Source organism: Lethenteron reissneri, chromosome 32, assembly GCF_015708825.2.
Source record: "Lethenteron reissneri isolate LAM-NWPU_2019-01 chromosome 32, ASM1570882v1, whole genome shotgun sequence".
Classification (NCBI taxonomy): domain Eukaryota; kingdom Metazoa; phylum Chordata; class Hyperoartia; order Petromyzontiformes; family Petromyzontidae; genus Lethenteron; species Lethenteron reissneri.
The window spans coordinates 11,492,344-11,564,432 of record NC_083810.1 but is presented as its reverse complement, the minus strand read 5'-3'; the positions used below and the strand labels follow the sequence as shown (position 1 = coordinate 11,564,432).

The 72,089-nt window shown below is 44.8% G+C and overlaps 1 protein-coding gene across 2 annotated transcripts; it reads left to right on the top strand.

Annotated features, from left to right (window-relative positions):
• The first annotated feature begins 19,506 nt into the window (after positions 1-19,506).
• LOC133350032 (glycine receptor subunit alpha-2-like) lies at positions 19,507-63,495 on the top strand. Of its 2 annotated transcripts, XM_061563991.1 has the most exons (10): positions 19,507-20,429; positions 25,078-25,208; positions 44,004-44,071; positions 46,737-46,960; positions 48,184-48,266; positions 48,956-49,093; positions 53,757-53,971; positions 58,243-58,389; positions 60,183-60,311; positions 62,399-63,495. In XM_061563991.1, exons 1-10 carry the CDS (start codon positions 20,359-20,361, stop codon positions 62,669-62,671), a joined length of 1,479 nt encoding a protein of 492 aa, XP_061419975.1. In that variant the 5' UTR covers positions 19,507-20,358; the 3' UTR covers positions 62,672-63,495. The 2 variants fall into 2 exon arrangements, with proteins under 2 accessions (XP_061419975.1, XP_061419976.1); XM_061563992.1 differs by lacking the exon at positions 60,183-60,311 and having other exon boundaries at positions 19,517-20,429.
• The last annotated feature ends 8,594 nt before the right edge of the window (positions 63,496-72,089 follow it).

Here is a 72,089-nt window from a genome sequence, read left to right as displayed (position 1 = left end):
TGTCTGTTTCAAATATAAACATCGAGTGTGCCACATACATAATCGATCTCTCTGCTTAGATCACGACTGGATTCGAAAAAACGACGTCAATTTCGCCGATGATGTTGACTACCTCGCCTGGTATACAGGAGGTCGTGGGCACGATCCCAACGCTGACGCCTGTATCAGTAGCGTACCGATAGTGGGGGGCAAAGGGGTGCCTTGCCCCCGCCTGGTGACGAAAGCTACGAGTTGGGTGCCCCCTTGACAACCACCAGGAGAGAGGGTTTCAACAACAGTGTCAAATATATTTCATTATGATGAAATCCGCATCAGAGCATCAACAGGCAAAGCCAAAATATGCACCAGATATTGAAACCACTGGAGTCTGAGCACCTTCAACGGAAGAGGTGGAGGGAATAGCAAAACGACACGAACTCGTTCTCTCTCTCTCTCTCTCGAGAGAAGCCCTCTCTGGTAGTGGCTAGGAGACATTGGCATTTGGACCAGGAATATAGACCAAAGAGTGCAACCATTGAAGCCGAATGGAGAGAAGCACAGGACTGATAAATATACGCTCACGGGTTCAAAGCCAACGTTTTTCAAGAATATTTTTTCGAATCTTTTTTTGTAAGTTACAGAGAGCACACGAGACGAATATTGTAACAAAACAAATCGAGCGGTTACTTTTTTTTATTTCGTAAACACACAAGAAACAGAAACGTTGAAGGCGAACCAGAACATCTGCTGCCTACCTATAACCCTGATAGTGTCGTAAGTAGCGTGGTGAGTAACATAAACCCGGGTTCAAATCCTGACACGTTCCAAACTTTTGTTCCAAAAAAATATTTTTTTGTTAATTACGCGATGACGCCACGCGCACGCGTGACGTTGTGACGTCACTCGTGCGCGATGACGTCGCCGAGGACACGTGACACTACCACGCGCAGTGCAATCACTGCTCCCACGTGGAGCGCCACTGCTTCGTGTGAGGACGCGGTGGTTCGAATCGTTGGAGCGATATCCCGGAAAACCCCGCAGGCAGGTTGCGTGCCAGGTTCAAATCCCGGCAACGGAAATTCAAAAATAAACTATAAACGGGCGGAGAAGGCACGAAACACACAGAGAAGTCCAGCGGTTTTTGGGGTGGCATTTCGCAAAGATACGGATAAAGCTTTGGAGGATCCTGGTCACCCCTGAAATAAAGATGACAATGTGGTGTGTGTGACCTCGAAGGGAATGTGAGAACGATGAATTATGGCCCAAACAGAGAGGCAGGAAGAAGATTTTTCATTTTGATAAAAATTTGTACCACTAGGGGCGCTGTTTCACCACTAGGCGGCGCTGCTTGATTCAGGAAACCCATTGAAGTTTTATTTCCGTGCTTCATTAGATTTGTGGAGAAATCCTCTTCCGTTCCTTAAACGCCTGTTGAAGCTCGTTGTAATTAATGGCGAAACGTCGTACTCGGATTGGAAATGTTGTGGCTTGGCTCTCCAACACACCGGTGTACTCTACCAGAAACGATTTGGCATGTTCTGTTCACGTGACAAACCTTACTAATTGGCTGTGTCGGGTGGTGGTGGATTAAACGAAACATATTTACGCGATCTAACCCACATCAAGAACCTATGTTTTAGATGATATTGGTCGCGAAAACCTACTATTAAATTGGCAATATTGTTAAATATCCCATTAAACATTACCTATCCAACCAAATACAATGCATAGCAGTGTGACATCTTCGAAAGCAACACGTAATGCGGTCAATGCCATACCTTACGCTTAACAATTCGTTAATTTCCTAAAAAAATACACGTTGCTCTTGAATATTTACATTGTGCTTTCCTGTAATAGTTACAGAGAATATACATGTAAACATAGTGCACATCGAAACAAAAAAACGTCAATGTTTTCATTTTGATCTTTTAGTGCACATTACAAATATTGAGGCGTTCGATATCTAGCAATGATTTCCTTTCTGTGTCCAATGCTTAGGGTGCTTAGGGGGGAGGATATCAGGCATTTGATGGCCTCTTCACCTTCCCCAAATCTAAGTGATTTAACAAATTGTCACAATGCATCGTCAATAATCTGTCGTTCAACTACATTGTTTTACACTCTCATTTTCACAATTTTCTGTCTCGTCTGCAAAAATTTTCTTCGCCCCCATAATTCTCAATGTAACAGCATAGCAACAATTTCAGACCTTTTGTCGCTGCTCGGACGCAAGCTTTCCCACGCCGTGTCTGCCCATCAATGTGTTGTTGACCATACTTCACCAAGCTGGTCACCTTGGGATACTGAATGGGGAGAGAGACCAATGGAACCGTGACTCACCATTCATGTTCACCACGTCTGGGAATGGAACTCACGTGACCCGGTTCAGAGCGTTGTGTAATTACTGGCACATAGTTTGCATGAATCCTAAATAATTGATTGATGCAAGCACGTACCGTATGCTTAAAAAAAAAGATTGTAGTCGGTAACTCTATGTATGCATCGCTACACGCTTGACAAACATACAATTTGATCAAATTCTGTTGATGTGCACACAAAGACAAAGATCCCCGTATAGCCTTTAACGGACTTTTGGGGCAAGTGCTGTTAGCGAGCACCTAAGAAGGCCGGCACGGCACACGAGGGGGTGGGTGGCCAACACCACGCCCGACCGCCTTTGTCTCCCTAGTGGCGATGTGTACGCACCGCACCAGGCACTCATTTCACTGGGTGTTGGCTGTGAGCGGGAATCGAACTCGGGCCGCCGGGTTCGTACGGTAGCGCGCTAACCACTGCGCCACCGCTCCCCCCCCACACGCACACACATGTAGATGTGCACGTCAGCTTCACACCGGTATGCGAGCCATACTCTGGCACACCACCACCTCGGCACTGCATGGGAAGACTCGCACTCTCTGCATGCTTTGCCCAGCTCCTCATGTGCCCTCTAAGCCAGGCTTCACGCAGACATCACAGAGCATGCGCGCCATCCACTCCGGCTTCTTGTGGTTTCATGGAAAAGCACTGGCTAATACTATCCTTGCGCATGTGGGCACACTTGTATAGTCAGGAGTTAAATGCCATGCCAATGGTCGAGGTCTGCTAGCCAACACGAGACGACTTGGAAAAGCACCGAAGCATCACTGTGAACCACGATCAGCCACGATCAGCCGCGATCGATCTACTCCTGGATGAAAAGAGCATCCGCCAAGCCGTTATCATTTCAACCTGCGGCCAGCGTCGTTCACAGTCCGCCCAGCACCTGCACAAGCAGCCGATTTCATCGCTTCATCTCCGCGGTTATCGTCCCATTCCTTGTCTGTCTCTTGACCACCGGGCAGCATCCCCTTCGACTAGCGCACGTGTTCTGCCAAAGCCCATTGACCTTTCTGTAAAAAAAAAAAATTGTGACAAAACACGAGCCCGGTACAAGACACCGATGAACATTGCAGGGGTGTGGGGGTGGGGGGACAGAAGATCCGTGAGAATTCCAATTCGGCTCGACGGGACCGTACATAGCGGGGCCGGGGGTGGGGGGGGGGGGGATAACAATCATACGAAGAGGGAAGAGGAGGGTACCACAATTGCCTTTTTTTGCGTGGTGACTGAGGCGACGCGCGGTTCTGTTACATCGCGTTGTGCCCTGCGTTCTCGCGCCGTCAACACGAGCTCAGCCGGTTGTAGAAATCACGGGGGTAGAAAGAAGGATGGGGGGGGGGGGGGTGTGGAGGCTCGCTGCCCCAAGGAAGCCACCGGCCGCCTTAAATGACCTTGATGACAAGTCAATAAGATTTGTGTTAACCAGGGAATGTTCTCTAATCCACCATGATCGCTTTTCTGTCTATCCGGCGTGATTTCCGAGTGTGCGTCACTCTTTGCACACCTTTGAGCTCGCGTTCCGCCGATGTCTCTGTTGCAGATCCATTTGTCGTTACGGGTAACGCTCAGTCGCCTTTGTATAGACCACGAACAGCCATTTGGCTCGGTGGGGAATTGATGCAGCCATCACGAACCTTAATCATCAAAAACATCTTTTTTTAAATATTAAAACCATTAAGGGAGAAAATCTTCATACAAAATGTATTCACGTGGCACAATGATCAAGCTTGGCAGTCACCATAGTTACGTAACGTGTATCGTTCAGGCTGTTTCCTCATCACTGATCGTGCTGATGATGTGAAGGCTTTTAATCATAACGCTAATAAATTACAGCCCTGTAACGACCATACCTTTGGCGGGGCTAAATGACATGGGCATAGGCGCAGGCATAAATTTGTTTGAAGGCAATAATCATGAAGGGATATTAGCTGTAGTGATCTTAATCCAGTATGGGCCATTTTATGTAATTTTCTGATTTGCATTTCAATTAAGCTTCCATTATATTGTACAATCGTAACTTTCCCATACATTAACCATCCCATTTGCGACTGTGCCCAAAGGTGCAATCGTATATCATTCAGATTTTAACGTCGTTTTGTGTGATTTTACTGCTCACTCCGCGTGCGTCGTGTGACCGAGAAACCCACTCAAAAAATGATCACGAATCATTTATGAGATCAGCTCATGAAACTTGAATTACGAATGCTCCCACCGCTTCTTTCCCCCTCATTGCACACTGCCTGCTATTTGAAAGCTGAGAGACTCAGCTTGCTAATAGGCCGCTCTGCAAAATCGGTACGCTCAGGTAAGCGGCATGATATATTTTGTTTGTGTCGGCATTTAAACATTCATGTGAACTAAAGTAGCCTTTGACCATACAACCCTCATCCCGCGCTGCAATCTCCATCGACATATTCATTGCACCTCTTCCAACTTCAATCCTAGTTAATTTCAAGCCTCCTGGCGAGTTCGTCGATGCTACCGTGGTGATACTGGTTAGAAAATTGGACTTGCAAATGCAGCAACATATACATGATATATTGGGTACACCAAAGTTAATCGAACGGCAGGTCACGTGTTGTGGGGTATTGTGTGGATACTCCCATCTTCTTCCAAGATGATTGGCCTGCGTGGAAGAGTAGGCCAAATGTCCTCTGGTAGAGTGGCTCACAATAGTGGAGGCCCTTCTGCCAGAAATGAGATGAGCAAGAAACAGGGGTTTTACCTTTTTTTACCTGTTGGCTTTGCGCTGTCAGATTAGGATGGGCGAAATGCACCGTGGGTTTTATAACCTATTTGAAACAACTGTGATTAAGTGCGGTAATAGGATAAACCTTCAAAAGCATTTTTTGTCTAAGATTATCACCGATTTTTTCGTGTGCGTGTGGAATAATTCACGGGCGAATTTATCGCCACGTCAATGAATGTCAAAAACCGAATAGCTTAAAATACAACCATTGATCCTGATTGCGAGTTGGATGGGTGGGTGTCATTCACCAGTAGATTGCCAGGTATTACAGGCGTAGTGCTGCGAGGTGGCCACGGGATGACCGTGATGAGATTCTCTCCCTCGCATGCGTGGGTCTTCTCTGGGGCTCTCCGGTTTCCGTCCGCGTGCAAACAAACGCTCACTCATGGGGCTTGACCAAACATCCCAATACAGGCCTCTCCTAAAAAAAAGTAGCCTTAAGAACAATTGCCAATGTTAAATTGTCATGACCGCTGGTTGTTTAGCCTGGATTTCATTGCGGAGCAGTGTCTCTTAAGTGATGAGACTTGGGTTCGAAAGCTTCGAAAAATATCCTAGAGAATGGAACAAAAACCCCAACATGTGCAAAGAAGCATGGCGAGATGGATGCTTGGCATTGGAAGTGGGACACGTGCAATTAAGCACTGACACGAGTTAAATACATCGAGCTAACTGATGAGAAGTTAGTGGGTTTCGGCATCAACTCACTGCTAGAAGGGATGATGCTGGTCATCGACATGAACAACAGTGGCAAGCCATGTCAGGGAATGTGCGGAAATGACATCAGCCAAGGAGATGGAGCAATGAAATCAGCTCGCGGGCTGGTGCGAGGTGTAACGCAGGACAGTAGGAGGTGATGACGGGACCGGGGAGGGCTTTCATACAGCAGCGGATGGACCACGGCTGAGGAGGAGGTCCAATAACGATTGTGTTTTAGTCCTGGCATTACCAGAACAACTAAAAACCATGCGAGTGTATTGCCACGTAACGACGGCTATTTTTAATGCTGCAATGAAACTTGGTCATGGAAAATGAAGCTTTCATGAACCACTAATACGTGACAATACTTTTTTGAACCACAACAAAAATGCAAAAAATGTATTTGTTAAAAGTTCTAATTATCTTCTTGGTTCTTTCGGTAAATTCTCACGACGTTTCGGCCACAACGCAAGCAGCCGTCCTCAGGTGCATATTGGCCACCTGAGGACGGCTGCTTGCGTTGTGGCCGAAACGTCGTGAGAATTATCTTATTATGTTTTATTTTTATTTTATTATTTTATTATTTCCATTCTACGTGACTTTACCGGAAGAACCAAGAAGATGAATTCCTGCAGTCACGAAAGCTTTAAATCGAAAAGTTATAATTACGTATGATTTTAAACAATGTACGATTATATTATTTGTTTGATTGATTTTTAATACACGCGTTTTACTTGTGTTTATGTTGTTGGCCTTTTAAATGTCCCTTCATTCACGCTCATGGCATAGCTGCTCAGACACGCTCAATTGATTTACCTGTCACTTGCTAATTGCCCGTTCTCGTTCAGCTTCCCCGTTTGTCTTGGCCTTGTTAACACGCTGCCGTCAATGCGATTTCGGATTTCTGACCACCACCGTTGCCTCTGTATGCAGCCACCTTCTCCCTTCTCAGCCCCCCACCATCACCACCACCCCGCTCTCCAAAAAACATTGCTGGCGGTATAAAACATTAAATGCCTCCAAGGCACGACGCTCGCGTATGCGACGGAAGAGCAATCCAGGGAGAGCGCGCTTATAATTGGCATGCATCGTGCATCGTTTTCCGATGTCAATTTCTCAGCGAGGGCGACATGGTAATGTGGGGCCCTCTATCTCACCCTTCCCCCCCTCCTGCCACCTCAACCCCCACCCCTCGTCACCCCCCCCCCCCCCTTCTCTTACCAACTCTTTAAGCACCATGGGTATGAGCCGTTGACATTTTCGGGAACGAGCTATCCAAGGAAGGAGTGTCCCGCGCGCGTGTTGCTGCTGCACTTCCCGCCCGTGTCTTTGACCCTGAAAAAGTTAATTGCGTTTAGCCCTTGCTATATTTGCCCCGCTTTAAAGACCATGGGCACACGGGCAGGCAGTCAACGGTTGTTGGAGATGGGCCCCCAAACTGGTGTGGAGCCGTAACTTATTCCGAGCGACGTAATAATCAGTCGTTGCTTTCTGAGCTTGAAGTCTTTTTTCATGTTTTTTTTTTGGTGGAATTTTTTTCTGCCTTCCTGATCCTCTTTCTCCACTCTTTCTTGTCTCCACTCACTCTCCACTCATTCCCCGCCACCACCCTCTTTCTCCACCCATTTATTTATCCACTCATTCCTGCCTCCACTCACTCTCCACTCATTCCTGTCTCCACTCACTTTCCACTCATTCCCCGCCACCACCCTCTTTCTCCACCCATTTATTTATCCACTCATTCCTGCCTCCACTCACTCTCCACTCATTCCTGTCTCCAATCATCCTCCACTCATTCCTGCCTCCAATCACTCTCCACTCATTCCTGCCTCCAATCACTCTCCACTCATTCCTGTCTCCGCTCACTCTCCACTCATTCCTGCCTTCACTCAGTCGCCACTCATTCCCCGCCACCACCCTCTTTCTCCACCCATTTATTTCTCCACTCATTCCTGTCATGAGGCCATCTGCACATCCACTCGACAAGGGAAAGGCACGAGACCTGCAACCGCTCGCTCACGACACTCCTGGCAGAAAAGCCTCCACCAGAGGGAGCTACAGAGAGTTTCTCTCTCGGGTTTTTGAGCTCCAGAGTACCCACGATTTACCCCACAAAGGGGACGTTATTAAGAAACGTTCACATCGTTTCCACTGCCATGCCGAAGGTCGAACCCACACTCTCTGGCGTGCGTGTCCAGCGTGCTACCCGTTACACCACAGCCGCTAAAGTAACACAAGTAAAAAAAACGCAATAAAATAATTCTCACGACGTTTCGGCCACAACGCAAGCAGCCGTCCTCGTTGTGGCCGAAACGTCGTGAGAATTATTTTATTATGTTTTATTTGAATTATTTCATTATTTCCCTTCTACGTGACTTTACCGAAAGAACCAAGAAGATGAATCCCTGCAGTCACGAAAGCTTTAAATCGAAATAAAAAAAACCCATTCAGACCTACGCTACATGACAAACCGACCAATCGCAGGGTGTATGGAGGTCAAAGTTTACGTAACGATAGAGCCTACACACAGAGTGGGAGCGTTTCTAAAACGCCATATACGTTGTTTATGCTTTCACGCCCGAATGTTGTTTACGTAACACCCTCACCCCGGTAGAGGCAAGTGTTGGACGGGAAATAGCGCGTGTCGGTGCAGGGACGGATCCATTAACATCAACACACGTGACATGGTTATAAGCAGAGGCATACGGCTCACTGGATCTCATGGATACTTTTTTGAAATGACGCCCCATTGCACTTTTTTTCTGAGCCTGTTGTCTTTGTCCAATGCAGTTTTCGTTGCTTCACCTATGACTAATTGGGAATGGGACGCAAGCGTAGGATTGATCACCCTGTCGCTGGCCGCCTTTGGGGAGGGTGTATAGTATGAAAGGCCGAAACACCCTAGGAACCAAAGGTTCACTACTGACGATGCGCTCCCCAAATTTCACCAGGCTCACTGTTCATGAACTCTTGGAAGTGCTTGCACAAAGGATAGTAACATCTCATCCTGTGTTCTTGGAATCAGTAGTCTCCTATGTCCGTGAGGGCCGTAAAGCTGTACTTCTAACACCCAGATGCCAGAAGAGAACTCCAGACTATCTTTCCGCGCACGAGTCAATCATTTCCATTTGCTGTGCAGATTTACTCAGTGCACACTGAAAATGCCTCAAGGCCGGCATATTTCAAAATCTGCCTGGGATTTGTTCCTGACGCTGCGGAGATAAAGCACAGGCGCTTAACGATTTTGTCTATTGGAAAGAAAAAAAACGAAATATGATCAAATGTATCTACATTGCCCCGTGTGAAACTACCGCGTACACTTTCGTTAGTTTACGGAGGCGACGTACCTCTTGCCTGCTTATTGCATTTCACTAAACATACCAAGTGAATATTTTTTTTTTTGTAATATTTTTTGTTGACGACGTTTCGAGTGAGTAACCTCACACGGATTACAACAACACAACATTCGGGCTTTCGTTTAAGCACACGAATGTTGGCCACGCGTGCACGTGGGTGCGTGCGTTCGGGGAGCGGTAGCCTAAGAGCCGCATGGCTCGCAGGGTAAATCCTCTTCTTGGTTCTTTCGGTAAAGTCGTCACGTAGAAGGGAAGTAATAAAATAATAAAAATAAAACACAATACAATAGTTCTCACGACGTTTCGGCCACAACGCAAGCAGCCGTCCTCAGGTGAAAACCAGGTCCGTCGAGGCGACAGAGTCTGAATGAAACAGCACACGAGCTTGGAGCAACTAATATAAGCTGGGCGCCTTGACAAAGGAATTTGCATATCAAGAGGAATTTAGAACATTTATGGGAAATGCAGGAATGTGATTAGTACTACATATGTAAATCCTAATTAATTAAACTGAAACTGTAGCGGTCAGCGCGCCGCACTACGAACCCGGCCACCCGGGTTCAATTCCCGCCTCACGTTCAACATCAGTGACGATTATCTGAACCCATCCTGGGTCTCCCCTAGGTAGACTCAGCCTCAAATGAGTACCTAGTGCGGTGTGTAAACATCGCCACTCGGGAGACAAAGGCGGTCGGGCCGAGTGCTGGCCACCCACGCCCTCGTGTGCCGTGCCGGCCTTCATGGGTGCTCGCTAACAGCTCTTGCCCCAACAGTCGGTTCAGGCTATACGGGAGATATTTGTCTTTGTATACATATATACACGGTGGCCAAAAAGTCAAGAGCTATTTAATTTATTTTGACAAATGTTTAAACTGACTGCCATTAACGTTGATGCATGATGCATGCATTCTCTTTTCAAATGAGTTTGGGACCTGTATTACGATTATTGGTCTAATTTGTGAACCTCATTAATTATGTTGCATCTCAATTCATTCGTGGGGGTTTCTTGGTTGAGCTTTGTAAGAGAAGAATAAAAATAAGACGAACACGAAGAAGAAGTCTATTAATAATTATAACAGGAAAAATGTTAGCTTAAAGAATAAACTCTAAAAATGCTTGAGTGCCAATATTAACATATATTTTATGACCCTGTGTGTCCTGACCTTTGGCACACCCTGCATAATCGATGATTGTGGCCCATCCGCATTCGAGCAATTGGCAATAATTTTTTTTGCTGTGTGAACAGAGCTCCAAAATTGAGGTCAGCACCCGGGTATGATTAATTATAAACGACAATTACATAATATAAATAAATATAATGAATAATAAATCTGCATTCATAATAATATTGTAAGAGAGTGATGACTACATTATTAATAGGAAGTTAATATGAACTTTTTTATAATTGCATTTTCATAAGCTTCATTAATTCTGAATAGAAGTGGTTTCAATGTTGATGCTTGATTTCTAAACAATTAGAAACAAATAACTGCCCTAATAAATGAACAAAAATCAAACTGCTCACAGAGAACGGCTGTTAGCATTCATGCTTGTAAAATTATTCCTATTGCGGTAGTTGTTTAATTTTTTATCGGGCTGCCTATATTGAAGACATATGGCAGAGGGACACACCTGGAAAACACAGCAGAGTATCTGTACCAGGGGCCTCTGTCGATGGCGGACTGGATCCACATTGATTCAACACAGGAGGTGGGCGAGAGAAGGTTTGAGCACTTTTGGAAATGTGAACTTAGACGTGAACATGCCCAAGGAGGAAAGATTTTAATTATTGCGTGCCGTCCGATTATGTCGGGTTTCAGAAACATTGCCCGCTTACAAATGCAATGTAACAAAAGCCGAAGAGTGCACAAGGAAACATGGGAAGATGCAATTTTTAACAAGAAAGGTTTTTGTTGGGTTAGGTCGCGTAAATATAAATGTTGTCGTTAACCCACCACCATCCGACACAGCCAATTCGTAAGGGTTGTCACGAAAACAAAACGTGCCATTTTGTTACTACTTCAGCACACCGGTGTGTTGGAGAGTAAACCCACAACATTTACAATTGGAGGGTCAGGTGGTGGTGGTGGTGGTGGTGGGTTGACGACACATTTATATTTACGCGATCTAACCGAAACATCTTTATTATGAATAATATTGGTCGCGAAAGCCTACGTGTTACACTAGAAAGATGCATGTTTGTAAATACAGAGACGGAAACAGGAAGGTATGGGTTAGAGCAGTGGCTCTCAACCGGGGGCTACGCGGACCCCTGTGGACACGTGTCAATGCCCCAGGGGGTACGTGATGTGATTTATAAACGTGTGAAATCATATCACACACGAGAGTCATTGGTGGATAATCATGCATGAATCTGCCGATTTAAAATAACGACGATACATTTTAAATCCATATGGTAACCTCGAAAAATATAAAAGACCTTTCTAAACTCATTGATCGTAAACAATGCGGTTTCCAAGAGTCATCAGCGAGCGCGAACACATTACGTCATTCGTGCAGAGCGCCCGTTGATTTCTAATCATTCGCCTGCACTTACTCGCTCGTTACGATACCTCGCAAAATGGGCAATTGGTAAAAATATTGACGTTCATTATTCATGCGGTTATTTCTCGGAACCACGTTGGGTCGGCTGCAACAAAATTCAACAAGGCGGGTACAGCAGCCTCAAGAGGTTGAGAACCACTGGGTTGAGAGAGGGGTGCGTAGGGTTAAAAACATTATTCAAACTGTGAATAAGATTAGGGCTTGTCCAGAGGACGTCACTCGAAAGAGGGATGATGGCTGACGGTCAACAAGCATCGTGGAGTGACAGCCAAGGGATGGAATACCCACCGAGGAGAGGGAGTCATGGGATGCTCCACTTCAAGGAAATGCGAGATGCGGTGGTCGTTGGTGAGGGCTTCACCTAGCAGTGTGTTGACCAAGGCTGCTTATGTGGCAGTCTAGTTTCTTTCAGCATCGCTGGCTGGCTGAACACACACACACACTGAAAACACACGCACACCACTGCCACACATATGTGTGCACAAGCATATTAACATTTAAAGAAGCGAACCATTGCGGGATGTTTATGGAGGATACAATTATTCATGGCCAGCCATGGTCACTCCACTGCTGGATTTAAGGGTTCCCCAAGCAACTGCCAGCTGATCCTACGATGCATTCCTTAATAATGAATCCGCAAAGCACCTTCCCACGAGCTTGGGAGGATAATATTTACAACCAAAATAATTATGCTTTGCAGCAGCATGATCTGGGCGCGTGACCATGTCAATTATTTGAAGAAATAAAAAAACCTGCCATATTTGTTTTTAATTGTCTAAAAATATGAGCGAAATGAACATCACTCTCGCCAATACTGTGAACTCCACGCGTCGATTAATCCACGCACGTTGCACACCACGAGACTTACTGTTTCGTCTCATCCACCCTCTGTATAGACACCGTGACCGCAGGGGAATATCCTCTGCTCTCTTCATCTTCCCTTGAATGCTTTACTTTGGAGCTCTCTCCCAACGTACCTCTCCCCATGTTCTTATAACCTTGCTCAGTCAAAACAAAGAAAAGCCGCGTCAACGCCTTGTCTTTTACACCTTCAATCGTTCCTGCGTGTTGTCTTTGGGCCCGTGCTCAGCGTAACAGGTGTGTAGTAGCAGGTGTGTAGGAATACACTGCGTGAAATTATCACTTTGTGCTCCCTGATTGACGTTGTCACCCAGAGTGAGCAACTCACGTGCGGGAAGAGTCAACAACAGCTGCTTCTGTTTGGATCCGTCATTATGTCGTGTAGTTCCACCTCCACATGGTAGTCCTGGCCAGGGACTCGCCCATCACCTGCAGTGTTGGCCAGGTACTCTAAACGGGCGGCACGTGGTGGTAATGTACACCAGGGCCCACCCATTGCCCTCCAAAGACGGCCACTGCATCGCGCGCGTTCAGATGCGCTTCTGCGGCCGTCTGGAATGCTCTTCCTTCCTTGGTTTCTTCACACTCCCTATAATTGCCATCGAAATCCAACGTAACTTTACGGACGCGCGCGCATCACAGCCAAATTCACGCGGCGGTTTTTGGTTGGCCATCGAACAAAGACGGTCACCGGATCGCGCGCGTTCAGATGCGCTTCTGTGGCCGTCTGGAACGCTCTTCCTTCCGATATTAGGGAGCGACTGGAGCTATGCACTTATAAATCGAGATTAGAAACTCATTCCTTTAAAACTGCTTTTTTGTGTTTGGTTTGTTGTCCTTCCCCCGCACCTCCGATTAGCACGGTTGGCTACGTACGGTGCGAAAGCAGTTATATCGGTAAAGTCACGTAGGTTTTAAATAAAATGAATAAAATCACGACGTTTCGATTGCAACACACGCGTCCGTCATCAGGTGAGAAAACCACAGCAAGAAAATTGTTTTTCCCACCTGATGACGATTGCTTGTGTTTGCAATCAAAACGTCGTGATTTAATTTAATTTATTTTATACCTACGTGACTTTACCGAAAGAACCAAAGAGTATGGATCCCTGCAGTCACGAAAACTTCAAATGTAGATTAAAATATCTAATTCGCCAAATTCGGCATCTAATAAGTAATAACACGATATCAATGTAACCATGATGTTAAGGGTAAACACAAATGCGTGTATGGACAAAAAAGGGAGAGACCATACACGGATAGAAATGTCATGCTGCGGTGTGCTTCGATGTTGTCTGGCGGCCGAGTCGCCCTTGAAAAAGAGTTGCTTCTTAGCTCAAAGGGCTCGACTCGGGGGAGTAGAACTCCGTGACTCTGGTAACAAGCGGCATCAGCGGTGCCGAGTGAGAGGCGGGAGAATCTCCAAATGTGGAGGGCCTCGCCCGCTCGTTTCACAACGGAGACTCCGAAAATCTTGGAAGCATCCATCCCTACGCAGAGCATCACAACATCCCCCCCCCTCCTCCTCCTCCTCACACCCCCCCCCACACACCCGCCGTTTATTGCCAGTAGAGCAGTGGCATCCTTGGCTACATCAGCAACCATGAAAACAACAATAATAACAATGCAAATCATAACGAGAGATGATTCAATTTCGATTTAAAGCTTTCGTGACTGCAGGGATTCATCTTCTTGGTTCTTTCGGTAAAGTCACGTAGAATGGAAATAATAAAATAATAAAAATATTTTTTATTATGTTTTATTTTTATTATTTTATTATTTCCATTCTACGTGACTTTACCGAAAGAACCAAGAAGAGAGATGATTCCTTTACTTCGTTAAACACTTGCCAGGGGGAAAGAACCGGTTGCTCTTAAAAGCAAAGATCGATTTGGTGACACGGCTGCGTTAACAGTGGCGTAGACGCACAACAGCGACGACAAAGAACGCACACATTCTAATATCGGCGCTTTAAAGAGACTTTTTTTTACTTTTAAACAACTTTTATTGCCGCCAGCAGCAACAGCACTGGAGGCGATTCCGATATGAAATACACAGTCACCAGCAAACAAATAAAACAAACACGATACATCCACGCGCTGTGGCGCTAGATGCACCGCACACAACACGAAATAAAAGTCACGTGGTGGTGGTGGTTGTGGTGGTCATCGCGCACGGCACGCTGACGAGCGAGCGCTTCAGAAGGTGAACACCACGAGGGTGCCGTCCACGCTGGTACAGAGAGGGGCTTGTCCGGCTCCCCAGCGCTCGAAGAAGACGCGCTGCACATCACCGACACGTGTGTGGCACGGTTTGGGACAATGGTCTCCCTTGTGTGTAAGTAAGCGTGTTGAACTTCTTTCGCACCGTACGTAGCCAACCACGCGAATCGGACAACAAAGCAAACGCAAGAAGCAGTTCTAAAGAAGTGAGTCTTCAATGATCTTCACAGCCCACGAAAGACACTATGAGACCTCCTTTACCAGTGGCAAAATATAGTAGTAGGTTTTTACCCTTTAAACTGGTACAAAACTGACACCTTTCTACAAGGCATCATGTTTGCAATAACCACAACACAAGCAGTCAAAATGCAAACAAAAAGAAACAACTCTGATAATGGTATACCATTATCAAAAAGAAACAACTCTGATAATGGTAATGATATACCATTATCAGAGTTGTTTCTTTTTGTTTACATTACCATCATCAGAGTTGTTTCTTTTTGTTTGCATTTTGACTGCTTGTGTTGTGGTTATTGCAAACATGATGCCTTGTATAAAGGTGTCAGTTTTGTACCAGTTTAAAGGGTAAAAACCTACTAGCCCACGAGAGGTCCAGAGAGTAACCGCCAAAATAAAATAAAAGGGGGCTGATTGGAGAGCATCTTTCCGCGGGGCTTGTGACGGTTCCAACTCAGAGGGATTTGTCGTTGTGTTGTGTGTGAGAGTCACGCAAACCCAGCTCCTGCACGCCCGGTTCACGGGAAATCCTTTTGCCAGTACCAACATATGAAAATAGGGTTTTCCCCTTTTATCTGGCCAAAAAATACTCTGATAATAGATGCATTGTCTTTGAAACTGATTGGTCCACACCAGAGACAGCTTTCTTTTGAGCCTCGTCTCAAACGGTGTTAGACCAGCTGACGCCAAAAGGCGTACTCCTTGGACCAATAAGTTTCAAAAACAATGCGTATATTATCAAAGCGTGCTTTTTTCTTTGCATTTCTACCACAAGTATTGTGGTTCACGCAGACATGATTCCTTGTAAAAGGTTTCAATTTGCTGTTTTAACAACTTAACACAGCTGTTTTGTTGCCAGATAAAAGGGCGAAAAACCTATTTTCGTGCCTTGCATCTAACGGTCGTGTTTTGTGCACAGCAGCGCTGTGTATACATGCAACAAATTACACCAACGCGAAGCAGTTTATTGTTGTTGTCAAAAGCAATTCCCCTACTACAGGCCTTCATTGTGCGGGGTTTGTGTACGACACGTTGCATGTAATTATTAAAGTGCGTGACTGATCCTAGGATGACCCCAGAATTCACAGGGACAGATCCCCAACGTGATCAAAAATGGCCAGAAGACATCACCTTGGTGATTTGTTCTACTGTGGGCGATAGCAACGTATAATTGTCTCCCTGTGTGTATCTCCATGTATCTATGTATGTATCTCCGTGTCCCTCTGTGTATCTCCATGTATCTATGTGTGTATCTCTGTGTCTCTCTGTGTGTATCTCCATGTATCTATGTGTGTCTCCATGTCTCTCTGTGTGTATCTCCATGTATCTATGTGTGTCTCCATGTCCCCCTGTGTGTATCTCCATGTATCTATGTGTGTATCTCCGTGTCCCTCTGCGTGTATCTCAGTGTCTCTCTGTGTCTAAATCCATGTCTCTCTGTGTGTATTACTGTGTCCCTTTGTGTGTATCTGCATGTCTCTCTGTGTGTATCTCCATGTCCCTCTGTGTGTATATCCATGTCCCTCTGTGTGTGTCTCCGTGTCTCTCTGTGTGTATCTCCGTGTCTCTCTGTGTGTATCTCCGTGTCTCTCTGTGTGTATCTCTGTGTCCCTATGTGTTTATCTCCGTGTCTCTCTGTGTGTATCTCCATGTCTCCCTGTGTGTATCTCCATGTCTCTCTGTGTATCTCCATGTCTCTCTGTGTGTATCTCCGTGTCTCTCTGTGTGTATCTCTGTGTCCCTCTGTGTGTATCTCAGTGTCTCTCTGTGTCTAAATCCATGTCTCTCTGTGTGTATTACTGTGTCCCTTTGTGTGTATCTGCATGTCTCTCTGTGTGTATCTCCGTGTCTCTCTGTGTGTATTTCCATGTCTCTCTGTGTCTATATCCATGTCCCTCTTTGTATCTCTGCATCTTAATCTATCTCCATGTATATGTGTGTGTGTCTTTGTGTACATCTCCAAACATGTGTGGGGAGCGATCGTGGAGCGTTTCGCGTGCAGCGACACAAACCCAGAGACCCGAGTTCGATTCCCCGTTCACGGCCAACAACAGTGATGATTATCTGAACCGATCCTGGGCCTCGTTTAGGTCGACTCAGCATCAAATGAGTACCTGGTACAGTATGCATACATTGCCACTAGGGAGACAAAGGCGTCCGGGCGTGGTGCTGGCCACCAACCACCTCGTGTGCCGTGCCGGCCTTCATAGGTGCTCGCTAACCGCACTTGCCCCAAACAATCAGAAATTATTGCTTTAGTTTGCATCTCCGTATCTCTATGTGTGTATCCCCATATCCCTCTCCATATATTCCTATGTGTATATCTCTGTGTGCATGTCCATGTCTCTGTGTATCTCCGTGTGTGAGCGTCTCTCTCTCTCTCTATCCCCATGTCCCTCTCTGTGTGTGCTTCTCACAACATTACCATTCAGTTTTTTTGCAAATTTCGAAAATAAGGGGACAATCCATTTACATGTGAATCCTTGACATGGCGTATTTCTTACAGGATCTGGATATACAATAAAAACAGATCTCACTGGGCGCTGGGGAAGCTCGCTGGTTTGCAGAACGCAAGGGTCTTTGGATACTGATTTGTCCAAACAATGCATAATACATGGCGTTGCCGAAAAGTGGAAAGTGCTAAAAATCGACGCATGCACCGTCGGACTCATTAACAAATGACAAATCACCGGGTTTCCTTGCCTGCAGGCTGAAGCAGTTTTTTTTTCTCTCTTAAAAAAAACCCACAGGAAATGCAGTCTATGCTGCGTCAGCAACCTGTGCTAGGCTAATAGGAATTGATATACAGTATAGAGAGGAATAGATCTTTATTCAGGGGGTGAAGACAAATGACAAGGAGAACGTAGCGTCTGCGTTCTGAAGATGAGTGCGACGATTGTACAGCGAAGAAAAGGAGCTTTCCACCAAGACAGACGTCAGATTCCACGAGACTTCATCCCCTGTTCCGCGGATCGAGATATAATTACTCTTCGAATTGATTTGCACCCAGATATATTTGTTGGTGGTGGTGGTGGTGGTGGGAGGTGGAAATGACAAGTCACGATAACAATTGCTCATACCGTGTGACGTTGCGCGACTATTCGCGTGTTGGTTCGAACTATGCGCCTTTTATTTTATCAGGCGAGAGCCCTATTGACATTTTTCTGGATGCAATTGTGGGCCGTGGGAGTTACGTGTTTTTTTTTTTTTCCACCATACTTCACCAGACTGATCGGTGCGCACCGGTGAATACAATGCGCGTTTATAAGTCGTCATGTATATGCTGCACTGCCCTCTGCTGCCCACGTCGTAACGCCCTCGGCAGCCTATAAGACCTGTTAATTGTATTGATGGTCATCCCTCCAAATAGTGCGCAGGTGAAACTCTGACAAGAGATCAGGCAACCTGGTCGATGTCGTGAGACGCGACGTTGATTCGTGCCCCGTAAGGCAGGCTCAGCATGTAATTCCTCATTGCTCTCAGTCTCGTTAAACGCTTTACGTACAAGCAATTGTATTCCCACCGTTGGCGAAGCGAGTAATGTTAAAGTCGATTTAAAAAAAGCCCAGCACGGAACATTTCCCCCTGTAACCATTTCAACCTGGCCAATTGCCGTTAGCGAGCACCTATGAAGGCCACTACGCCTCACGAGGGAATGGGTGGCCAGCACCACGCCCGGACGCCTTTGTCTCCCCAGTGACGATGTTTACACACCGCACCAGGTACTCATTTGAGGCTGAGTTGACCGTAGAGGAGGCCCAAGACCGGTTCAGATACTCATTAAAGGTATTGGTCGTGAGCAGGATTCAATCTCGCGTCGCCGGATATGTATTGTGGTGCGCTAACAAAGACAAAGATCCCCCGTGTAGCCTGTAAACAGACTGTTGGGGAAAGTGCTGTTAGCGAGCATCTATGAAGAGGGGTTGGGTGGTCAGCACCACGTTGGCTGTCTTTGTCTTCCCCATGCTGTTAACGCACAAAAACTCAGTACTGTACTCATTTAAAGCGGAGTCGACCTATGGGAGGCCCGGGACCGGTTCAAATATTGGCAACTCTTATTGGTCCTGAGCGGGAATCGAACTCTGGCGGCCGAGTTCGTAATGCGGTGCGCTAACCACAGCGCCACCGCTCCCTCTAACCACTAAACTACCTTTTTGCACACCCATCCAGGCATGGGTATGCCAGCATTACACGCGCGCGCACACACACGCACACGCTTCACATTTGAAGATGCGATCGCATAGGCAACGCACTTGAAGGCGCTGACCTCAACAACGTAACACAACCACAACAACAACAGTCTGCGCGTGTGTCGCACATGCACGCACCGGCGGGGGGAACACCACTCGCATCTGTGGCTCGCTGCGAATGGCCCCTTATTCCTCGACTGCACGGCAGAGGCGCTCCACATCAGGCGTCACAATCACGACTCCAATTGTTGCCGCCAGTGCCCCCCACCCCACCCATCGCCATTCCGCCCCCTCGCCACTCATTCCACCGCGAGAGCAGCGGGCAATGCAGTCGCAGGAGTGCGACCACCGACCGTGTCCCCTTCTCCTCGCCCGTGCAGCGCAGAGCTAGAGGAACAACCCTCTTCTCGTTTCAACCCCGAGCTCCGAGCACGGCTGGCCGTACGCGCATCCTCAGCCCACTCGATGCATCTCGGCGGCCGACGAAGTCTTGATCGCGCCACTCTCGCCAGCGACCCGCACCCTTTGCGAGCACGCCAGATGCTCAGCTGCGTTCTATCTTTGCGCCTCGTCTCGTTTGTCTTCTTCGTCTTCTCAGCATCATCAGCAGCAGCGACATCAGCAGCAGCAGCGTCAGCGGCTGCGATCCGAAGCCCAGCGAAGTGCAACGGCGGTGCCGAGGCGAGCGGTCGGATCACGCGCTCGGTCGGCTGGGGTGGACATCGCATCGCTTAAGAAGACTCATCCTCTGTTGTTCATCATCATCATCATCGCCGCCGCTGCTGCTGCTGAATAGCATCTCTTCCTGCGCGCATATGTGCAGAAGAATCGCTCCGTCCCCCCACGCTGTGTGTGTGTGTGTACACACACGCGCGCACGTGAACAATACGATATGATATAATAATGTACAGCGCAACATTAAGGGCACAGCAGCGTGTTGCTATTAATTAATTATTATTATTCTCTTGCCGGGCGTTCGAGCGGACGGGGGTATAAGGAGGAGAAAGAGAGAAGCGAGAGAAACCCGGAGCAGCAGCAGCAGCAGCTTAGCAGCGGCGTTCTGTGCATCCCGGTCGCCCGGCCTCCGCGGTCAGAGTCGTTGGTCGCATTGGCGATACGGGATGAGTACGGCGTCGATCCATGCTCTGCTTACGTTCTGCCTTCTCGTCATCGAAATAATTACATGCGTCAGGTACGTTCGTCATCGTGCATCGTCCGGTCACCTTTTTTGTGGGTTTTTTTTTTTCCGCAAATGTCACTTGGCCAAACTTGGGTGCCCATGGATATGCGTTTTGCGGTATGTGCGTATGTATGTTGAACTTCTTTCGCACCGTACGTGTGTGTGGAGTGAATAGACACTTCGGATCTGTTTTGTTCTGCTCTTGGTCTATCTTTTGATGAGATTGTATCGAATGCGCCGGATTAATATCTTCGTCCAAGCCAAAAAGTCCCATCATCGCATATGAAGTCGGCTGCTCAAATTGCATTTCCCTTTGCGCTTCTGTGATTTCGTCTTCTCCGGCCACTTCCACGATTACCGTACCTCGATCCACAACATCCGTCTCGCTCTCTCGCTCCTCCATGCCCATTGAAGTCAATGCGAAATTGTTTCGCGTGTGCTTACATTCATGCTTGAACATAGCACAGCACCGAGCAATAAGAGAATTGCGCGCGCTATGGTGAGCGCAACATTTTTTTTAAAGGGCCGCGCGTTACAGCTGTCATCCGCTCTTAAGCCGCGACTTGTAGCGTCGGAGAGGTCAGGATGATCTGACTGGCGAGACTCGGCGGTGATTCCTAACTTTCACGCGTCAGCTCTTCGCTGATTGTGGTTGTCGGCACGTGCAGGACAGCTGGCGGCGTGACCGATCTCATACAACGCAGACTGACGGCGTGGGGATACGGCGGATGGCATTGCCGTCAAGAAGATAGGAAATGCATGCGTGCCCCGTATCCTCGTAGTGTAAAATGCAGCACGTGTATAAAGTAGCATTTGAAGTAACGTTAAGGTGAGCGATATTTAGCCGTTTTTAATCTCCAAAATTAAATTGCATTACAGGGACTGCTACGTAAAAGAATTGATCGTAATAAAACGTTAATTTCGTACGCTCGAGTTGAATTCCATTAGCGACAGACTACAATGTAACAAGACTACAATGTGCTAGAACAACAACATCAACAACAAAAACCACACGCACACACTAAAGTTAGTTTGTGCACACACACGCGCGTCAAGTAAGCCTCTAGAGTTCAGAAAGCGTGGAGGCGTCGACATTGAGGACGATGCGAAATGTCGTTGCCGTTGTCGTAAATGATCTTACGCGTAAATAGTTCGTTTTTTGGGGGGGGAAATTCGCAGCGTCAATCATATTGCGAAGTGTAGTTGAGTATCGTTATTTCGTTGACTCCATTAGCGTGCCACGAAGCCAAGGCGCCATTTTGACATGGGTTTTTTTTTGCTTTCCGTTCGCACTGAGTGAGCTGGTGAGACAAAGACAAAGGTCCCCCCGTGTAGCCTTAACACACTTTTGGGGCAAGTGCTGTGAGCGAGTAGCACCTATGGAAGGCCGAAACGGCGCACGAGGGAGTGGGTGGCCAGCAACACGCTCGGCCGCATTTGTCTCCCCAGTGGCGATATTTACTCACCGGGTGCTCATTTGAGGCTAATTCGACCTAGGGGAGTCCCAGGACCGGTTCAGATAATCGTCACTGGTGTTAGCCATGAGCGGGAATCGAACTCGGCTCGCCTGGTTCGTAGCGCAGCGTGCTAACCAATGCGCCACCAATCTCCACGTTCACACACACACGTTCACACACACACACGTGCACACACACACACACGTTCACACACACGTTCACCTACACGTTGTACATACATTCATGAAAATACACCAACACACGTAACAGCAACCGACAACAATCGCCATTGATAACTAAGTGGCGGTGACATCCCACTGGCTTTTGCCAGGCTAGGTGCACGTTGAGGCCACGTGAAGTGTGAAAGGCTGCATGGCCGTAGGTCACGGGATAGACCTCGGTGCCATGGTTTGACTGATTCAGGATGACTGGCCGAGGCAACAGCTGTGCTTCTCACTGCGCAAACTTGTTGCGTTTTAGCCGCCTGTTGCTCCGCTCGTTGTTGTGAGCGTAGTTCCTCTGCCCTCGGCTACTTCTGGAGGCGGACTGCCTCAAACTGCTCAGCAGCGTCCTTCACGAGCCTCCTACACAGAGGCCGATCTTGACACCGCTGGTATACCAATCATCGGCACGTCCACTCAGCTCCATATCCTTCTCGTATCACATCACTCCATCGCTTCTCTAGCCCGTGCCGCGCCCGTTTAGCACCCTTTATCCGGCCAAACAGAAGCTGCTTGGGCATGCGGTTGCTGGGCATGCGCGTTCAATGACACATCCAACGCAACCACACACACACACACTCTCCGACACACTCTCTCCAACTCCTCAATAAGATGTCTGATTAATACGCACATCAATGAGCACATACACGCGCGCGCATGCATTTATTATCGGAGAATTGCCATTTCTCCTGCACGTAATTGAGACACGAGTCTGTGCGTGTGCGTGCGTGCGTGCAAGAGCATGCAATACATGTGGCCGTATCAATATGTGAGAAAAGAGTCGGGGGATGGACGGCATGCTCTACCGTCAAGCTCCATTAGCCGTTATCGCCGCATGTGGCAGCTATTTTGACAGTCTGCTGTCTCAATAGCTTAGCGGGGGAATCGATTCGGGGGAGAGAAAAAAAATACACGTGCCATCCAACGCAGCGTGCTGTCTGTGAATATAACACACACACACACGCGGAATATATATATGCGAAAAGCGGAACCGATAGACTGTAATGGAAACTGATGTGGCTGTTTAAATTCTAGCTGAAAGTGAGAGAAAGAGAGAGAGAGACTGGAATGGATGGAGGTCGGTGTGGGGGCGTAGTAGGAAATGCGATTGTGCAGCAAGCCAGCCAAACAACATCGCATACGTGACACCAGGCAAGCCAGCTCGGTGAAGTATCTAAGCAATACGCAAGTTAAACTATCTGGCACAAAACCTCCCTTCCACCCCCCACACCACCATGTCTACGATGCGAGCTTAATAACATTGCTTTATCATCACAAAATTCGTTGCCCGAGGCTGCAGAAATCTCCCACCCTTATTAACAAACAAAACAACTCATCTGTGTATCGGACACCGGAGTCTCTGAAGGCGCTCGCGTGTGTGTTGGTGGACTGGAGGTGAGGAATGACGTCCACTCCCTCGCCTCGGCTGTGAACGCTTTAGCCACCAGCGGAGTGGGAGATGTGCTGAGACGTGCGATTCGGACGCTTCTGGCGATCTTTCGCACGGGACGGAAGATTGCGCGGCTCACTCGACATCAGTTTGGTGGCACTTTTTTTGTTGTTAAATCAACCAAATTCGCTCGTAGCCCTGTGAACGCGGGTTCGTCGTGTACATTGTGCGTGTCCTCGTTCGGGCGCTGTTGCCAATCCACTGCTGGATGAATCCCACACCCCCCTCCCCCCTTCCACGTCGCGTTGGTCGTGGGGTTATTTGAGCGTACATTTTAGTTTAACACTTAGTAGGCTTTCGCGACCAATGTCATCCACAATACAGGTTTTTTTAGGGTTAGATCGCGTAAATATATAAATGTGTCGTTAAACCCGCCACCACTTGACACAGCCAACTAGTAAGGGTTGTCACGCAAACAGAACGTGGCCAATTCGTCACTAGTACAACACACCGGTGTGTTGGAAAGCCAAGCCACAACATTTACAATCTGAGCACGACGTTTCGCCAGTAATTACAACCAGCTTCATCAGACGACAGACACATTTGTGGAGAAGTCCACCTGTATGTATTTAACCACGTTGGTCGGCGTCGGTGAAGACGGGGAGCATTGACTTGGGAGCATATAAGTGCAGTACAACAATGCATTTTGCTGCACTGACCGCTGCTGCCCAAGACGTAGAGCCTCACGGCACCGATGGCAAACCCGTTTGTCACCCATCCAAGCAACGTCCAGCCTTCCCAGCTTTGGCGAGACCGGCAGCATTCTGGACGATTCGGTCAGCCTGGTCATTAGCGTGTCACGGAACGAGCATTAGGCCTTAGATGGAGAGCCGATCCGTCATTTAATGTGCGCTCGGTTATTAAACTAATTTACAACAACAAAGACTCCGGATTTACGCGGATGCAAGCGAGTGACACTGTCAATCACGGCTAATCTGTTTCACTCTGAATCTCAATCACTCCCAAACAATGCACCAACGCGGGAGAAATCTACTTCGGGCGAAATGAAGCAGTCATCAGACGACGATTTATGACCGAACCAGCCTCGGCAGGCGCCCGTATCCTCCTATTCACACATCCCGGCTGGGTTCATGATTGATAAGCTTACTGAATAAGGAATGCGTAACGGAAAGGCATGGACAGCCCTAAATCCAATCGCTGTTCACGGCTACTTAGAGCGCACATCGAGGTTCTGAGCACCACACTGAGATTTCAACGACGTGGGGCCTCCCCTGCTTCTCCTCCTTCATCGGTTTGTGGACCTACACGGATGTTGCATTGCCTCTGGGCGTCTTCCATGATTCGTCGTCGTTTACATTTTTAGATTTGTCAAAAAAAAATTGGTTGCCCCTTTCTCTGAATTATCTCCCCCCCTAGTTGTCTCCCTTTTCGATTCGTATTTCATGCTTGTCTCGTCATTTCACGTGCTTGGAGATACTGCACTGTATTTAAGAGCCGCAAAAGTGTGAATTCTTATCCCTAACCCCTTATTTGTGTGTGTCACCACCCCTCCCTCCTTTTTATAATCATAGCTTGGCTCAGCCCCGCCTCGCTGGCCCTGCAAAAACACCCCAGCCGGTGCAGCTCTCTCCGTCCGATTTCCTGGACAAGCTCATGGGGAAAACATCCGGCTACGATGCTCGCATCAGGCCAAATTTCAAAAGTAAGGAAGTCAGTTTGTCTGTGTGTGTGTGTCGTACAAATGCTGATGATGATGCTGCTGCTGTTACTGCTGGGCACCACGGTGACCAGCTGTTAACTACCTCGACTGGTATACAGGAGATCGTGGGTTCGATCCCGACACTGACGCCTGCTGCTGTATATTTGGAGTTTGCACGTTCTCCCCTTGGTCACGTGGATTGTTCTCCTGGTCCTCCGGGTTTTGCCTCCACATTTAGAATCAAAATGCGTTGAGAGTGTGTGGCTGCTATAAATTTCCACGTGATAAGCCACTTCGTCGAGCGATCATTTGTGATAGCCAGGTCGCTTGTGAAAAAGCGTTATACAGCTCAGTGGGCCTTACCTGGTGAAATAAAAAATATATGGTTAACTCGTAACTCGGTTCTGGATAAGGGGGCTTGCCAGACAATGGTTTATTCTAGATTTGAAGCTTTCGTGACTGCAAGGATTCAAACTCTTAGGTTTTTCGGTAAAGTCACGTAGGTAAAAAATAAGTAATAAAAATATAATTGAAATAATAATATTTATTTTATTTCTATTAATATTTCAATTGTATTTTTATTATTAAAAAATGTTTTATCTACGTGACGTTACCTAAAAATCTAAGAGTATGAGCCAATGGTTTAGCCTAACAGCGAGGAGCTGTCCATGGTTCTGAACCAGCTGCGCAGGCAGCGTAAAGGATTAAACAAGAAAAGCGATGTTTAAACGACATCGGCACACGCCCGTGGGTTGATTTCAGCTTGTGAGAAAACGAATATGGGTTGTTAGACATGGCCCAAAGTATGTACTTTCACTACCTTCTGTCGAAAGATAAATGCGTTTCACTTACACGGGAATATTTCGCTGAGACTTATTTTTTTCAGGACTGTCCTGTTTTTTCAGATGTTTTAGCCCATTCAATTCGCACTTGTGGAAAGGGAAAGCGGAGTATCCAGATGAATATCAAGACAATGCGTGATGTACGAGATAATGTTATTGTTTAAACAATTGATGGCACGATGGTGTTTTATTATGTTTTTCATCAGGAGACCAAAGTTAAACTGTTGTGACATAATGACAGTTTTCCATTGCTTAAAGCATATTTGTAAGTATTGTGTTTTGTGTTGGGATGTAAAATCTTACTGATACACAATGGCACATGGTTATGTCACTATGGGTCATATATTTGCACTTCATTATAAAAAAGGCACTTTGGTAATTCACCATATACATTATCAGGCAGCTGCAGGGATTAAAAGGCTGACTTTATGGCGACTGGCCCTTTGGCAAGTAAGCTAGTAGCTAAATTATTTAGTCACTATTGTTAAGACAGCCTGGTTCGTGATTGGACGAAAACAAATATTTGGCCATAATATGCCTGCATTAATAACTAGACAGCCAAACAATGTGTGGCCATGTGAGATGTCACTAGAAAATGCATAACATTCAAACAATTACCTTTTACAAGAAATCATGTCTGCATTAACCACAATACTTGTGGTCAGAATGCAAAAAAAACATACTCTAATAATATATGCATTGTCTTTGAAACTGATTGGTCCACACCAGAGACAGCTTTCTTTTGAGCCTCGTCTCAAACGGTGTTAGACCAGAGGACGCCAAAAGGCGAATAAAGTAATGATAGCTCGGGTGAGCATCTACATCATGGGACCTGTTTTGCCAATACCAAAATGTGAGAATAGGTTTTTTTCGCCTTTTTTCTGATAAAAAAACTATTCTAATTCAAAGAATTAGCCAGAAAATACGAGAAGCACATATCCACATTTACACATTACAACCACGTGCATCTGGCAGTTACACTACTCGATTGATCGCATATTGTGCTGTCAATATTGGTGTTACAGATCACTCTCTGCACTGGGATATGTGCCAAAACACAATATTCCTCTGTAGTGTTTTTAAATATATTGGATCTATTATGGCAATCGTTGATTCAAACTATCTTTGTGGAAAATAAAAAATGTATGATTCATATGCTAACAAATTGCAGTGCTTTCTTAATTAATAATGTATCGGTTTGGCAGTACAATGCTTCCTTGATTGGGTTGAAAATCGTTGCACATTACATCTAGTATGTTAACAAACGGTGGGTACTGAATTTATCCACAAATGTAAAGCTAATATCACGAAATAAACTGAAAATGTACACTATTTCGTTAAAGTTTGGCAGGAGTAAACCAGAATATTTACTCATGAACTTGTATCTAACTATAATAGTCACCCAAACATAAATTATACGCAACTGCAAACTACACTAAAGCAAGAACTTTCACTGACAAATTGGTCTTTACCTTGTTTTATCACAATGTACTATCAAACAAACTTCCCTCATTGCCAAATGTATTCTCATTGCGAATTAATGTCCACAGTTTGTGAAACTGAATTGTCATACCAGCTTTTATAACACCTGTTATCCACCTGTAATTCCAAAATGTTTCCTTTAAAATGATTTAATCAATGTGTACGACCTGCTTTGGCATACGGTTCAGAAACACGGTCATTCACACAAAAATAAATGGAACAGTGAGCGAAATGTTCACAAAAGAGCACGGGGTCACGCACGATTGGAATTACACTGAGAAACATAAAAATGAACGCATGGATTAGAGGTCATACACAGGTTTAATGTTGTCATTCAAACTGTTTGGAGAAGTACAGTAAGTGAGCTTGTGCAGGATGACATCACGAGAAGGGATGACATCCAATCAAGCGCAGCGAGGGAGTGGCAGCCGACAGTAAATCCACCGAGGAGATGGAGCGATTAAATCAACTCATGTACAGGTGCTATGTGAATTATGACATCACGGGGTCGTAAGATGTGATGACGGCGTGAGAAGAAGATCTTCATCCAACAGCGGATCGTGCATGGCTGCTGATGATGATGATAATGAATGGTTTAAATCCAGAGGCGCGTAGGTGACAACCAGAAGCTGCGATTGGGGTTAACACTAAAAACGTTGAAAGGAGAAGTCATTCATGCCACTCAAATAACTTTAACGAGGACATCGACAATTGGTAATAGTGTTCTTTCAATGACAACCTTCCTACCGTAACATATTTGAAAATCGCTTGAACGGAACCTTTTCATCATTGCAAAGTTATTGCAATTGTACAACACTCGACTGAAATTATTTTAATAGGTTGGGTATGTTTCTGAAATGTCAGAGATGAAATTCACTAAAGTCACATTAGTCAGCCAACCAGAAGGCAAATCAGGCTAACCATGGTAGATCACTGTGCATTTATAAAGTTATTCTTGGGTTCGCAATAAGAAAAAGAGTCTATGTAATGTTCTCAGGATGTAGTCTTTAAATATTGGTTCGTAAATGCTGCTTAATATTTATAGTGTGGATATTTTACTGTGCTTTCATGAGACAAGATGATGATTATGGTGATGCTTATGATGATTACAATTACAATGTTTATGATGATGATCATCATGCTACATTGATGATGATGATAATTATAATGATTATTAACAACTGTGCCAAGTAACCTTTTACTGAACAATAATGATGATGTTCCATATGCAGCTTTGCAAGATAAGTCATAGCCATGCAATAAACAATGCTATTGATATCGAACGCATTTGCAATTCTGAAATAGCATGAAATAATAAAAATTCTGCCTTAGGCTTAATTTGATAAAAAAAATATTTAAAAGCAATAAAATATGCAAACGTTTCTGTGTAATTGACACTTTGCAGTTATATGCTGGGCGCCCCTTGGCGGAGCCAAATGCGGTGCGGTAATCGAGACAGAGCTGAGACGTTTGATAATAATTTTAGACATCTATCACCAGCATGCACTTAATGCTCAACCTGCCGATCGCAGGCACAACTCTCAAATCCCGTTTTTGGCATCTCATTAATTTAGCGGTGCCATTTGAGTGAAAATGTTCAGAGTACATTAGGAAAACACCTTCGCTTCAAACTACCATTAATTGGTCAACTAGCAGACTGCACTATGCTTGTAGATGCAACTGGTACACTGCAAGGCCAATTGTGAGTCAGGTCATCATGCGAAATTTCATAATCAACGTTTTTGGGTTTAGATCGCGTTATTTATAAATGTGTCGTAACCCTCCACCACCCGACATGGCCAATCAGTAAAAAAGTATCACGTTGACAAAAGACAAATAGTTCACTGCTTTAGCCCACCGGTGTGTTGAAGCGTGAAACCCAAAACATTTACAATTTGTTTCGCACTGCATCATTCAGTTTAACACGTAGTAGGCTTTCGCGACCAATATGATCCATAATAGAGATTTTGGGTGAGATCGCGTAAATATAAATGTGTGTCGTTAAGCCAGCCACCACCCCACACAGCCAGTTAGTAAGGTTTGTCGCGTAAATCAAACATGCCAATTCGTTACTAGTTCAGCACACCGGTGGGTTGGAGAGTAAACCCACAACATTTACAATTCTCGTGCATTATGCAGTTTAGATCTTACGTGTATTTGAGATGTTTAAACATGCAGAGCGATTAATGTGTATTTGCGGGTTGCATTTTATGCCGTAATTATTTAAGTTCACGGTGGCAACACATTTACAATGACTATGCAACGCATTGAGGATTACTTTGTGTAGGAACTACGGTTGTAAATAATCACCTGACTTAAGTAAACATTAATGACACAATTCTATTGTCTTACATTCTTTCACAAATGGTTTTGATGTTAATTGAATACATGAAACTGAAACAGAAAACTAAACAGAAATAACACTTCAAAGGCGCAATTGCGACACTGCTGGTGGAAATGTCTCCAGTGGAGCAAGCTCGAGAGAGACCCCCTCCACACCAACGTCAAAGGGTGTTTTGGCCTACTCTTCCACACTTGCCAGATGTCTCAGAAGAGGTGGAAGTGCCTACACTTTACCCCACCACACGCGGCCTGCCCATCGTGGTGTCCACATGTATTATGCTGGGCGGGCATAGAAACAGAGGGTGGCTTGAAGGAATCTCCCAATTGTTTCAACTACCGTGCCGGGAGGTAAAAAGTCCAGTGTGCTCACCATCACACTGTGGCAAAATATATAAATAAAACATATTGCAATTAGCAACCCTTTACATCATATGCTTGTCAATTATCAAATGTTACACACGCACACACACTCAATTACGGGCAGAGGGCAGTGCAGAAGAAAAGAAAAACATTGTCGTACTATACTTCTATGCTCCTCCATGTTGTGCTGCCTGCCTTCATCTGACCAGCTTGGTGTCATGGGGGTCTCATTACTCCCACGACCCGCACAGCGTTGGGAGGTCATCATCCAGCAGTGGATTGACAACGAGCTGCACACGTATAGTGTGATGTCCCGTTATTTAGGCATCACATTATGCACATCTATCTATATCAGTTCTTCAGCCAGTGTTTTATATGGCAAGACCGAAATATGTTTTTTTTATTACATATAGATGCACATTTTACCGAGTTCAGAAGAGTGACGATTTGAGTGGACATTCACGAGGATATGAACTAACATCCCTATCTTCTTGGTTCTTTCGGTAAAGTCAAGTAGAATGGAAATAATAAAATAATAAAAATAAAACATAATAAAATAATCGGTAAAGTCACGTAGAATGGAAATAATGAAGTAAAATAAATAAAAATAATGAAATAATTTATTTTCATGCTTTTTTTTATTATTTCCATTCTACGTGACTTTACCGAAAGAACCAAGAAGATGAATCCCTGCAGTCACGAAAGCTTTAAATCGAAATTTAACATCCCTATGGTTGGGAGCCTGTGCTCAACCCAACTAATCTGACCCTGCCTTTCGTGCCATTAACATCCATGTCAGCAGCTCACATAGCAGGAGAGCATTACACATTCTTACAGTGTTTACAAAAATACATAAAGTGGTGTTAATTGCTTTCTTTGTTTGACTATGACAAGGCTATGATGAGTAACTAATTCGTAATTACACGCATTTGTTAATAACAACAACATCTGATCTCGTCAAGCAAGGAGCATGAACTCATCACGTGAACTCTGGTCATCCTCGCAGCAGCTGTTGGCTAGCCATCCCTTCTGCGGCCGTCTGGAACGCTCTTCCTCCCGATATTCGGAAGCCACTGAAGCAATGCACTTTCAAATCGAAATTTAAACTCGTTTCTTTAGAAGTGCTCTTTTGTATTTAGTGTCGTGTCCTTTACTCACTCTTCTGATTAGCACGGTTGGCTACGTACGGTGCAAAAGAAGTTCAGCATAGCAACTTACTGCAGTGTGTATTGGTAAATCTTATGCTGACAAGAAGCATAAGTAATTCACTGTACACTGCGCTGCTACACTGAGTGGTACATATTATTGATTTATCCCCAGAGATTCCATATACATTATCACCAAGGTGGCAATACTTTTTGCCGAGACACATGCAGACCATTTATACTATAATAAAGATGCAATCAGTTACGTTTTGTTTTGCTTTTTTGCCTTTTTCACAATTTTATAAAAATTTTGCTATGAGTGTTTATGGTTCCAAAATTGTGAAGAATCCCTTTGGAAATCTCACAAAGCAGAGCCGACACCTGTTTCAGAAATATCTGTGAAAGAGATTTTTCAGAGGCCTTCTCTAAAAAGCTTTCAAATGGCCTTTTTAAATCCTCTACAAAGTAAGGACAAAGACAAATATCCCCCGTATAGGCTTAACAGACTGTTGGGGCAATTGCTGTGAGCGAGCACCTGTGAAGGTCGGTACAGCACGAGAGGGGGCAGGTGACCAGCGCCACGACCGACCGCCTTTGTATCCCCAAGCGGCGATATTTACACACCACACCAGGTACTCATTTGAGGCTGAGTCGACCTAGTTAAACGTTCCCACACACTCTTTATTACACGTTGTTGTTGTTGTGGTGGTGCAATAATTGGTGGCTGGCTGAGACCATCACTTCCCTCGCAATTGAGAAATTGGTTAAATCACAGGTGGTGGCCTGGATTCAAAGCGACCATCTCATCAGTGCCGGCTCACTGCTTAGACTTCCAAGCCAGCAGCCTGCATCGCGTTGCTTTCCTGATGCCGTGCCACGTAGAGGAACATTCATATTCACTTGGTATGTTCGGTGAAATGCAATAAGCAGACACGAGGTACGTCGCCTCCGTAAACTAACGAAAGTGTACGCGGTAGTTTCACACGGGGCGATGTAGAAACATTTGATCATATTTCGTTTTTTTTCTTTCCCATAGACAAAATCGTTAAGCGCCCGTGCTTTATCTCCGCACCGTCAGGAACAAATCCCAGGCAGATTTTGAAAGATGCCGGCCTTGAGGCATTTTGAGTGTGCACTGAGTAAATCTGCACAGCAAATGGAAATGATTGACACGTGCGCGGAAAGATAGTCTGGAGTTCTCTTCTGGCATCTGGGTGTTAGAAGCACAGCTTTACGGCCCTCACGGACATAGGAGACTACTGATTCCAAGAACACAGGATGAGATGTTACTATCCTTTGTGCAAGCACTTCCAAGAGTTCATGAACAGTGAGCCTGGTGAAATTTGGGGAGCACATCGTCAGTAGTGTATATATTGCCGGGCTGGGTTGTTGGTGTTGTTGCCGTGTGATTTTTTTTTATCACTACCACATATTCCCCTACCTCGCATTATCGTGGGACCTCTTGCAATTTGAAATGTCCCATTTGAGCCTCTTTTCGTGTCGTAGAATGGAAGCTGGCAACAACAGCCTCCTTTATCTTCCAGGCTCCTTCAAGCACCGTCTCACATATCACGATTCAACACAATAACAGCGAATCGTGAGAGGCACACCTTTGCACATCCAACACTCGGGAAGGATTAACATTCAGGTGAACGTATCTCCCTTCCCCCCCCCCCCCCCCCCGTCTGCTTAACCACATACGTGTGGAAGATTTGTCTCTGTCGTCCCGGATTATCACACACCACCTGCTTCTCATGCCTATTAAAATGCCTGCAACAACAAAAAAACACTTCTAATCAGTTGTTTTCTGGCGAGGGCTAATGACTGCTACTCCGACTTAATTATTGCATCCGCAATCAGCGTGTGAACTCCATTTGCCAAACACATCTCAGTTGGTAAGAATGCATATTAGACAATTACCACTTGGACATCTCTCGCGGTGGCAAGGTGCCCCAGTGGTGGGAATAATTTAACTTTGTAAACACATTTTTGTTCAAGTTGGCATCACTGCAATGAGAGTTGAATGCGCGCGCTGTGCCTGCTGATTGCTTGAAAAAAATATAAACGAATTCTATGGAAGTGCTATCGAACAAGAATGTGGCTTCGGGCTGTTTCTTTCGCAGAATAATCTTAAATTGTTCAATACGCACAGTTTATGGTGCACTTATAAGCACAGTACTGGCTGCGATACGGTCGTTGGCAGAAACTTGTACGCAGTCAAGAAAATCAACGGTGATTCGCTGCTCAGATTCATATCAAGCCAGTGCTTATCTGTTGTATGTAGCCCTGGAACAGTGATGCAATTTCGACTTTTCTATGGCAGGGGTGAATCTATCCCCTACATGGGACTTCTTCTTTCGTGTAGCTGATGTAGACGCAGATCAGCAATTGCAATAAAGCATTCAGGTGGTCAAGCCAGACAGCTGGGATCTCTCCTTCGTCTTTGTAGATCAGGGCATTGCCTTGCTATATGTTGTATGGTCTGTCCTAGATGACCACAATCGTACACTGGAGCGTTTTTTATTTTGCATTTGTGCATCAGGTATCCGCGTCTGCAGCCATGGTTTGTGCGGTGAATGCGGCTTAGGGTGGTCCGTGAGCTTTGTGGAAGATCAAACCCAGGGAGATATTCTTGCGTTGGGTCTCTCACAAGGTGGTGTTTGTTTGGGACAACCACTCTTGACTTGCTCACAAATTGGGTCTCATTTTATTGACCCCCAGAGGATTGATTGGTTGAGTCGACGCCCAGCCAGGATTTGAACTCTGCCAACCTCTCCATTGTGAGCTGCTCGCTCTGCCGCCAGGCCTCTTCCATTCGCAGCAATCACCCCTGCACGGGAGTGGTACATTCCAAATGAATTCGTTAACTCTTGCACAATCACACGTGGTGTGGCCGCACAGGTAAAAACGGGCATTTAGTTTGATAGCTTTCAATGGTCTGCGCTGCCAACGTGGGAAATCAAACGTCCGCTGCATGCAGTGAACCGTTACGCACCCCGAGTGTCATGCGACGAAAATATCGTGATAACAACTTGAGAAAGGCCAAGAGCAAAACTTCTGCCCCGTCTGTCGGGGTTAGCAGCCCGGAAAATAGTTCAGCGTCTGGCACCAACCACGTGTATGATACCTCTCGCTGTCGCCATGGCGACGGAACACGTGGCGACTCCGGTCTGCCAGCAGAATATTCAGCAGAGGTCGCAAACGGGTTTTGATTCCTTACCCGTACCCGGCCGCACCAGGGTCGCAAACGGGTACCCGTACCCGGCCGTATCCGTACCCTACCCGTACCAGGCCGGGTACGGGTAGGGTACGGGTATCGGGTACCTGATTGCGACCTCTGGAATGAAGCCACGTTGCAGGCGAGGGTGGGTTTATTCTAGGAACATGAATTGTGAGAAGAGACAAGACGTTGGGAAATGAGTGACAAACAGTTACTCACCATCTTCTTGGTTCTTTCGGTAAAGTCACGTAGAAGGGAAGTAATAAAATAATAAAGATAAAACATAATAAAATAATTCTCAAGACGTTTCGGCTACAACGCAAGCAGCCGTCTTCAGGTGAAGAATGAGACACTACCAAACTCATTCTTCACCTGAAGACGGCTGCTTGCGTTGTAGCCGAAACGTCGTGAGAATTATTTTATTTTATTATGTTTTATCTTTATTATTGTATTACTTCCCTTCTACGTGACTTTACCGAAAGAACCAAGAAGATGAATCCCTGCAGTCACGAAAGCTTTAAATCGAAAGTTACTCACCAGTGACTCACGGTCTACCCGTACCCGGCCGCACCAGGGTCGCAAACGGGTACGGGTAGCCGGGTATCGGGTAGGGTACGGGTATCGGGTACCCGGTTGCGACCTCTGATATTCAGTCACAAATACAGCGTGGGCAGTAGAGGGCGGTGCATGGAAAAAAAGGTCGTTGCTGTACAGTACTTCTATTCTCCCATGTCTACGTGGTCCAGCTTCACCAACCCACGCTGATCAGTGTCGCACAGGACGGTCTAGTTAACCCTGACGAAGAGTGCAGCGTAGGGAGGCCCTCATCCAGCAGTGGATTGGCAAAGGGCTGTACATGTATACCCTAAGGAAGACGTGAGTTCACTCAAGTGAGTGAATGTGCTCATTGCATCGATTTAACAGTATTTAAATTTAAACCGTCACACGTTGTCTTCGCTAGAAAATGGGCACTTTGTGAAGACTTGAGCGGTTCAGTGCGAAAAAAAACAAAAAGTGACTTCATTAAATATGAATTTAAATTAATTAGCATCCGTAATAAGTTAATGAAACATAAATCAATGACAAAAAATATAATCTACATACATGCATAAATTAATTAACACTCGGGAAATGGGGCGTATCAAATGCACAGTATAGTGACTGTCGTCAAAATACTTTATTTCTTGTACTGGGCTATAATGCTTACAGAAACGATTTGAAACTTAAAAGAACTTCGATTTACCGACTTGTAAACACATTCATTGAAGCCCTTTTATTTTTTTAAGAAAAAACCGAGACGAAATTATATATGCGCCGTTTACCTTAACCAGTGCGATCACTCAAAGATTCCGCCTCACCTTTTCCACTGTGAGGGCAAATTTTGACACAAGGTCTGCGCCTCAATATGGGATGGACAGTTCACATGCAAATGCGCATTTCCCCCCCCCCCCCACTCCTGTGTGTTTTTGGATGCCCTTTAAACACAAGCAACGTGCTGGGATAACTAAATCTCTTCACCCCGCCTGCTATAAATTGCCGGTTGCATCACAGAGTCGAGCCAAGTCTAAGGAGGGCTTCTGAATACATTTCCTGAGTTTTATCCCTCCACAGATCGTGGGTTCAAATGACGCCTGCATAGTTGGAGTTTGCAAGTTCTTCCCGTGGTTACGTGGATTTTTCTCCGGGGTCCGTCGGTTGTTCCCTCCACATTTAGAATCAACATCACGCGTTTAGTGTCGTTGGCTGTCGCTATACATTGACACGTGATAAGCCACTTGGTTGAGCTATCATTTGTGGCCAGGTCGCTTCTGAAAAAGAACTACTACAATTGTTTGTAGTAGTTCGCTCAAGGCACTGCTGGCGGAATGGCCTCCAATAAAAGGAGAGCATGAGAGCCCCTCGAGAAGGTGTTTGGCCTACTCTTCCACACTCAGCAGACGTCCCTTTACTCCACCACATGCAACCTTTCATGTGGTGGGTGGACAGATGTGGGTTGGATTCTCGAAATTTGCCCCATTATTTCACCTCCCGCACCGGGAGATTGAATCGAACTGGCACCCACTCGATTGCACGTCCAGTTCATCGCTGACATTTTGACACCATGGCAGTATCCCATTAATACCAAAATGATGTTCCTAAAAGTAAAATAAAATAAAAATCACGACGTGCCCATGTTCATTGCTGTTCATTGCTGATTTCGATCGGTGATGAAAATTCCACTTTTTTTTTTACGGCTTATGTTTGTGTCTCCATAGGAGAACCATTTATCACTACCCACAACATTTCCAGTTAAGTGGGGTCAGCCCGGATGACCATCGGATTGCTTTAGTGGGGGCCGCTGTATATGTTGTTCACAATTGCAATGGATAGAGTGGTGGTGCAGCGGTTAGCACGCTGTGCAAGGAACCTGCCCACCCGAGTTCAATTCCCTGCCACAGCCAACATCGATGGGAAGTGACATCAGAACTTGCAATGCCTCTCCACCCCCCCATTCACCAACATGCACTGACCAGTCTTGTGAAGTATACCTACAGTACTATAATCATCCAGGAATGTCCTTAACGCTCGTGACATTACTCCACGTTGAGAAGCATTCCTCATTAATATTTATTAGCAGGTGACGTCCTCCAAATGGACACCCCCCCCCCACCCACATTATTATTATTACCTACTATGAGCCAAGAATGTCTGTGTGCAACGCTCGTGACGTCACTCCACGTCGACCAGCCTCATTAATAATCATGAACGTCGTGATAATTATTTTATTATGTTTTATTTTAATTATTTTATTATTTCCCTTCTACGTGACTTTACCGAAAGAACCAAGAAGATGAATCCCTGCAGTCACGAAAGCTTTAAATCGAAATCATGAACAGGTTACGTCCTCCACATAGAACAGCCCCCCTCATTAATAATCATTATGAGGTGACGTCCTCCAAACGGACACCCCCTCCATTCATAATAATTAGACGTCAATCCACATGGGGGGGGGGCGAGGCGCCTCCTCCCCCCTCCTCGGCGTCAACTCACAAGCCTCACTACAAAGGCAGAACCCTCACGCCACGCGATCTCCGTAACGCTGTTGAGACATCAAAGTAAAAAGGACGTCGTGATGAACAAGGGATTATAACCTTTAAATGAAATAGGTCTGTGTCACCGCGGCCTTAGAAATTGCACACGCATTGATGCAATGAATATCACGTGGCGGTCTGATTTTCGCTTGCAAGTTTCAGATTTACTGCAATACACCCGTCTTTGGACGGGCAAAAGGATAGTGCTAAAATAAATATAGGGTGATTCTAGATTTGAAGCTTTCGTGACTGCAAGGATTCACGACAGCTGTATCAAGTAAATGAGAGATTACATTTACTTGATACAGCTGTCGTGGCTGTGACGGTTCCACCTGAAGACGGAAGCTTGTGTTGCCTCCGAAACGTCGTGTTTTTTATTTTATTTTACTTTTATTAATTTTAATTTTTTACCTACGTGACTTTACCGAAAAAACCTAAAAATATAGGGTGCTTCAAACACTCTTTGACTTTTTGAAGCTATTAACATTACATTTGTTATCATGTCACTGTGTATTATTATCAGTTTTTTTCCATTAAAAACGATAGTCCCATGTGAGTGTTAACATTTTTGGAGCACCCTGTACATAACCAACACGGCATGGGGAGGCCTTCATCCATTGGTGGATTGAGACTGGTCCGAATATATGTTTTTAATGAGTTTTGCAAGTCACTCTGCGTCTAATCTTTACAACTGGAGGGTATTATCTTGTTGTCACGCGTTCCCAGTCCACTGCCTGAAATGCACAATTTGTAATAATGATATTTTTAACATGTATTTATTCATTTCTTAAACATATCTGGCGAGCAGGGTAATTATAAGAGTTGTTGTGGTTTTATTTACAGATAATGTGGCGTTACACGTGCACTGCTGTGATCTTGTGTTCGAAGCGTAAACATTAATTTTGCCTTCATGTGTACTTGTTTGTGCAAACATAATACCAATTTATCATATTAGCAAACAGGGAATTACTATCCATAATAGAGGTTTTTTGGGGTTAGATCGCGTAATTATAAATGTGTCGTTAAACATGCCACCATCCGAAGCAGTCAATCAGTAAGATTTGTCACGTGAACAAAACGTCGCCAATTCGTTACTAGCTCAGCACACCGGTGTGTTGGAGAGTAAACCCACAACATTAACAATTCGATTTAAAGCTTTCGTGACTGCAGGGATTAATCTTCTTGGTTCTTTCGGTAAAGTCACGTAGAATGAAAATGATAAAATAATAAAAATAAAACATATAAAATAATTCTCGCAACGTTTCGGCCACAACGCAAGCAGCCGTCCTCAGGTGGAGAACAGGTCTGTCGAGAAGACAGAGTCTGATTAACAATTCGAGTACGACGTTTCGCCAGTAATTACAACCTGCCTCATCAGGCGACAGGCAGAGCTGCGTCGGGTGGTGGTGGGTTTAACGACACATTGATATTTATGCGATCTAACCCAAAACACCTGTTTTGGATAATCTTGGTTAGAAAAGCCTTCGTGTTAAACTGACTAACATCTATCGGGAAGTATTACTCAATTATTGGTTGTCCGATGCTCTTGTAATTCTAAACGATTCTGCTGAAGTTTAGTAATTGGTTGCATTGCGAGCAAAATAGTGGTGGGCTGCAGGGTTGCTTATTATTAAAATGTAAATTTGTTGCTTTTAATTTTAAACGTGGCAGAGAATGAGTCAACACTGTTAAAATGAGGCATTTGTCAAACGTGTGCTTAACAGGTGTCAGCGTCAGTATAAATAGCCTTCAGTGGATTTGAGGATTTATCTTCAAACACAAAACTACGAGAGGTTCAAGCCGACTGTGACATGCGGCAGACTAATAATGCTAGCCGTGTTTGCTCTGCCTTGCATTGCATTTTAAAACAAAGGCGTTCCTCAAACATCAACAACCAGAGAGAGAGAAAACACAGAAAAGCACCCTTACTCTGATCAGGTTGCTGTTATTACCAAGATATAAATTGTCTGCTTTTGTTATTTCTATTCTCCACTCCTATGCTAATGAGCATATTGAGTTATTCTTTATCATATTAGGGATGTCGTGGTGGCGATATATTAACTACCTCGTCTGGTATACCAGAGGTCGTGGGTTCGATCCCGATCTTGACGCCTGTATATTTGGAGTTTGCATGTTCTCCCCGTGATCGCGTGGATTTTTCTCCAGGTTCTCCGGGTTTTTCCTCCATATTTAGAAGCATGCGTTTAGAGCATTTGGTTGCTATAAATTTCCACACGATAAGCCACTTCGTTGGGTTATCATTTGTGGCCAGGTCGCTTCTGAAAAAAAAATAGCTACGTATCTCAGTGTGCCTTACCTGGTAAAATAAAAATTAACCCGTAAAAACAAAGTTTTTCACTATAAATCCTAGAGTCCTCTCGTCCTCTGGCTTGAGATGGCTGCCACCTATGGGTCAGGTGATTGCCTGCCACCATTAAGCAATTGGTAATTAAATATAATTTATTTTTTTCTAAAAGTGTAAAATTTTGGAATTTCTTTTTTACGAAAATAAATTGTCACGCACAACGAGTCTGTGTGCAAAATGTCAGCTCGATTGGATCACGGGAAGTGGGTTTAAAAACGACCGAAAGATTTGCACGCAAGCAAGTGAACTTAATATAAAGGATTTAAAAAGACGTGTGTTTTTAGTGTAAACAAAAACACGTTTTACTGGGTTAATTCCTGCCTGTATTCCTGCCCGGCTGGCTGGCGCACTGCCAGAACGTACGTGCGCGGCGGTGACGTCATCGTGCACATCTGCGTGATGACGTCACCCGAATCCCTGTACATCGAGCTGGGTTCGTGCGTTGTGCGGCTGGCTGAGACGGGGGGGGGGATGGAGGGGGGGGGTCCTGACCTTTAACGTCTGTCAGTTTACCGACATTGATTCAAGGCAAGCCCGAATCTGCTGATGAGACATTATATGTCGAAACCGGTCCAGAGTTTTGCTCGCACTGAATTGATGTTCCTGAAATAATTAATTCCCAGCAGGGAAAGTGTGGCGCTGATGGGTTGCATAAAGAATGCTTGCATTTTTTAGATGGATAGATTTTTGGCGGAGATATATTAGCTGTTTATCTATTGTGTTATCAAGATGATGTTCTTAGAAGTCCCAAATGTACACGATCAAAGCAATCTTGATTTGAAGCTTTCGTGACTGCAGGAATCCATACTCTTTGGTTCTCTCGGTAAAGTCACGTGGGTATAAAAAGAATAATAGATCACGACGTTTCGATCGCAACAGAAGCAACCGTCATCAGGTGTGAAACAAACACAGCAGGAGGACTGCTGACGTTTCATACCTGATCATGGTTGCTTGTGTTGCGATCGAAACGTCGTTATTTTTATACGTATGTGACCTATTATCAAAGCACTTTCGTACGCATGTTTTTTTTACCACAAGTGTGTGGCAAAATATTATAATAGGTGTCTAATTGGTATTTGAACGTCTGAACACTTGTATTATTGCCGGAAAGTGTAAAGCCTATTCTTCAGTCATCATTTTTTGTCAAGAAAAGTTTAGAGCGTTTCAGTCAGTTTTAACATTTTCCACAGTTCTCAACGTAAATATTTGTTATGCTTTCCAACTGCAATAATGCATTAGGCGTGTCTGTCTATCTGCCTATCGCTAAAGTGAGGTCATGATAACTATTGTAACGATGATCCAGTGTGATACAAACGTTAGTTTAAAGTTGTGTTCACATTAGGGACCTACCCGTGAGAAAAATGGCTTTAAAAAAATCAAGGATTTGACAAAATCTCGGGGACACAAATCACGTAAAAATTACGATTTGCAAACACACATAATCCATCCATATACATGACTTGTGTTCCTTTTTTCCTTAATAGAGAAGGTTGTGATGGTGGTGGTGGTGTTTTAGACTATTCTGTCTCGTTGAAGTCAACATGGAACACGCGCCTCGGACAGTGGGAATCGGAAGCGTGTCTGCGTACTTTGCCTGCCACTGATTTCACAGGTTCACAATGCCGTTCTGTGCTGTCCCCTTTCTCATTATAGCGTCCATTTCCGTGCCGAGTGTTCCACGTGTCTGCCATCCAGAGTGTCCGCTGCATGTTCATCCATGGCCAGACGCTGACCGCCGTGAAGAACGGTACATTTCATTCCACGCGGTGAGATACAAAGCGTTTAATCTGCGTCTGCTCGTGAACATCCCACCCTGTGTACGCTCCTGACTCAACGTGTTTCCTCGTTTTTGTCACACGGAATGCCTTCCCTTTCTGCTTTGCGCGTCCAATTCTTTAAAATAATTCAGTATCCATCATCTCACGCCAGTCAAGTTCAAGTTCAAGTTCATTTATTAGGTATAGCCCTGTGAGCCATTCAGCTCTTGAATCGGGTGCAACCGCAACAAACAAAAAACAAAAACATGAACAAGAAACATCCTGAAGTGAATATGTGACTAAGTCGATCGATGAGTGCGGAGGAAGCCAAGACCGCATCGGATATCACCTGCCACTGTTGTTAGTCGTGGCTGGGAATTGAACTCAGGTGTTCAGGTTCGTAGAGCAGTGTGCTAACCGCTGCGCCACTGATCCTTTCCCCTTTGCCAACCTGCACTGCGTGGTGAAATACGGTCAGAAAATCCGATTTGACCGATACAAGAAGGGATGGCCTTCATCTAGCAGCGGATTGACAAAAAGCTGTAAATTATATGCTACTATTATGTTATTACATTATTTAGATTACAACTTGAAATGATTCCCAAAGTTTCTACATTTTAAAATAGGTGTTTTATTAGCGACTGAATTTTTAAAGAAATCGTTCACAGTTGCCTTGTTAATATCATTCAAATTTATATATATATGTGTGTTTTAATTAACCTTCAAATCGGGCACCTTGGTGGCGAGGGATGTTTCTCCGGGTCCTTCGGTTTTCCCCTCCACGTTTATAATCAACACGCGTTTAGAGTATTTGGCTGCTTATACATTTCCACGTGATAAGCCACTTCGTTGAGTTGCTATTATTATTATTTGTGATCACCAGGTTCGCTTCTGAAAAAGAGCAATACAGCTCAGTGGGCCTTACCTGGTAAAATAACAAAAACATTGTTTAGCTTGGTTAAATTCCTTCAGCAATAAACAACTTGGGTCTGCTATCTTTACTCCTGAACCCACTGTCCTCGCTCTTCCTCCTGCATAAATGCAAACGGGTATTTATTCAAAACGCTAGAGCTGATAAAGAATGCCCATATTTCATGAAGGGACAGATGCAGACAGAATTCTGGAACCTGGTCGGACTGTTCCCTCCTTTTTGCCGAAATTTTAAATTAATTCTAGATTTGAAGCTTTCGTGACTCCAAGGATTCATATTCTTAGGTTTTTTCGGTAAAGTCACGTAGGTAAAAAAAAATTTAAAATTAATAAAAGTAAAATAAAAATAAAAATCACGACGTTTCGGAGGCAACACAAACTTCCGTCTTCAGGTGGAACCGTCACAGCACGATAGCTGTATCAAGTAAGAGAAATTCCAAGAAAACAGTCCTTGCATATATACTGGTTGAGGATGGGAGGAGCCAAGGCTAATTTCAGCAACAGATTGGGGAAACCTACCATTGGGTTGCAAGCCATGTCTGCGGCGCCAATATATCTGAGATTTATTTGGAAATCATAACAACTCGAAAAATTTCCGTTCTAGATATCTGCCCTCGTCATGCCGACAACAGCACGGCTGTTAAAACTGCGACGGAATTGCACCAGTGTTTTTTTTAAGCAATTGCCTGTGACGATCGCAAGCCTTCAAACAAATTCAGGTGCCGTGTATTTCCCTTTAGTTTTCACGGTGTGATTTTCAATTAATTCCAACCACAGGATATTCAACAGCAACAGACGCAGTTGCATATAATTTGAATTCATACATGCCGGATTTTTTCTTCTTTTATTTCTACAATCAAATGGACGAACGCAAGCTCGTGTTCAAGCACAAGTTTTGCAACGGCATTGGCATCTGCCTCATTTTGTCTTCTCATTGCACTTCGCAGGAAACCCTGTAAGTGTCACTTGCGATGTTTTTTTTCATCAACAATTTTTTGATCCATCACTGAAACTGCCATGGTAAGTAAGTTCAGGCTTGTCGCGTGAAAATTGAAAAAGCTTTGACGGAGACCAGTCGGCGAGGCATTTGCGCGAGGAATACAAAGCTCTGCCGTGTCGGCAGACAGGATGCAAAGTATCGTGCAGATGAGCAGAGACGAGTGGATTTGTGAATTTTCCAGGGAGCAGTCTTCGCCGAACCCGAATGCTTTTTCCTGATGGCCTCCGTGTGTCTGAGACATGCATTAACAATGACAATCCTGTGCCTATTGTTTCAATTGCAGGTTATCCAGTCAATGTTACCTGCAACATATTTATCAACAGTTTTGGCTCAATAGCAGAGACTACAATGGTGAGTGACGCGAACATTGAAACCATCGTTTTACACATTAATTTACCCATCGTCAAAATCTGAAAATCTTTTCGAATGTCGTTCCTATGATTTGTTTTTTAGCCACGCATGAAAACATTTTTTTTTCAAGAGCCCTGATACTTGTGATAATATACATAACTGACTCACCATCAAGTTTGCCTGCCTTGCTTTAGACCTTCGCATGCAAGGAAATCATCGTAATTATATATACAAATGGTCTTGGAAGGCCTGTGTGGAGTATGGGTTTTAGTGTATTGCATTCGCAAATTAAATATAACATGTTTTAAGTTTTAACTGTAAACTTGCGTGACTGCAGGAATTCATATTCTTTGGTTATTTCGGTAATGTCACGTAGATAGAAAAATAAGAATAACATTTAAGTGAACTTTTTTTTTAAACCACTAATGCACACTGTAGCCTGGTTATTAAGTTTGGTGAGTGTACTGACAGTCTATAATGTAGACTGTAGCAATGGTTATTAATCTGGGTAAGTTTACTGGCAGTCTATAATGTAGACTGTTGCCTGGTTCTTAACCTCGGGGAGCTTACTGGCAGTCTATAATGGAGACTGTAGCCTGGTTTTTAAGCTGGTGAGTGTACTGGCAGTCTATAATGTAGACTGTAGCCTGGTTTTTAAGCTGGTGAGCGTCTACATCATAGACTGCCAGTACACTCACCGAGGTTAAGAACCAGGCTACAGTCGACATTAGTGTTTTTTTTTTTAACTCACATTAATTGTATTGTTATTTTTCTATCTACGTGACTTTACCGAAAGAACCAAAGAATATTACATGTTTTGTTATAATCACTTATGACACTGCAAACGCAATTAATTGGCATTTGTTTGACTTATGACATTGATGGCATTTTAATTGCAAATCATCAGCAATTACCTGGCTCCCAAATTATTCAATGCCTCACATAAAAAAAATATCTAAGTTTATTTTAATTTTAATTATCCAATGGTGGAAGCTCCATGTCATTTGCGGGCAACAAGACATAATTCTTCCCATCCAGATTCATGACAATTTAAAGATGTTTCTCAATGGAGAGAGATTGTGCTTTGCTTGCTTGTCATTCTAACGCCATGCGGTGCAGCAATCACACCTCGTGATGTAACAGTGTTCTTCGCTAATTATCAGAGGGGAGCCACTCCCGCCAAATAAGACGACATCGGTGTGAGAGAGCCGGGTTTGACAACACGATGATGATGGGTAGGGGTGGGGGGGTGTTTTCACATTCGTGTATTGTTGGGGGCCATACGTCACGGGCCGATCTGAAGGCCACCAGGGGTGGTTACCAGTGCGTCTTATAATCAGGAGGATATCATATAATGCTGCTGACGATATCTCGAGATTTTGTATTAAAACAATTTAAGTACATTGCAAACATTTGCATAGTGAAGTTGAAACTGATCATTATAATTATTGAATAATGAATGCTATCTTCATTATGGATACCCTGTATATAATTTGCTATTCCCCAACCCTTTGCTTTGGCTTTGTGTTTAAATGTATTCAAGCATTTTCCCATAACCTCCCTGCCACATGACAATCGAAGGCAGTGAACACTTACATCTTTCATTTCATCCGACCACAGCTCACAAGCGTGCCTTTTGTAATTCACGACTCGACATCATTGGGGCTTTAATATATTTGACCGATTAATGAATCATGGAGAAGGCATCAGATGCTCGTGTATTGGTTTTGGCTAGACGGTCGTGGTAAGGCTCGCAATTCATGTCACGGTTGTTCAATAGCGAGTCTTGAACCGTTTCTGAAATATTGGTCTCGCAAGAAGAATCAAATCAGCGGTGGGTTAAACAGGCAACATCATGCAAATTACTTGGCACAACACAATGCCATGCTTTCCTTCTGTCAGTCAATATTTGCCACTTAATTCAAATTAGAGGGGGGAGACGTCACAATACCATTGTGTATTTATTGTATTGCAGCGCAGAGTGAATTATAAATGCAATTTGTATTTGGTAGCAACTGCAGACGTGCATCCACAGAGTGTCAACAAGGCAATGAGCCATCAGCCATCTGGGCAGATAATGGCTTTGAATTTGTATGGAAAATGCACTGCAGGCTTCGGGCACTTGACAATAACAACAAGACCAAGTATTTGCTCAGACAAGCCTCACACTGAAGTGTCCAGATTTGTTTTTGTTTAGTTTAAGAATGTTCGTGCTAAATTGGGATATTTGGCTGATTCCGTTAATCGTTGTTTTGGCTTCACGTGGCAGGAATTCAGAGAACCTGAAGAAAATCCGTGCACACCACTCAGCACTGCCATCTATTGGCCACCTTGCAGATCCATGCCTACAACACCTGACATGCCCTGGTGAACACCCATCCGAGTATTCACCAGGCTCATCACAGCTTAGCTTCAGAGATTGGATGGTAATGGGCACATTCGGATTCATTTTACTGCCGGCAATAGAAAATTGCAAAGCGTCCCCGTAACACAGAGGTGGCCCCTAATTGTAGACCTCCCACTGCTTCCCCATCACCCTCACCGATATTTAACAGCCCCTCGAATGTGCACGGCGACATTAGCACATACGCCATGCAGGTGTTGCACGCAGGGCCGTAATGAATTCTCACACTCGGTCTCTCGGTGTTCCCCTTCTGCGCGCAAGGATTACCGGGTCAACATTTTCCTGCGACAGCAGTGGAACGACCCTCGGCTTGCGTACAGCGAGTACCCCGACGACTCCCTGGACCTCGACCCCTCCATGCTTGACTCCATCTGGAAGCCCGATCTGTTTTTTGCCAACGAGAAGGGGGCAAACTTTCACGAGGTCACCACTGACAATAAGCTGCTGCGCATATTTAAGGACGGGAACGTCCTCTACAGCATAAGGCAAGTTTGCCCATTGTAACGACACGGCGGTTTAACGCTCCAAGTGTCAAACACTTACTTATTCACCCACGTAGCTTTTGATTAATTCTAGTTGCTAGGTACAGACGCGCTACTGCGGCCGTCTTGAAACGCTCATCCTTCCGATATTAGGAAGCCACTTGAGATTTGCACTTTTAAATCATCATCTAGATTAAAAACTAATTTCTTTAGAACTGCTTTGTGTGTTTAGTTTGGTGTCCTTCCCCTCCGCACCTCTGATTAGCGCGGTTGGCTACGTACGGTGCAAGATAAGTTCAACATACATGCATACTGAGTTAAAACAGTTGGCTATATATGGTGTGAAAGACGTTCAACATGCATATATAGATACATGTACATTTGTAGGGTGGAGCCGGTGGCACAGTTGTTAGCACACTGCACTACCAAAGTGGTCACCCGAGTTGATTTCAAGTCACGGCTAACATCAGTGTCGAGTGATATCTGAACTGCTACTGCCAGTTCCCCCCTCTCCTTCACCAACCCGCACAGAGGAGTATGATGAAACAAAACACGTGACTGACAAGGCATTGATAAGCCTTCGTTCATTGATGGATTTAAAATATCTGGAATTTATAATTATTATTCTATCACTGTTGTGTTTGGGCATTTGTTTATTTTTTTGTGATAGACACCTGTGATGCCATGCCGAGATGAACGGCCTCCATTTTTAATCAATGTAAATAATTCACTTATAACCAGACAAGAAGATAATTGCTCCTCTGAACGTGACACTAATTGGTGGAATAACGACTACGCACGTTTCCTTTTTCTGGCATCGGAATGAAGGCGATTCCACCATTCGTGCATCTTTCTGCAGAGAAGTCTTAGTGGGGAAGTCTGAAAACTCTTGTGTACTACTTCTCGAAATTTAAGTGTGGATAACAATACGCGTGGCTCGGTGACACATCGCACAAGCCGCTCGCCACGGGGACTGCGATAAATTTAAGTAACTAAACAGCCCCGTGGCGTGCGAGGCAAAGAAGTGACAACATCGCTCCGAGATTTGTGCGAGCGGAGGTGAAATCGTTTAAACAAATGAAGTAAAAAAAAAGATGATGGCAATGACTGAAGTTGATTCCACGCTCTCGACTTGAGCACGAGACGGGTGCGTTTGTGCTGCCGGGCGGCCGTGTCACTCACTATCGTGGCCGCGTCGTTCTTTACACTTCGATCCACCGTTGCAGACTGACGCTAACGCTGTCTTGCCCGATGGACCTGAAGAATTTTCCAATGGACGTCCAAACGTGCGCCATGCAGCTGGAAAGCTGTAAGCATCGCGGTGACAAAGCAAGCGAAACAAACAACAACCAAAACAACAACCATAACAAACCATAACAAACCATAACAACAACCATAACAAATCATAATAAGAGACATAACAACAACCATAACCACAACAATAACAACAACCATGACAAACCATAACAACAAACATAACAACAACCATAACAACAACAATAAAAACAACCATGACAAACCATAACAACAACAATAACAACAACAATAACAACAACCATAACAACAACCATAACAATCATAACTACAAACATAACAACAACAATAACAACAAACATAACAACAATAACAACAACCATAACAACAAACATAACAACAAACATAACAACCATAACTACAAACATAACAACAAACATAACTCTAGATTTGATTATTTAATTGAGTTTTCATTTTAAATTAATTTTTTACCTACACGACTTTACCGAAAAAACCAAAGAGTCACAACCATAACAACAACCATAACAACAACTATAACAACAAACATAACAACAACCATAACAACAACCATAACAACAAACAAAACAATAAACACCGCAGCTTCCCTCCCCCACCCCTGCACAATTTTCGGCAGAGCAAGCGACGGCTGAGGTTTGTAATGTTTTCGGTATGCCATGTGTGTTGCATGTCAAATCTGTATTCTGCCCGTGTTCACCCCCACAGTTGGGTACACAATGAATGACCTCATTTTTGAGTGGAAGCAAGAGGGGGCAGTGCAGGTCGCTGAGGGGTTGACGCTTCCCCAGTTCCAGCTGAAAGACGAAAAAGATCTCGTGTACTGCACAAAGCACTACAACACAGGTATCCGCCTCTTGCTCTCGCTCTGTAACTGTTTTGTTTGTTTGTCTGCATCAGCGAAGCGTTCGATGGATCGGGTGGGATTTCAGCCTTAACACGGTGGTTCTTCGTAACCTGGGGAAGCGAGATGCCCTTTCTGGGGGTGCGAGACGTGGCCAGATTTTTTTCAGAAGGCAAATAATCGATAACACAGCGAAACACGGGCACGTAAGTACAACTACTTATATTTCTAGATTTGAATTCTAGATTTTAAGCTTTCGTGGATAATTAGATTTTTACCCTTCTATCTGGCAACAAAACTGACACATTTTTTACAAGGAGTCATGTTTGCATAGACCACAATACCTGCAGTCGTAATGCAAACAAAAACATAACTCTGAAAATGTATGCACTGTCCTTGAAGTTGATTAATCCACACCCGAGACAGCTTTCTTTAGAGCCTAGTCTCACATGGTGTTGGACCAGATGACGCCAAAAGGCGCACAGCTCAAAGACAATGCACCATCAGAGTATGAGAGCTCGGGGTAAGCATTTACACCATTGGAACCTCATTTTCCAGTAGCAAAATATGATAATTGGTTTTTGACCCTTTTATCTGGCAACAAAACTGACATCGTGGCTTGCAAGGATCCATACTCTTTGTGTTTTTTTCCGGTAAAGTCACGTGGGTGAAAAAGGGCAACAAATAAATGTAATCACGACGTTTCGGAGGCAACACAAGCCTCCGTCTTCAGTTGGAACCGTCACAGCTGAAATTACTGTAACAGGTGAAGAGAGTTCCAAGAGACACGGCCTTAAACACTGGTTCAGGGAGAGGGGGGAGGAGCCAGGATGGGCCGTGGGAGGGGGGTCCTGAGGTGGAGAGGTAACGACCAGCGTTGCAGCCTCGGCTTGAGCTGCAGCCGAGGCATTGCGATATAGATGGCCTAAGTAGATATATATGAACATTATAAACAATTTCGATTTAAACGTCGTGATAACTTAATTGTTTTATTTTTATTATTTCCCTTCTACGTGACTTTACGGAAAGAACCAAGAATATTATGAACAATTTTTAGATTGAGAACCAAAGGGGTGAAGGCTGCAGAAAATGGTTAATCACCGCTGCTGTGACACAATCTGTGTGTTAGTGGCCTTCTCATTGGCTGAACTTGATTATCATGTCCCAAGAAAGCTTTGATTTTTTTATGCTTTCCAACTCAGAGTGTGTGTATGTGCGTATGTCGGATATCTTTCGCACCGTACGCAGCCCACCATGCCAATCGGAATGGGCCGATGCTTGAGTTATGTCCGTCTGTCTGTAAGAGGGCATCACGACTATCGTGAAGATGATCCGACATGTAAATATGTGGCGCAGCTCGGGACTTCTTGGACACTGCTACTGTTATCAGGGCAAACGCACGCTAGAAAGCGTTGCAGAATCGATGCATGAGCATGATTTTTCTTCCTTGTTTTTACGTGCACACGACCATTGACGTCACGTTCAGCTGGGCGGTTTTTGGTTTGTTTTGTGCTTCCTCAAGAGTCAGAATGAGCGACTGAGTTGAATGTCCATTGTAATCCTTGAGACGTCTGTAAAAATTGCTTCTGATGTAACTGCATGCGTAGAGTGCCGAGTGTCGTGCTATTTATTTCGCGTGTGATCCATTGAAGCAGCTTAGTTGAAATTCCACCGCTGTTATGATAATAATAATCTTTCTTTGGGACTGTAATCAATTATGTTTTTTTTTATATATCAAAGAGTCTGTGACATCGGGTAATAGAGTAGAACCATCGCTGGGTCTTTATAATTTCCTCAAATTTGTACATTTGAAAAACACGGCCAGAACTAAATTGATCGAATACATTAACAAACATTCTCCGTGTGTGCGTGCGTGTCCTGATGTCACGTGCACTCACAACTGCGGCCCTGCACTGCGTTAGGCAGAACTCACCTTCCGAACTGCTGCTCGCAAATTAATAGCCATTGTTGTTATAAGCATAGGGGCCGTCCATAAATGACGTCACGCTACTTTGGACGATTTTTGACCCCCCCCCCTCATCACACGGCGTCACAAAAAATCAGACCCCCCCCACCCTTAAATATGACGTCACAAAACTCTGCTGCCCTCCCCCCCCCAAAAAAAAAATAAAACATGCTTCAAATCGCTTTAAACTATTGTCATTGTAGTGCGTATTTAATGTGGCGCTGCACTCTGATGTTGTAGGAGAAAACATTTATCAAAACGTGCATTTAATTATTTAATTATAACGTATTGTCTATATTTATTTAAAGTTGCGCATTTGGTTGTGACGTCACATTTCTCAACCCCCCCCCCCTCGTCACACATCGTCACAAATGTCTGACCCCCCCTAAGTGCGTGACGTCATTTATGGACGGCCCCCTATAACCAAATCACCCAGATTGTGCCCGATTGTCGTAAATGTTTGGATGAGCGACCGCCATGCATAACAGCTGCTATCGACTGCTGCAAGAACAGCAGCGAGATCAATTGTTGTACTCTACTTATATACCCCCCCCCCACGCACACGTATATACTTCATGACTCGAGTTGGCAAAGGATGGCCCAATAACACCCACAACACGCACTGCGTGGGAAGGCCGACATCCAGCGAGCGCATTGACAAGAAGGTCGCAACATGCACGCGTTGCTTCTCAACTCAATTTGAGCAATTGTAGACCCATTGAAAAATGATACTGGTAGGAACCACCTGGTTCCACAAGAGATTATTGTGTCCGTCCGTCGTGCATCCAAAAATGGGAGGGGTGGGGCTGGGTGGGGAGGGTGGGGAGGGGCTGGGTGGGGAGGGTGGGGAGGGGCTGGGTGGGGAGGGTGGGGCTGGGTGGGGGGTGGTTGGGGTGGGGCTGGGTGGGGAGGGAGGGGCTTGGTGGGGAGGGGAGGGTGGGGAGGGGCTGAGTGGGGAGGGTGGGGAGGGGCTGGGTGGGGGGTGGGAGGGGTGGGGCTGGGTGGGGAGGGGCTACTCACCCCGTGGTGCCCTTATAAAAATCAACGTTTAACCTACTCACGCCGGCTTGTGCCCGCCCTCGCAGTCGGGCACATTTGCGGAATACACCACGCCGCCGTTGACCCTGGCCATTGACCGAGCAACCAAACGTTCCTACCAGCTCCCTCCGCAGGAATGTGTTAATCACGATTACAATATATCTCTCCTGTGCAAGGTATTCCAGGGACAAATGCAAGGATAATGACGGGTGTAAGGGCAAAACAATGTCGTGCGCGTGATCAGATGATGCGAGGCACATACTTAGATATTTATACGGATGGCCATATCTCGTTCGTCGCTGTGTGCTGTTCCAGGGGGCGGGGGGGGTGGCGGGGTTTGTAACGTGACCTATTCCAAAAAATGAAGACGTGCGTTCACAACGCATTAAGATGCGTGCAATAATCTAACAATGTTGGTGGTGCCTTTACAAAGGGCACGGAGCAACGGAGGTTATTTTTTTGAATTAATATTTATTAAATTCAGATTTTTTTTTTTTTACGTACCATTCACATTCCGAGGGTGCGTTGCCCAATATGAAAAATGCCAATAGACTTTAGCATGAGCATTGCATTTATAATTGAATAGCTTTTGAGCCATTCCATATATATATGTGCGTGGAAACTATGAAGCCGATGAAAAATACATTTATGTCATTAAAGCATTTGACAGTTTTATTATCATCATTTATTTTTCCCACAAAAACATAATAAAATATAGATATGCAGTGATATTGTCAGAGTAAATGGAGAATTAGTATTGTCTTGTATTTTAATCAGCCTTGAGTAGACCTCTCCTGACTCACCTGGTAAACTGTACAGAATCTAATTAAAACCACTCTCGTTAGAACACCATGCATTGTTCAAACACGTAACAGTTGGCATTAACAGTGTAATCTTGAATATTAATCTGATACGAATTAGCGTACGTGTACTTTCCTTCGTCACGGGAGATATTTATTAAAGCCAATTTTGTGAATGTATCATCGTAAAAAAATGTATGGATTAACCTGAGTTACGTTAGAAAAAAAGTCACGATTCTATTTCAACAAAAACATATTTCTTTGCTTTTTCGAGTCTAATTATTTTTTAACGAGGTATGAGGCTCAAGCCATTTGTTGCTAATTAAATTGAGGTGACGCGGTTGGCTACGTACGTCGCAAAATAAGTTCAACATACATAACATGCCAAATATCGACTATTTAGCCTCACAATGCGTAATGGTGAACCCTCAACACTGCTAACATTTAATACGATCTCAGCGCGCAGTCAACTCTCAATACTTCGGGGTAATTGGCGGGTGGGAGGGTTGGGCACCAGAAACAACAACAACAACAACACCACGGACAATTACAAAACCTAGGAAAATTTGGCAACGAAAAACGGTCCATCTCGTCTACCCACACGGAACGGATGGTGACGAGAGAACATCCACGTGCCCGTTGTTTCTCGATGTAAAGTTGTGACGTCACGGACCCTCGACAAGTGAGGAGCAGCTTTTAAACGGCACAAAGTTAATCCGCAAATCGGATAACCCGTAACAAATAGAGCTTCAAATTCTAATCTTAATTGCCACCCGCGCTAAGTAGTTAGACTTATCGCTCGCAGCGGTTGAACGAACGGAACCTCCCCTCTCCCCTCCGCCCCACTCTGCTCGCCACCAGGCAAGTTCACCTGCATCGAGGTGAAGTTTCACCTGGAGCGACAAATGGGCTACTACCTCATCCAGATGTACATCCCCAGCCTGCTGATCGTCATCCTCTCCTGGGTCTCCTTCTGGATCAACATGGACGCGGCGCCGGCGCGCGTGGCGCTGGGCATCACCACCGTTCTCACCATGACGACGCAGAGCTCGGGCTCCCGCGCCTCCCTGCCTAAAGTGAGAACGAGGGCCCGTCGCCCGAAACGTCGCCTATTATATCCATTTACTTGTTGTTCCCTCTAGAGGGAAGTGCTTAAGGCGACGGATGCCGCCGCGTGTTTTGCTCGACGCGCTTGCCACCGCCGTGCGCGCAGCTGCACGAGCTTTGGCTCGGTGACGAAGGCACCTCCCTTCGGGGAAACTCGGCCTGAAATAATAACGCGGTCGATTTTAATAACGGAGAGAGGAACTCAAAATTGCCGGGTGTCTGTGATTGCTGCCAACGTTATTGCTGGTGTGTGCTGTACCAGCTTTACCAACTTGCTGTTCGGTAACAGCACTCGTCTCAGCAGCCTGCACGGAAGAAGAAAGAAAACCCCTGTGATCCTTGTTTTTGTGTTGTTGCATCTCCTCTGTGTGCGTTTGTGTACGTGTCAAGGTGCTTTCGTGATTTGATAATGCACTAGCATCCATCAATCGGATTTCATTCCGAGTTGTAAAATACCGGTGGCGTGCAATGTCCACAGTAAACTTGTTGAGCAGAGAATCATGCTTGGGTTGACAACGAGAGACAAGGCGAAGAGAGTGGATGGATTAAAGATCATATGCAGGTTAGATACATCACGTTGGGTAGGACATAGCACGAAAAGGGATCTTGGCTGGTGGCCGAAACGATGGACAGTGGCAGCCATAGGAGGAGACAAATCTGAGAGTACCGGTCACCGTGGCGATGGAGTGATGAACTCAGCTCCTGTGCAGGTACTAGACGGATCGATTTTTGATTTGCAAAACCATGATATGGCAATGGCTTTTGGACGCCTTCATCCATGGCTGATAGGCTTGTGAAGTCTCTCCACTTACGCAAATACTGTAATCAATTAACAACATTGTGGGGAATAGAAATAACATAAATAAGCAATGTCTCCCACACATGTCCAATACCACATTGAAATATTTCTAACATCAGTCGCACAGCCTTCTGGGAGGGCATGGTATCAGGAGCATTGGCCTCAAGACAAGTTAACTCTGAAGCAGTTTCTTCACCAACTAGAATCTTACCGAGAGCAACAGACTTGCCTGAAGCAATTCTGGTGAACTGTCGGTCTCGTATCCAAGTAGCCTTTTGCTATGATATGGGTGACAGTTCGACACTTCCAGAAGACCGTCTGGCTGATGGGTTGTTTAAGAAATGTATATTGTTTATGCCAATGGACATGTGAAGAAGAAATTGCGTCCTTATTTTGTTTACGTATAAATACATACACAACATTAGATATTTTCCTCAACGGTGCTAATGAGTGTTTTGAACTTGGACTCTGTTGTAAACAAATGGTCCTTGCTTATAACATTGGAAGTTCATCAGGATTTGTTTAAGCAACGCTGGCTGATCAGGCACTGCCAACGTCTGCTTGTCTCAGTAATTATCAGCTACAATTGGATTAGCTCGGTCTTAGAACAAGTAGCTTGGTTGGCGAGACAGGCAGCTGGCCCATAATTGCTGTTGGCTATCACCGCCCCGACTACCTATTGTGTGCGGGGTGAATAGGCCATCAGCTACCACCGCGTGCCTCTCTGTGGCCTCGCCAAACCGACGAAGGAAGATGTTTATTTTTTATTTCTGGCTTAAAATTTAAAAAAATTAACCCGTAAAAACAAAGTTTTTCACTATAAATCCTTTATATGCGTGGCATCGGTTTTATTTTATTATTCATTTCTGTTTTTCTTGAGTAAGAGTTTCATTTTTATCACATTGATATTTTAAATAAAATATGAATTTTTTTTTCCTAAAAAGTGGAAAATTTAGGAAAAAAATTTTTCACGAAAATAAATTGTCACGCACAACGAGTCTGTGTGCAAAATGTCAGCTCGATTGGATCACGGGAAGTGGGTTAAAAAACGACCGAAAGATTTGCACGGTCGTAAGCAAGCAAGCAAGCAAGTAAACTTAATATAAAGGATTTAAAAATATGTCCTCCGATGAGAGAAACCAATGCAATTGTACTCGTGTCGGTGATAGTTCGCGAGAGATCGGGATGGCACTCATCCAACAGTGGATCGATCATGGCTGATGATGATTCATTGACATTTTAAACAATGAGGTGACAAATTACGTGGTGATGCTGCGTTGGCAGTGTTGCATAAGCACAACTAACAAAAAAAACTATGACCAAACACTGTTAATACTCTTAGTTACTAAATTTTTGTGGTAATTGAACGATTTGTCTGATACTTAAACGCTACCATTCGGTAACTTTCCATATGCCTATTTATATACTGGTCACCAGAAAACATTTTTTTAATGTAATTCTCACCAGGCCACCAAATTATTCTGTCAAAATCGCCTGACCATGCTGGATGTAATTACCAGCGAAACGTCGTACAACTCAATTTGTAAATGTCGTGGATTTACTCTCCAACACACCGGTGGGCTGAAGTAGTAACTAAATGGCGCGTTGTTTATGTGACAAACCTTACTGGCTGTGCCGGGTGGTGGAGGGTGACGACACATTTATACTTACGCGATCTAGCCCAAAAACCTTAATTATTAATAATATCGGTCGCGAAAGCCGACGTATTAAACGTATTATCATCCACTCTATTTCTCTGCCCTCTGTGTGTGTGCTATGAGGAAGGGCCGTTGCCTGAAACGTCGCCGATCAAATAGATGTTTTTTCTTGAAATGCGAGTGTTGTTGACGAGTGTTTTATTGTTGTCAACGAATTGACGTGTACTTCGAGTAGCGTGACAAGACCGCACTGTAGGGGAGTACATTAAAATACCGAATTAGATTTTCTCAAGCACCGACTTTTCTCGTGTTTTGAACACTGTGTATCTAAGAGTAAGGCAGAGAAGTCTTTTATGCAACTATGTGCGGATTTAGTTGGGCTCCTATGAATATTCCCGTATGAATGTGAGAGTAACTTAGTGGCCCTAAAACCCATAATCAAACGCAAATTGTGCCCCAATCGCAGACGTAGATTCAATCCCACTCAGGCGCTGAAGCTCCTCTGTAAAACTCTGCATCAGATTGCAAATTGTAATGGCGTGGAAGAAAATAAACGACAGGGTTTGGTTAAGGTGTGTGAAGTTCTGCAGCAATTTTGCTTTTGATTGCAAGTTGCTGTATTCCTCAGATGATATGATGCACCTATTTCCACCGTTTTAAAGCAACAGTTCGGCACGTGTCTTACAATCCGCGACCAGATGTGCGTAATTGTATTGACACTGGGCACACGTGTGTCGTTGGGGTGCGCGTTAAATCCTGCAGCATCTTGTAATCTGCAAACTATGAAAGTTTACGCACCTTCTTGGTTCTTTCGGTAAAGTCACGTAGAAGGGAAGTAATAAAATAATAAAAATAAAACATAATAAAATAAAATAATTCTCACGACGTTTCGGCTACAACGCAAGCAGCCATCTTCAGGTGAAGAATGAGACACTACCAAGCTAGGAGCTTATATATACGCTGCGTTGGAGGTGCAAGAGCGCCTTAACAAAAATAATGTGCATATGAAGGGGAATTTAGCATATTCATGGGAAATGCGTAGGAGGTGGGTGCTAAATTCCTCTTCATATGCACATTCTTTTTGTTAAGGCGCTCTTGCACCTCCAACGCAGCGTATATATAAGCTCCTAGCTTGGTAGTGTCTCATTCTTCACCTGAAGACGGCTGCTTGCGTTGTAGCCGAAACGTCGTGAGAATTATTTTATTTTATTATGTTTTATTTTTATTATTTTATTACTTCCCTTCTACGTGACTTTACCGAAAGAACCAAGAAGATGGATCCCTGCAGTCACGAAAGCTTTAAATCGAAAGTTTACGCACCGCGTAAGTCTCAGCCTGTAGCTCCATTGTGCCCTGTGGCACCGATCGCAGGCCCCCATATTGGAGGACCTCCAATTACAATGAATCGATGTCAGAATTGCATACACACACACAGCGACAACTGCAATTTCACATTCAGGTGGGCAAGCCGGATGACCGTGTGTCCGGAGCAGCGGAGTGTATCGCTGTGATGTCTCCTTCGTATTCGTGGATCGGGCATTGCGTAACATATGCTGTACGCTCGGTCGTGGATGACCGCAGTTGCACAACGGAGGGAGAGAGGTTTTTTTTAAAATTTCTCCTTTTGTGCATCAGGTATCCGCGCCCGCCCCGGTTACGCACGCACGCGGTTAGGCTCATAGCGCTGCCCGCTAACAGCCGCGCGCCACCGCGACCGATACCGCCGCGACAAATGACAACGCCCCGCTCGACGATGGGCCCCCTCGCGCCTCTTCCTCTGCAGGTCTCCTACGTGAAGGCCATTGACATCTGGATGGCCGTGTGCCTCCTCTTCGTGTTTGCCGCTCTGCTCGAGTACGCCGCCGTCAATTTCGTGTCGCGCCAGCACAAGGAGCTGCTTCGCATCCGCCGCCGCCGGCAGAGGAATCAGGTGGGTGGAGAAAAGAAAAAAATAAATCGACAAACGCCGCGATCCCGATCAGCGGCATCAGGCAGCGTGGTTGCTGCTGTCCATTTGCAGGCGTTTGTGGGGGCGGTGGAGCTAAGAGGGCTCCCCGGGTCGCCCCCCCCACACCCCCGCGTGATACCTTATCCTCTTGGCTGTGACTCTCATCCGCAGTGATTTGTGAGCAGAGGGGAGTGGGGTTGTGTGTCTGACACGGGGGAGCGGAATAACGTGACGGTCGGCGGTGTGTGTGTGGACACTGCTCTCTCCCTTTCTCTATGGATATTTGGAAACACAACACCACATTCATGTTGTCACTGATGACCTCCTCAGTCATCTTCATGCGTATCAGTGCCAGTCATGCTTGACTCACTACTTCTAGATTTGAAGCTTTCGTGACTGCAAGGATTCATATTCTTAGGTTTTTTCGGTAAAGTCACGTAGGTAAAACATTAAAATTAATAAAAGTAAAATAAAATAAAAATCACGACGTCTCGGAGGCAACACGGTTCCACCTGAAGACGGAAGCTTGTGTTGCCTCCGAAACGTCGTGATTTTTATTTTATTTTACTTTTATAAATTTTAATGTTTTACCTACCTGGTGACTTTACCGAAAAAACCTAAGAATTTGACTCACTACGTTTGATTCTAAGATGCTGTGTTTAAATACGCCACCCCGTTACCTCATCACGTGGGACATTTGTAAATGATTACGATAATTATTACGTTTATTATTTTCTAAGATTGACCTAACCTCATTTAAAATGGTAATTATTTGGATAATTATCAGCTGTTTTTCCTGCTTATTTTAAAACACCCGATAGAACACAGCAGTTTTTCGGCGATCAAAAGAATTCATTGCCATCACGGAAGAAAATACAATTGTAACATTTGAACGCGTTCACTTGTCATCGGGCTCATTCTTGCTTTACATAAGCAAAAGAAAATTGTGCTGAGCACAATTCCAAAAAGGTTCGCAAAGAGCCCTAGCCACCCTCCGTCTGCTCCCAGTGTAAGGTGATGCGATTTCGCGAACGACTGTTGTCTGTGCTGTCTCTGCGCGTGCGTCCGTGCGTGCGTCCTGTGCGTGTTTGTGTGTGTGTCCTGTGCGTGTTTGTGTGTGTGTCCTGTGTCCTGTGTGTGTTTGTGTGTGTGTCCTGTGCGTGTTTGTGTGTGTCCTGTGCGTGTTTGTGTGTGTGTGTCCTGTGTGTTTGTGTGTGTGTCCTGTGTGTGTTTGTGTGTGTGTGTCTCCTGTGCGTGTTTGTGTGTGTGTCCTGTGCGTGTTTGTGTGTGTGTCCTGTGCGTGTTTGTGTGTCCTGTGTGTGTGCATCCTGTGCGTGTTTGTGTGTGTGCCTCCTGCGCGGGGAGCGGGTTTGTGCGCCGGTTCGATATCCGCTCACGGTCAACACGAGTGACGAATATTTGAACTGGTCGTGGGCCTCCCCTGGGTCGACTCAGCCTTAGACGGGAGTATATGGTGCAATATGTACACATCAGGGCTGGGAAGACAAAGGTGGCCGAGCGTGGTGCTGGCCACCCACCCCCTCGTGCGCCTTGCCGGCCTTCATAGGTGCTCGCTAACAGCAGTTGCCCCAACAGTCTGTTAAGGCTCAACGGGGTGGGGATCGTTGTCTTTGTGACGTTTCTGTGCGCGCGCGCGCGCGCGTGTGTGTGTGTGTGTGCTTGCCATCTCTTTAACATTCATGCCCTCTCCTCCCCGCCCCGACATGCCACGCACACAACGGACTCCCGCAACGACCGGCCGGGTGGCCAATCAGCCCGAGCAGGGAATGCTTGTTCAGAATGAGGGCTTAGAAGCCGTCCGTCGAGTCAACGGCTTAAGGAGAAGCGATCCCTCTTATGGGACTTCGGTTCAAATCTACCAGTCGGGCACACGGGTGAAAAAGGTGCCTTCCGACCTTGATTTTTTTTCTCTCTCTCGCGCGGTTTAATTGGTTATACGTGGACGGATGAATAGTGGCGTTTCAAAAACGCCCCCCTGTTTGTTTAAACTGTTGCCCGTTTCATTACTGCAAAGGTCACGTGGGTTCCCTGTGCAAGAATGAAACTATCTTTTCTGTCCCTGTTTTTTTTTTTGTTGTGAATGTTTACCCCAACAACACGTCTGCTCTTTTTGTTGAAATTATCCCGCGATGTATCTGGGCGCTGGTGCAGCGGTTAGCAAGCGGCTGTATCAACCTCGTGACCCCTGAATGTATTTCCTGGCCATGGCTAACATCAGTGGCGAGCGACATCTAAAATACCACTTCATCAATTTCAAATGACCATCATGGTGAAGCATGGTCAAACAACCCCCATGATCGACACAACATGGGGGAGGCTTTCATCCAGCAGTGGATTGACAAAGGGCTGCGATTTGAAATTTTATTAATTTGCAACGTATTTACATATTTACAAATCGCAATGTCCCCATACTCAACATGTTGGGTGGTGCTCATCTCTGTTTAGTCGTCCTGAGCCTTTGGTGGAAAATCCACATTTCCCATGGCAGAGAATGGTCTATCTCTTAGAGAATGGTACACGATGTGTCCAGCGTCAAAGGATTGACGGGATGAGCCGATCCCCAACAGCGAGTTGAACCTACGTCGTTCTAGTTGCGAGTCGGGCGCTCTGCCACAGAACAATTTGCTGGAAAGCCGTTAACCTGACGCCTGCATGCGATGCCGTGACACAGATGTCCGTATTTACCCCCTGTTTCCTTACCGCTACTACATATCCTCCTCCTCCTGCACAACTGAACCTTGTCAGCGTCCCGTTGACCCAGGCAGTCATTCGCGTTGCGGTGGCCCACGTCACGCCTCTTCGCCGAACGCCTCTTGGCAAACGCCGGACACAGAATGCTCTTCCCTCCGCATTTATCCCCCGTTGGCTCGCGCGGTGTGTGGCGTTCCCCGCACCGCCCCTGAGCCGTGCGAATGCGCCACACCGACTCGCTGTGTGCATGCGACGCGGGCGGGATATTCTGCAGGGAGTGGGGGGGGGGTGCCCTGTGTGTGCATGTGGCGGGCACAATGGAAGGAGTGTAATTGAGACTGCCTCTAACTTGGGACTTAATTGTTTACGATTAGTCTCGCGTTTAATGTGAAAATGTTGTTACGTAGAAGGCACGAGTTGTGGCTGATGATGATGATGATGATTTATATTGTCAATTCGCAAGACCCTTTTGTTTTCACACATTGTCTTCTGCCACTCTCTGCCAGGCCTGATACGTACCTCGTACGTGGTCTGGCCTCAGTGTTTAACAGCGGTAACAACGGCTGAGTAATAACACATCATCGAGTGTTATATCTCTAATGAAATTCACTGTCATGCATTGTTCAAGAGACTTGCACCATTGTACATTTCTCTGAGTTGCGATCAGCTGACAGATGCAAAGAGGGTCTTTGATTTAAGCAATTAACTCAAAACTGCTTGAAAATATTGCAATGATGAATTTATTTACACGGTTTTTTTTATTGCATCTGGAATTATATGGACACATTTCTCTCCCGTAGAGTGTTTGTCCTTAAACCTCAAGCTTGAGCCGCCGAATTCGATAAGATCTAAACAAAGAAAGTTGTGTCTAGATTACACTCGCTTTTAATAATGAAACACGTGGGTCGACTGCTTCGCCCGGGAGAAACGCTTTCATGTTGTAAGAAAGTGAAAGGCAATCAAAGGGCTTTAAGTTAATTTAAAAGTCACACCCGCCGACCAAACGTTAGGATTAGTTTAAGCCCCAAGCAAACAATGTCATATGCGGTAAGTGTCCGTGCATTTAATTTTAATATTCTCCTCTCTGGGAATATTCACGGTCCTCTTGTGCAAACAACACGTGCTCCAAATGTGATGGTAAGGAACGAACGTGCGGGCAAACGCTTTGGCTTTCACGCTACTGCTGGATCAGAACGGCCTCATAATTGAAACAAAAAGCGGTACGGCAGCGTCAATGTTTTCGAGCGACAATTAACCTGCAAAACGTTTTCATTCCCAGGACGAGGATGGCCGCGAGAGGGGCTTCAATATGTATGGCATGGGGCAGTGTCTGCAAGCCAAAGACAGCGTGTCAGTGAAGGGGGTGAACGCAACCAACGCGGCCCCTGCACCGGCACCCACTCAAGATGCCATCAAGAAGAAGTTTGTGGACCGTGCGAAGCGCATAGACACCATCTCGCGTGCCGCCTTCCCCCTCGCCTTCCTCATCTTCAACATCTTCTACTGGATCATCTACAAGGTCCTCCGTCACGAGGATATCCACAAACGGTAGAGCCGGTGAACCCCAGTGTGCAATTGCCAAACGAACAAAAAACAACAAGTATTAACTCCAACTCCCCCCCCTCTCTCTCCCTCACAAGAACATCCCGCGCAAAGCTTCAGACCAGGACCCAAGATTTGCTCGCTGGCCCTGCAAGCATCCTGCACTCCAGATTGACGTTTGGCAGAAAATGTTCACATGTGTCCTTCAAAGTCCCGACCAACAACAAACGCACCCTAGAAAATACAGAGATGATGCTGATTTTGAGAGAGAGAAAAAAAAACCACCCGGCCAACTGTCATACTTTCTTACAAGAATCAGACTAAAAGACTGTTCTATTTAAATTGATAGTTTTAATTGCAACAAAAGTGGCTTCCAGTACCAGTGTATACGTGTCTGCTGCTGTTTTTTGAGTATCCTATACAGCTTTTTAATCTTGTGAATGTCGAAGCAGTGATTTTTCAGAAATATTTCCAACATTCCAATTCCAGTTATTTGTGAGAAATAACACACATACAATGAACGGTAGCGGTGGGAAAACAATCAACGTCAAAGTACAAAATGCTGAAAACCTTCATTCCAGCAACGAGATTACTGCAATAGTAACACTTTTGATTACTGTGCTAAAAGGTAGGGGTTTCGTAATCACATTTATAGTTCTATAGTACGGTCAGTTAAACGATGATGACAATGATGAAACAGTATTATTACGGACGCATTACTGTGCAGAAAAGTTAAGGGTACCGTTACAGATTTGAAGCTTTCGTGACTGCAAGGATTCATACTCTTTTCTTTTTTCGGAAAAGTCACGTAGGTAAAAAATTTAATAAAATCAATGAAAACAACTGAATTAAATCACGACGTTTCGGAGGCAACACAAGCTTCCGTCTTCAGGTGGAACCGTTACAACCAAAACCACGGTATTAAGTGTATTATAGTGATTTTCTGTATTACAGTGATTTTGGTTGTAACGGTTCCACCTGAAGATGGAAGCTTGTGTTGCCTCCGAAACGTCGTGATTTAATTTAGTTGTTTTCATTTATTTTATTTTTAACCTACGTGACTTTACCGAAAAAACCAAAGAGTAGGTACCGTTACAGTTCTGGGGGTGGGGGGGTCCCTACCGCGGACAGCAGAGAAATAGCACTAAAATCCAAGGGACAACTCGGTCCACGATGGTAGACACGGGCCAGGGATTACGATTGCGGTGGTGGGCCACATTTACAGCTCCCATTCGTTGTCGCACGATGGGTGGCTTGGCTTGAAGCATGCGGCCGGACCGTGAAGTTACCAACGGTCACGCCAGGATCCCGGCGATGGTAACAGAGGCTGTGACGGCGCGCTGTTGGTAATGCGTCTGATGCTATCTGAACAAAATCCCAGCAGCGTTGACCTCTCCACCAGTGAATGAAATGAGCCTAGGGCCAGGCAACGGCTATATGGTGATCTGTTACACAAGCCATTTTGAATGCAAAAAAAAAATACCCACGCTACAATAAAATCAATTTATATAGCATGGTGTGTTTAAAGGCAACATTTTCAAAGGTTGAAAACTAAACAAAGGTTCTAAATGACACTTTTGTTATTCATATGCGATGTTTTGAACCTCCATTTTTCCCAAGTTCAACCTTTGAAAATGTGGTCTTGAATTCCTTTTTTCCAGCTATTTCAATGGTATAACCTTTTCTCCCTGTGCTGGTGTAGATATATGCCCCGTGTTTTGGGTAGTGTCCATTTTTATACACGCTTCACTTTTCTAGAATCAGCCGTAGCAAGTCAGTCAGTCAGTCATCTCCATGTAACTTTGAACGCCAAACACGTACAGTACTTCAAACGGTGTTCCGATCCTGTACAGATTCGTGATTCCGCGCGGTGTGATAGATGGAAAAGTTACGGTATCCTGCATTATTTTCCCGTCGTCTTTTTTCCCCCAAAGTCCAGCACTGGGTTGTGCAATGCGTTTACAGAACAGGAACACAACGGATGTTCCGGCGACCGGCTCGGCATCGCGATATCCGTGCGGTGGTCACAGCTTCATCAATCTCGAGCCCAGAAACTTCAGCGCTCGAACAGCAGCCTGGGAGTTTGCCGACCCTCTAGTATTTAAAGTGCCAACCCCCCTCCCTCCCCGAGAGCGATTTCAGCGAAGTCCACCGAGAACACTTTTACATGAGCCGCCACAGTGTATAGAAAACATCGATTGTACCATCGTAAAGTTTCATTTTAAATGTGAATGACGAAAAGCTTCGGTAGTTGCCCCCCAACCCGTACGCCGTGGCCACCGCAAGATAACCGAGTGGTCATTCGTTCATTTCAAGGTTTCCAATGTGACGAAGAAAACGATACGAAACCTCTCAAAATTGTAGTTTTCTTTGGCAGAGTCGATCAGCCAATAAAAGAAAACGAATTGGTGACCATTAAGACAACGTTCTCAAAGATGAAGCACAATTCGACGGAGTTTTTGTTTGTGCAACTTAAAGTTAGAATCAACGAAACTGGAACGGTCAGTTGTTTAAGAATAAAGCGTTATTTTTAATTATGTTTAACTTTCGAGCCCTGCAACTCGATAAAATTTATGATATTAACAATTACAGGTATGTGGTGATGAGGGGAGCGGGGACAATGGATTATTTCTTGTACATATGGCTACGTGGAAAATGTCAATGTTGGTAAATATTTTAATATAAGTACATTACGTGGGCCACGGATTCCTGACCTGGAGGTCGCGACCTTAAAAATGAGGTCACGGGAGATCACGAGGGGCAGGGGGGGACTCAAGATTGCGCGCAGAATAAACTGGGAAGGGAATTGAAATGAGTAATTCGATTTCACGTTGATATGGAAAATGTAAGTGGTGGCTGGGTGACTCAGAGGGATAATGCGGCATACTGGGCCAGCTCCAGTGCGACTTGGGGTCCGGTCCCAAGGGAAGACTCATAACACCATTATTGCTCCCTCTGTCCGACAGAGATTTTCTTCCCATTCATTGAATGGTGTCAGTCCAGTCTCTGCTGGCCACATGCAAAACAAACAAAAAACCCCAAACGATTATAATGTATTACCGGGTTTTCTTGTTAAGTTGTAATTTTTTTTATAGTAATAGGTTTTTACCCTTTCAACTGGTACAACAACTGACACCTTTGTACAAGGCATCTTTATTATCATTATCATCATCATTAGCATTATCATTATCATCATTAGAGTTGTTTCTTTTTGTTTGCATTTTGACTGCTTGTGTTGTGGTTATTGCAAACATGATGCCTTGTATAAAGGTGTCAGTTTTGTACCAGTTGAAAGGGTAAAAACCTATTACTATATTTTGCCACTGGTAAAGGAGGTCTCATAGTGTATTATTTTTTTACCCAGGTAAGCGCCGATCTTCTACCTTTTGCAATGGAAACATGGGACCTGTCGAGAAGGGGGGGGGGGCATTTGAACTCTGACCTTGCGGCATGAAAAGCAAATGCTAATCCGGAGACAGTACAGCATCACACAAAACCTCCTTAGTCTACGTGAGTTTATATGAGCCCAATGCACAAGACAGTGGAGGAATTTGAATGGAGAAATGTGGCTAAAGTATGAAGCACCTTGACCGAGGGTTGCCACCTCTGTGGTACAAAAAAACAGGATATTAAATAGGAAAACATATCTCATAATGGGCAAATGATAAGTGTTATATTGTTGTTATGCAACTGACGAAACCAGGACTTTTAATGTTCTTGATAGACTTACATATTTCCTATGACTGGCATGCAAACAGGAAGACGATCCTGGAAAACGCTGGGCAGGTGGCAACCCTACCTTGATTGGTAATCGAACTGGGCCACGATGACTTGCGAGTCCAGTGAGCTAAATCATTTACACCACAGTGGCTTCGCGTGCTCTCTAAGCCGAGTGAATAAAAATGGTCTATTGATTCGGCATTAAGCGTCTTGTAATGCCGGTATCGGAGTGAACTGGCAAGCCGCTACTCATTGTAGTGACCTGACCTCCTGTCACCGTGGTGAGTGACACACGCTGTCAACAAATAACAATATGGTCGGGTGAATATACGCATTATTAAGGAAAACATTTGTGGGGGAAATAATTCTTCTTCTTGGTTCTACCGGTAAAGTCACGTAGAAGGGAAGTAATAAAATAATAAAAATAAAACATAATAAAATAATTCTCACGACGTTTCGGCCACAACGCAAGCAGCCGTCCTCAGGTGAAACCAGGTCTGTCGAGGCGACTTTACCGAAAGAACCAAGAAGATGAATCCCTGCAGTCATGAAAGCTTTAAATCGGGGAAATAATTGTCAAGAAATACACTGAGAGCCGAAAGCAACAGTTTTGTTTTACTGGTATCTGTACTCTTTGATGTGGTTTTTTATTTGGTTTGTGCAATTTTTATTTGTTTTTGTTACGTCTTAATCATTCACTTTTTTACACGTACTTTTTTTTGTATATACATTGCTTTGGGATGTCTTGATGTGAAAGACGCTTTAGAATACAGATTACTACCATTATTTTTTCACCTAACTATCAAACAATTGAGCCTTCATTGGGAATTAGGCCCAATCGCGTAAAACATTTTCAAGTATTTATTACACATTCCATCAGCCGAGAGCCGTTCGTTGCCGATAAACATCTGGCAGTTCACCACCATTGGTTGATGCAACCTGACTGTTGAGGAGACACTGAATGTCGACACTGGCTCAGAGTCTGCTTGTGTTGAACCAATTCTGCTGAAACGATAGAATGCTACATTGTGTCTGGTCCAACGGACAAAATGTCATACAGAGATAGAGACAAAGATCACCCGTATAGCCTTTACAAACCGTTGGGGCAAGTGCTGTAAGCGAGCACCTATGAAGGCCGACAAGGCACACGAGAGGGTGGGTGGGCAACACCACGGCCGGCCGCCTTTGTCTCCCCAGTGGCGATGTTTATACACACCGCACCAGGTACTCAATTGAGGCTGAGTCGACCTAGGGGAGTCCCAGGACCGGTTCAGATACTCGTCACTGGTGTTGGCCGTGAGCTGCACTCGGCTTGCCGGGTTCGAAGCACAGCGTGCTAACCGTTACGCCACTGCTCCCCACTTACATACACACACAATTACAGACACATGCTGCAAATGAAAAGGCTATTTACAATTAACATGGCTAATCAACTTTCAAAGAGGACCGTATTAGTCCTGCGTAGGTGTTAACGGTTGTGCTGTACGACTATCCAGTATGTTGTTGGATTTTGCATACTGCGCATTGTTCGGCACGATGTCCGACGTTTTGCTCCACGTGCTGGGAGCTTCTGCAGGAACTGAATTTGGTACGGCCAGAAGAAAAAAAACGCGTTAAAGAGGACTGTACTGTGATACATATAACAACAAAATTACATTTGCTGTATTCATGAAATTGAATTACATGATTTTTTTTGCCGAGACAGAGTGATTGCGAGGGAGAAAAAGGAAAGCAGTTGGTTAAAAATATATATTTATTAAAAATGTAGCAGGCGAAATCTAAAAAAAAATACTTTTAATGGGAAAAAATGGGGGTCGCGCTGGGATCTGCAAAGGCCACACGATAGCATGCATGTAATTTTCATGAATAAACCTGTGTATACTTTGCAGCCTTTAATTCATAGTTGCTTGTGGGGATGCGGAGGAGGAGGAGATACAAAAATCAGGAGTCGAGAGCCAAAACGTAACTTTTTTTTAAAGATGGAAACTCACATGTAGGGTCATTGGCCATAAATGGATACTTTGTCCGAATTTAATTTAACTGTAATGATATGTCATTATGAGTGGAATAATTTAATACATTGGTATATATATCGAAAGATTTTAAATGCACTGTAAAATGCATCACTTACTGGAAGTGTATTGTATAGTGGTGATATGGTTTGCCGAAATTACAATAAAAACAAATTGTTGACTAGATTCTATTCCATACCCTAACCCAGTGTGTTTGCATCGCCCCCACCTCTGTATTTGTCCATGCGCACACATCTTGTCAATCCACTGCTGGATGAGGTTCCTCCCGACGCGTAATCACGTTGTGGGGGCCGTTTGACAATACTTCTCCGTGTTGGTCAGCGTGGGTCAGTGTAGGTGAGAACCACGTCAGTTGGAACATTGTAATGTATTACTTACTGTTAGTAGCTCAGCTTATTGGAGAGTATATAGTTAGTACACTGATGATACTGATGTAGTTTATACTTTTGTTTTTTTACGTGGTGGTTTAGTTTCTGCAGCTCCATACTATTAACATTCCTTCCCTTTATTAATGCTAACCCTACTCCCTCCCTTTGATGCTGCTAATCCTGCATAATGCACGGGCATATTATGACTTTGAAACCCCCCGCCCACCTCCTACGCATTCCACAAGTAATGACTAATCCCATATCTGCATTTCCCATAAATATGCTAGATTCCTCTTGATATGCAAATTCTTTTGTCAAGGCGCTCTTCCCCCTCCAACCCAGCTTAAATATACGCTCCAAGCCTGGTGGTGTTTCTTTCAGACGCTGTCTTTCCGACAGACCTGTTCTTCACCTGAGGACGGCTGCTTGCGTTGTGGCCGAAACGTCGTGAGAATTATTTAATAATGTTTTATTTTTATTATTTTATTATTTCCCTTCTACGTGACTTTACCGAAAGAACCAAGAAGATGAATCCCTGCAGTCACGAAAGCTTTAAATCGAAAGTTGGAGCATAGTTGAGCACAACAATGCATTGTGCGCGCTGCACTATGCTGACAACGTAGCTCTGCAGCGGTTACCAGCACCCGTGTTTTTCGTGGAGGTGTTAATGCACAAATATGGAATTAACGTGCGTTAATGTGACAGATCACCTACTATTTAAAAACGAAATACGATGATTTATCTACAAATCTGGCTGTCGGCTGGATGATGCCAGTTGTAATTACTGGCGAATCGTTGTACTCAAATTGTAAATGTTCTGGGTTTACTCTCCAACACACCGATGTTGTTGGACTCGTACCGAATTGGCATGTTTTGTTTACGTGACAAACCTTACTAATTGGCTGTGTCGGGTTTAACGACGCATTCATATTTACGCAATGTAATCCCAAAAAACCTCTACTATGGATAATATTGGTCGCGAAAGCCTACGTGTTTAACAGATCAACCGCTGTAAATGCGTGGAGTGGGCAGCAGAGTTGACACATTGTGATTAGTACAAACGCACTGATAGTGCTTTTCCGTCACAGCTTCAGCACAGATCTCATATATATATAGATGCCACACCACTTACACACCTGCCATTATTACCCGGTGCTAATTCGCAAAGGTCTTCAATAGGTTTGCCGAATAAAAAAAATCCATGTGATTCTCTTCGTTTTGTTCTTACTAGATACCCATTCCTATATATGTAAAATATTATTCAACCATGATTTATTTCACTAAGGAGTCCATATGGGCTCCGGATTAGTATGCAAAAAAGTTATCTCAACGCATCTGTTGTTGGCACACGTAAAAATGCGCCAAGTGCACTCGAAACTCCCCCATGTAACGATTATATGGGCTGATAGTATAATTAGATGGGCTGATAGTACAATTAGATGGGCTGATAATACAATTAATTATAGGGGCTGATAATTAATTAGATGGGCTGATAGTACAATTAATAAGATGGGCTGATAGTACAATTAATTAGATGGCTGATAATACAATTTATTATAGGGGCTGATAATACAATTAATTATAGGGGCTGATAATACAATTAATTATAGGGGCTGATAATACAATTAATTATATGGGCTGATAATAGAATTAATTATATGGACTGATAATACAATGTATTAGATCGGCTGATAATACAATTAGATGGGCTGATAGTACAACTAATTAGATGGACTGATAATATAATGAATTGCATGGGCTGATAATACAATTAATTAGATGGGCTGATAATACAATTAAGGACAGGGGATGGTGTGACGAGGTGTGTTGAGGCAGCATCAGAAGTCTGCTGCTCATTCCATTCCCGCGTCAGAGTGGCCGTGTTGGAACGGCTGCAACGAGGTGGAAAAAGTGTAACCTGTCACAAGTGCTGTCGCCCGGCCTACCATTATTAGATATGTCCTCTTTTATTTTGTAATGCAGCTGTCCTGGGAAATCTGCATGTCTTCTCGAGACATTAAAAGTCCTGGTTTTTTATTTGTCAGTTTCAATATAATGCACCGCTCAAGACGACGCGTTTGCGCGTAATTCCCGCCGCTTCACGTGTTTGCGACGTGTCATTCCGGTGATGTGTTCAGGTTTTTTTGTTCGTGCCTCAGAGGTGGCAACGCTACCGCTCACAAACAGCACATTACACAATATTAGAACCAACCACAACCAAAATAATACTAATAACAATGATGGTAGCTTATTTACCCGAGAAAGCATGAGCATCGAGATTGTTTTTCAAGAAGGGCCTAGATTGGGTTGTTTGGTTAATACGATGCATGAGTCAGTTTAACATGTAGGCTTTCGCGACCAATATATTTTCCATAATAGACGGGTTTTTTGGGGGGTTTCATATCTGTTGTGGGTTTACTCTCCCACGCACACCGGGTGTGCTGAACTAGTATCGAATTGACTCTACGAATTGGCTGTCGCGTTGTGGCGGGTTTAACGACACATTCATACGTACGTGATCTAACCCCCCTAAAAACCCCTCTATTAACGATGAATATTTTGCCATTTGGGGACGAAAGCGGAGTGTACAGAGAAAATCTGTTCTTACGAGGGCGTGACACCCAGTACTACGAGAGCTTTGTTACCTCGCAGCCCCATTGCCCACAAAACACTTGGCAAGCCAATGCAGTCACCCATCCAAATTACTAAACCTCGGTTAACCCTCTTCTTGGTTCTTTCGGTAAAGTCACGTAGAAGGGAAATAATAAAATAATAATAAAAAAAACATAATAAAATAATTCTCACGACGTTTCGGCCACAATGCAAGCAGCCGTCCTCAGGTGAAGAACAGGTCTGTCGGAAAGACAGTGTCTGAATGAACACCACCAACCTTGGAAGCGTATATTTAAGCTGGATTGGAGGGGGAAGAGCGCCTTGACAAATGAATTTGCATATCAAGAGTAATTTAGCATATTTATGCGAAATGCAGATATGGGATTAGTCACTACTTGTGAAATGCGTAGGAGGTGCATTATGCAGGATTAGCAGCATCAAAGGGAGGGCGCAGGGTTAGCATTAATAACCCTGTTCATCTTTCCAAGATCTAACAAGATCGGGAACATTTACAGTGATTTGGTCATACATCTACGCAATGAATGAGGCTCAGCATTTTTGTTCCAGACACTCAACTATTGACAGGATCCAGCCTCGCTGGCTTGCCGTCAATCGCTCCCTACGCGTGAACATCGATTCTTACTTCAAAGCGAGATCAGGTGCACGGACAGCCGCTCTCAAAGGCGCAAACAAC

What these genes read in the sequence shown, in the direction of transcription:
- LOC133350032 (XM_061563991.1), top strand. Translation starts at nt 20,359, where the DNA reads ATGAGTACGGCGTCGATCCATGCTCTGCTTACGTTCTGCCTTCTCGTC. An exon ending in AACGTCCTCTACAGCATAAG is followed by an intron (nt 46,961 to 48,183) that starts GCAAGTTTGCCC and finishes CCACCGTTGCAG; the next exon opens with ACTGACGCTAACGCTGTCTT. An exon ending in CCCGCGCCTCCCTGCCTAAA is followed by an intron (nt 53,972 to 58,242) that starts GTGAGAACGAGG and finishes CTTCCTCTGCAG; the next exon opens with GTCTCCTACGTGAAGGCCAT.